This window comes from Cavia porcellus, unplaced genomic scaffold (genome assembly GCF_034190915.1).
Source record: "Cavia porcellus strain 051 isolate PalLab524CR breed Dunkin Hartley unplaced genomic scaffold, mCavPor4.1 scaffold_1, whole genome shotgun sequence".
Classification (NCBI taxonomy): Eukaryota; Metazoa; Chordata; class Mammalia; order Rodentia; family Caviidae; genus Cavia; species Cavia porcellus.
In genome coordinates this window covers 48865057-48932314 of record NW_026947484.1, presented here as the reverse complement: position 1 = coordinate 48932314, position 67258 = coordinate 48865057, and the positions used below count along the sequence as shown (strand labels likewise).

General features: G+C 42.7%; 2 protein-coding genes and 1 pseudogene across 10 annotated transcripts; 2 read left to right on the top strand and 1 right to left on the bottom strand.

Moving 5' to 3' along the window:
• The first annotated feature begins 6724 nt into the window (after positions 1-6724).
• Cnih1 (cornichon family AMPA receptor auxiliary protein 1) lies at positions 6725-18999 on the top strand. 2 transcript variants are annotated; one of them, XM_023565920.2, is made up of 6 exons: positions 6725-6940; positions 10448-10516; positions 10769-10816; positions 14356-14468; positions 15636-15779; positions 18080-18999. In XM_023565920.2, exons 1-6 carry the CDS (start codon positions 6860-6862, stop codon positions 18105-18107), a joined length of 483 nt encoding a protein of 160 aa, XP_023421688.1. In that variant the 5' UTR covers positions 6725-6859; the 3' UTR covers positions 18108-18999. The 2 variants fall into 2 exon arrangements, with proteins under 2 accessions (XP_023421688.1, XP_003471879.1); XM_003471831.5 differs by lacking the exon at positions 10769-10816 and having other exon boundaries at positions 6732-6940.
• Positions 19000-23141: 4142 nt separating this feature from the next.
• Positions 23142-39685, bottom strand: Cdkn3 (cyclin dependent kinase inhibitor 3). Of its 8 annotated transcripts, none has more exons than XR_010047144.1 (9): positions 39480-39685; positions 37359-37431; positions 35161-35216; positions 34529-34573; positions 31945-32167; positions 29050-29081; positions 27329-27429; positions 26428-26511; positions 23142-24394 (listed from the first exon to the last, which is right to left on the bottom strand). XR_010047144.1 is itself a non-coding variant. In XM_013154741.3 (8 exons), the coding sequence occupies exons 1-8, from the start codon at positions 39486-39488 to the stop codon at positions 24308-24310; spliced, it is 636 nt and encodes a 211-aa protein (XP_013010195.1). In that variant the 5' UTR covers positions 39489-39664; the 3' UTR covers positions 23142-24307. The 8 variants fall into 8 exon arrangements, 6 of the variants coding, with proteins under 6 accessions (XP_013010195.1, XP_063103973.1, XP_003471799.2 ...); XR_010047142.1 differs by having other exon boundaries at positions 27329-27432; positions 39480-39642; XM_013154741.3 differs by lacking the exon at positions 26428-26511 and having other exon boundaries at positions 37359-37441; positions 39480-39664.
• LOC106028100 (uncharacterized protein C3orf38-like) lies at positions 24392-27276 on the top strand (annotated as a pseudogene).
• Positions 39686-67258: the final 27573 nt, after the last annotated feature.

The following is a 67258-nucleotide window of genomic DNA, read 5'->3' as shown; positions in this document are numbered from 1 at the left end:
TTCAAACAAGAGGGTACATGTTAAGGAGGACTAGTGGCAATGTGCCTTTACTGTACTAATTTTTAAAATTTGAATAGTCACCATACATTTTGATCATACCCTACACCTGTTATTCTGAGCGCTTTTTACATACCAGCTCTTTGCAAACACCTTGCATGCATTTTTCACTTCATCCTCACAGCAACTCCTGTACCTACCACGCCACTTAGTTGCTCGATAAATATACATTTTAACCTTATTTTGAAAAAATTAAATGTATGTTCTTAAGAATAGTACGATGATTTGAGTGGGACCTCGAATTCCAGTTTTTTATTTCCACAGTAGTTTCACAATGTAAATATAACAATACACAATGTATTAATTACTGTTACTCTCCTATTAACCTGATTCAAAACTGTTTTATTTTATTTCTATTTTTTCTTCTCTTTAAAATAAAATTTTAAAAAATATTTAATTTCAGGGATATATACATTTATACATAAGCTGTACATTATTAAGAACCAGTATGAATGATTATGTGTTTCTCCAAATTAAAAATACAACAAGAAAAAAAAAGAATAGTACGATAAAATCCTATTTGTCCTGCTTGGATTCAGCATTGGGAGAGAACTGTCCACAGGTCTCTCATTTTCTGTACCTCTCCCATGCATAGGTGCAAACAGCCTTTTCCAGACTTTCCTGGGCCATCTTTTCAGGGTTTGTAGAGTGATCAGCGTGGGAGACAGTGTCTTCTTTTGTGTAAGGCACAGTTTTGTCTAACATCCTGTGTGATAAGCACTATGTTCCTCTCTGGCGCAAGGGTTTCCCTACACCCAGTCATAAAAGATTGGGAGTTTGCACAGCCCTGAGCCTCTCGATAATGAGATTTTATTGCTGAGTGCCGTGGGTGTGTTTGTGTTTGGATGGCTCACCTGTAACTTTCTTCATAACCTGGGATTTGAAAGACAAAAGAAATTGACAGACAGGTGCTCATGCCACGTGAGAAACTCGGTGAGCTTAGAACATAGAATTTCTTCATGATGTCTTTTGAAGTTTAAGAGCTATTGAACTTGTTAAGGACAAAATGATCTATTTTCATTTTCTTGAATGTGTTTTCCCCACTCCCAAGATCACAGAAGTTTACTCAGATGTTCTCTGTGCAGTTTTCCATAGTTTTAGCCATTCTGTTCAGGTCTGTCATTCACTTGGAATTCATTTCTGTGTAGAGTGCAAAATCTGGGTCCAAACTTGCTCACTTGCACAGGGATACCTAGTTGTCTTTGCACCATTTACCGAAAGGACTGTCTTCTCCCTCACTGAATTGTCTGAGGACTCCTGTTGAAATTCATTTGACCATCAATGTGAACGTGTATTATTGGATTTTCAGCTCTGTACCACACATCTATGTATCTAGCTGTCTTATGGCAATATCATACTTAATTTCATTCCTATGGCTTTGGATTAAGATTCAAAATCAGGAATGTGAATCTTCTGAAACAGTTACCTTCAAAATTTGTTCATTGACTACTTCACTGAGCTTTGAGAAAGCTGCTGGAGTTTACAGTTCATCAGTGTTTTATCAGTAAAAAGTGGTAAAGTAGTGGCGTGCTATTTAATTTTGATGAGCACTATGTGGGCAGTAATCATGCTTGGAGCATAGATCAGACAAGAAACTCTCATGTACTGAAAACTGGAAAAGGCAGGCAAACTAAATTTAAGTTAATTAAGTTTGAAGTACATGACTACATTATAGAAAAGAGCTGAAGTTCACAAACGGTGCATTCTGTTGGATAAAGCTAAGATTTTTGTGATCTAAGAATGCATGGATCTTTTGCTGAGCATTTGTTTCAGAGTATCTGCAATTTTATCACTTGTTTAAGCAGTCGTTCCCTTTTAAAAAATAAATATTTGATAATGACCTCAGAGTGCCCTCCAGATAAACTCTGGATTAAAACCAAAGCCAAATTACCTGTCTCTTTTCTGTCTTTAAAAAAAAAAAAAAAAGATATTTTCAAGTGTATTTGTCTTGGAACAAAAGTGGTAAATACAGGAATGTAAAAGTAGGTAGAATTCTTATTATTCCACTCTGTAATCACTGGTAATGTTTTCATATCCACGAGTTTCCTTTCAATCTCTTTTCCAGGTACTTCATAAAGATATTGTATATGGCATGTATCCAATTTCAAATCATGAGTAACATTATTTAAACCTTCTCCATTTAAAAACCTGCAAATGACTAGCTTAATGATATTTCAGTGCATATATTATGATTTACTTAACTGTTTCCTTATTATTGGCTGTTCTGGCAATTTCAAAACTGTCATCCTCAGGAAATCTGCCACCATCGCTTGCCACTGCCTTGGGTCCTGAGCACATGGGGCTTGATGAATGGGCCTAGCAATGGGCTGGGTTCAACTATCTGTGAGGACATTGTAGTTGCGTCCTTAGAAGATACTAGGTGTTTGGAGAGCCTGTGGAACATAATCAACTTCCTTTTAAGCTAGTAAAGGTTTGAACATGCTCCCAGTCATCCTTCTGGATATGGAAGGATGCCTTTCTCTTAGACATTAAATTTCCCACTTAGGGCCCACATCTTACCTCTTCTTTTTTTCTCCTTTTGCATTGGAGTTGTCTTTTTGTTAAGCATATTGAGTCTGTCATCTTAGCTTGGCAGAGATGATTGTCAGTTCTATTTATCGACACCGAATGCTTTATCTCTTGCGGAATTCTCAGGACAATATTATGACTTTGGCATTAATATCATCTGCTTTCTTTCATATAGTGAAACAGGCTTTGAAAGGCAGAGTTACTTCCCCAAGGCCATTTCAGAGCTAGAAGTAGCAGGACTGTGATTCTTGACTGCAGTACTGGCCTTGGAATCCTTGGCTGGTGTTATGGTTTGTGTTTGGATGGCCCTACAAAGCCTCAAGCAGTCATGGAGGTAGCTGAATCCAGCATTTGTGATTGGTTCATGACTAGTGCCTGGACTGGTGGTGTGAGTGTTATACCTGCCTAGGAGTGTGGCCAGCACACAACGTAAGGGCGGGAAGGAGGCGTGCTTTTCTCTTTTGCCCTTTAGCTCTTGCTACTTGCCACGAAGCCATGTGGCCCTGTCTCTTGGAGCCAGCTGAGTATGGCCTGAAACCTCCACACACTGTAAGCTAAATAAACCTTTCCTTCCTTCATTTTGAGCGTTGGGTATTTTGTCCCAGCAACAAGATAAAAGTAACCAGGACTTCTGGGATCCTTTCTCACATGAGATTCCAAAGTCAGCAACTGTCTCTTACAGAATGAAGAGAAGGAAATAATGGTAATGCAGCCTGTGTGGCTAGGAAAACAGTTCAGCCTGTTTCTTCTGTTTCCATCTCTGGAACTCTTCTGGAAGGGAAGTCTTGTCTCTCACCCACTGGTCTTGGTGTCATTATTACTAATTAATTGGAGTGTTTAGGTTTTAATTATGTATGTGTTCAAAGTTAAAACTCACAGTATGAATTGATGTTTGCAGAAAGCTCTGCATGTCTCTTACATGAGATGTGATCAAGATACAGATGAATGTTTGAATTTTTAAAATGTATTATAGAGAAGACACATTTCCAGCAGTTCCCTTCAAAATAATGTCTTTTCTGCAAACACATTTATCCCATCAATCTTGACACTTTCTGAAACAGTTCTGGAAGAATATGACCAAAATTACTGTGTCTCCAGAGGCCATGATGAAAATTAATGTGAATGCTCCCAGTCCATCCAATAAAAAGTCAAGCTCGTACAAATGTTAGGATGTCTCATTCACCTAATTCACCAGATCTGGCACCAGGTGACTTACTTCTGGCTCTCCCCCACAGTCAAAATGACCATGAACGGTAAAAGTTCTTAATCCATTGAGGAGATAAAGGCAGCCATGACAACTCAACTAGACACTTAGAAAAAGTACTTCTAGAACTGCTTCAGAAAGTGGTCAGAACAGCCGGGGCTATAGTTCTGTGGCACGGTACCTGCCTGGCAAGCACAAGTACTGAGTTGCAAGAACTATGGGATACATGTGTTTGAGGCCAGGGGAGGATTTTGAGGGGAATTGGTAATAGTCTTCCAAAATGTCAAGTAAGCCTCTTATTTTTCTTTCTTTTTTTTTTTTAATCGGTACCAGGGATCAAACTCACGACCACACACTTGCAAGGCAGGCACTTATGCTGCTGAGCTAAATACCCAGCCCCTAGCCTATTATTTTTCTCACCTCCTGCCTTGATGGTTGATGTATTTGTTGGCCAACATATTTATTTATCTAATTCTAATTAATTATTGCAGTACTGGAGATTGAACCCTCACACACATGAGGCAAGCACTCTACCACTAAGTTATACCCTAGCCCTTTAAAAAATTTTAAAAAGTTTGTGACAGCATCTTGCTCAAGCTGGTTTCTGACTTGGGATTTTTCTTGCCTCGCCTCCTGAGTAGCTGAGATTCAGGGCATGTGCTGCCATATTGATTTAATTAATGATGGTTGATTTAATTGGTTCTTGGCCATCATTATACTGAGTGCATTTTCTAATAGACTGTAACTGTATGATGTTGTCTAAAGCAATGCTGTGCAATGAAACTTTCTGTGATGATGGAAATATTTATCTATACCATCTAATACAGTGGCTATGAGTCACAGAAGGCCACTGAGCCCTGGAAATATGTGGTTGAGAAACTGATTTTTAAATATAATTTTTGTTGTGATAGCCACCCATGCTTTGTGTCTCATGTGTCAGACCTCACAGGTCTGAGGTTCACCACAGCAGCACGTGGAGGAGGCTGGGTGATACAGTGAGGGTGTCACTGTGTGAGCTTGTTGCGTTCCATCTGACACAGGACGGGTGCCAGATGAGGGAAGATCATTTCAAATGAAGTGCAAGGAAAGCTGGCTGCCAAAATGTAGGATCTTCTGACATCCAGGGGTGAAAGAGCGCTTCCCAACGTATAGACAGATTTATTTAGAAGAGGCCTGGATCTCAGGGCTTGCCTTGAACAATCCCCCTGGAAACTCTTTCCTCTGGGCTCAGGGGTTAGTCCCTGCCTCAGTAGGCTGTAAATTCTCCTGCACGGACATTGCCCATGCTGGATTCTGCCCTGCCTCTGTGACCAGAAGTACTGCATAGGTCATTGTTTCTCCTTTCTTTCTCTCACTGCACATTCAGTTAGTCAAGTCCCGCTGAGCTGTCTCTCAAACACTATCAGGTTCCTTTTCATCACAGCTTTCTAGTGCTTTAGTTTGGATTCACAGCAACTTTGTTCGGACCATTGTGGTAGCCCCTTTCCCACATGACCACCTCCCTGATCAAGGTTGTTGTGTACAGTTGAACATTTTGTGCCCTGCCCATGGGTACCTGAGAAGGAGATTAGTGAGGCAGAAATACAACTGCATTTCTCCTCTCCAGTGTGCGCCTCTGTATGTGTATCCACAGAAATTACCTTTGTGATTTGTGCAAAGGTGCCACATAATTCTGGTGGTACAGGCCTGTGTTGCAGTCTCATATGGTAACCTCTAGTCACATGTGCTTATTTAAATTGTAATTAATGAACATGATGTAAAATTTAAAGTTTGATTTCACAGTAGCCACACTGTGAGTGTTCCATAGCTACAAGTAGCCAATAGCTATTGTACCAGACAGTGCTGGTATAGCAAACCACACTACTGCAGAAAAATCTATTGGATAGCGCAGGACAGATCCTTCTTCAGAATCATTCTCGTGATTTGCAAGTGTTCTTTAATGCAAATCTAAACATGCTGTCTCTTGCTTAACAGCCTTGCCTAATTTTCTCTTCCACAAGCAGCAGTTAGTAGGTAGCAAACCAATTTTGTGGGCTGCAACCAGCATGAAAAACAAAATAAAGCCAGATGAGGTGACACACACTTGTAATCCCAGCATTCTGGACGGAGGCTGAGTCAGGAGGATCACCCAACTGGAAGTCAGCTTGGACTATATAGGATGGTTTGGAAATCAACCAACCAACCAGGAAGAAAGGAAGTACTTACGGATGTTTAGTGGTTTTGTGAAAATTAATTTGTTTCCATACCTAATATTACCTCTATAATTTATGTCTTTATTATGTCACTGGGCTGCAATGGAAAAATATTTCTAATTGTGTCCATTGAGCAAAAAACTTTGAAAAACTTTGGTTGACCTTTCCTAGGTGTACACGGCTCTCTACAAGGCAACTTCTACCTGGCCCTTTCTCTCAACTCCGGCTAGCGCTTACAATTCTATTAATGCAAAACTGTTGCTTCTTTCATCTAAACAACAAGCTTTTCTTTTTCATTTCCCCCCCCATCTCTGTGCCCTTAATCTTTTTGCACTACTGAGTTCAATTTTTCTTTGCTTGGATAACTTCTACTCACCATGACGCCTCAGATTAGAAATCGTGCTCCAGGAATCCTGCCGAAAGTGCTTGGGGCAGGCTGGGTGCTACTCTTGGACCAGCATAGCAACCGGTCAGCATCTGTTTACAGGGTTATAATACCATGTGGTTGTTCCTTTCCTGCATTCTATTACTGTCTTTCAATGCAAGTACTATATCCATTTTTTTTTTTTTTTTTTGTATCAAGGGAGACCAAAACAGCTGGAAAAAAGTACTCATTCAGTAGCTATTTATTCAAAGAACTGAGAGAAGGAAGGACCAGTGATCAATGAGTCACAGTGCAGAGCACACCAAGGCGATGCAGACTCTGGCCATCAGAGGGCGCCGGCGCGGCGGCGCTGGTGCGCAGGCGCGCTGCGGGGCGGGCGCCGCGGCGGCGGTGGTGGCCGCGGCCAGGGGAAGTGAATGGTTTTACCCAGCGGGCCCCGCGTCGCTTTTCTCCGCTGGCACCCGCGCCGCCGCCAGCCGCTCCGCCCCAGCCATGGCGTTCACGTTCGCGGCCTTCTGCTACATGCTGGCGCTCCTGCTCACTGCCGCGCTCATCTTCTTCGCCATCTGGCACGTGAGTAGCCGGGGCCGGGGCCTGGCCCCGGAGGAGGCGCGGGGAGGGGCCGGGGCGCCGGGCCGCGCAGGCCGCTCGCGCGGCTTCCTCGGCGGGGGGCGCCCGGGATCGGGGGGTGCGCGGCGCGCGCTCGGCGCCGAGTTCCCTGAATCCCACGCCTCGTGGCCCGTGGGATCCCTTTTCCCGACAGGCTTTCCGCGGGAGTGCGTCCTCGCTAAGATAGTTAGGACCCACTTTAGCTCGATTTCCAACTCTGCTTCTTAGAATCTCCTTCTTTGTTTTTGACCCTCTCGGGTTCCTGTATTCCGGGTGAACTTTGGCGCAGGGTGGATCAGTTGCTTCCTCTGCCTGCCTCGATCACACTTGGATCGCGGGAGTTTTTGGGCAGCCTTCCAAGGCACCTCTGTATTCCAGGGAGCTTAATGGAGTGGAAGGAGTTTTCATGTGATTTTTGAGGCTGCTCGGACACCTTTAGCTCCTCTAGGGCGGTTTTGATTCTGTGTTGCAGGGTAGAGGCGCATCCTTACCTGTGATGCGTGAGGGACTTTCCCCCTTTGGCACTGGGGAGCCAGTGCCGGGAACTCTATCATCGTACTCCATCCCCAACTCTTTGCTGGTTTTTATTTTCATTTTTGAGACACAGTCTCCCTAATTTGCCCAGGATGGCCTCCAACTTGTGAATCTCTTGCTTTAGCATCCTGTGTCTTACATGCGTAGGCCACCACGCCCTACTCTCTGCCCCGAGATTTTTAATGCTTTCTGTTTTTCCAGTACAAAATTCGAAGTCTTGAAAGCTCTGGAAATCAATATTGGTTAAAAATTTATCACATAGTTACTTCCGCACCCTTTATAGTGCAGTACGTTTTGGAATGTTGGTGTGAATTTGAATGATCTAGAATGTTCACTGGTGGAAATTTTAAGTCAGGTGTCATGGTGATCTTAACTGATTTCTGAGGAAGCTTTGAGGGGCAGATTGATTACATGGTACCAGTATTCGGTGGAGAAAGTACAGTGGTATCACAAATCCACTCCCTTTTGCTCAACTGTGTGATTATTCAGGAATCTGCCTGGTTAGATAGCAGGGAATATGTGCGTACGTGTTCACTGTCAGAAATGTCCTTAGGAACCAAAAATTTGTATATATACTGCCGAGGTGAGCTCTAGGAACCAAAAACTTGAAGGCTGTGTTACGCTTTTCTTTGATGAAGTAACAGTAAATAAGATAATTGGGATGCAAAGTAGCTCTGCCCTAGCCTCAGATGTGGTTTTAATGTGGGTGCTGGAGAGTCACAGAACAGAGCTCTGAATTGGTAGCATTTTTGAGATGCAATCTCCCTAATTTGCCCAGGATGGGCGATCAGTTAAGATCGCCATGACACATTTTTACTTTCAAACCAGGTTGTATTTAGCTCAAGAAAAATCTGAACTGCACTTGTAAAAAATGAGTAATGTAAGCTTTAAAAGATAAAGTGCCTGGAGGAAGTAGATAATTTGAAGTCCTGTTACAGAATAAACAGTCGTACCACAGATGGGTGGAAAGCATAGGGATTTCTTGTTCAGAGAAATACTGCAGCCTTTGGGAAACAGTCTTAAATAAATATATAGTTTTCTTTGTTCTGTTACCCACAGAACCTTCAGTTTATTTTGTAAGACAGTTTAAGTATCTTTCAGAAAAACTCACTTGGACACTTTAAATCTAAATTTCAAACTTCCTTTTTATATTCGTTGTTATACTGGAAGATGCTTTATGGTGATAGTGTCATTTGTCAGCTTAGTACTAATCATGTAAGGGATGCATGGTGTAAAATAGAGTTGTGTGCATAGATGATTTGAAAGCTGTACATTCAGAAGGCATTCCTTGTAGGTGTTCCTCATGGAACTGTGCTCTTTGGAATCTTTAGGGATTTGTCTTATTTTTTTTTTTACTTCAGCGGAAAATTTAGTGAATGTTTTTGTCGAGCTGCAGAGGAGTGAAAACCACCAGCCTAAGAGTCTTTGCAGAAGTTTTGAAAACTACTTTGATAGCACTTGGCTAGAAACCTATTCAATAGCTTACTCAAAAAAAATCCCTTAAGTCACTTAAAGAAAACATCCAATCAAAAAAGTTAGTTTTAAAAGTAAAGCTTTATATTCATTTTGTTACTAAGTCGTATTATATGGCATTGTATTGTGATTATCATCCTTGCCATGAACTTTCATAATACAGTTTGAGGGTATACCACAGCCAATGGCATGGCGTGTAGCTCAGCAAAGGAGAATCCCTTTTGGTGAGTTCTGTATTTTTTTTTTTTTCTTTATCATTAGCTTAGTGCTTGTTTGGTTGTTTTCCACTGTTTTTTATTCCTTTCCAGTCAGTCTTGTTTATTGACCACTTAATCTTGTGCCAGGCACACTTACATTTTAGGCGCTGGGTCATTGCAGTGTATATAGTAAATATCCTCCTGTGTACATTGCTGATGTCTAACTATTTTCCTTTTGTTACTATTTGTACTATTTGGTTGGAGTTTTTATTGCAGCAGGTTAGAGAATAAAATTCTAGAAATTAAAAGAAATCTTTTTACAAAATTAAAGGCCCTTAACAGGCGAATGACCGTATTAAAAGCAATGTGATTCACTGTTAATATGGAGTAACACTGTCAAAATCTGAAGATACTGTTCCCAGCTCCCTGAGGAAATGTATGATGATTGAGTCTCCTAGGTGATCATTGTCAGTAACAAAAATAGCTGTCCTGTAAATCTGTTGCTTTGACACCTGAGTTAATGCCACTAAGTGTGGTGTGCAGCCCCTGTTGATTTTCAGTATATCTTGACTTTAAAGTCCTGTGTTTTAGCAACCCTTAAGTTAAATAAAGTCATGTTCTTTCACAATGTGTATAAAATCATTCCTAGAAATATATGTGTTTAGACACAAATGGGAATAAATTGCAGTGTTCAATTCCATCTCTAGTGTCTCTTGGACACTGTGCCAAGGGAAGGGCACAGATAATTAAAACTGGTCCTTCTCTCCAAGAAGCACAGGGCCCAGGGGACAAATCAGAGCGCGCATAGCAGGCTCAGGGTGAGAAATGCCAAGTTGGCAGCGTGGTAAGCATGGGGATGCAGACAAGGATGTAGTTATTTCTGGCCAAAGGAGTCAGGAAACCCCAGAGAGGAGGCCACAAAGAAAGAGGAGCTTTAGGATGGAGAGGAGTTTGAATAAATAGTGGTGAAGGTGAGGGAAAGCTCATTTCAAGTATAGACTGCGACTTAAACAGAGAGACACTGAATAAATTGACAAGTGAAGCCATCGCAGTGATATCATTTCAGTAATAACAACACAAGCGCATTTCAGTTCTTTAAATCCAGTTCTGGTTCTGATGGTTTTTAATGTTTGCTGAGTTTACTGTAAATTGGTACCTGTAATGTTGGCACTTGCTTGCTTTATTGAATAACTAACTGATGATGGGGCAGATTTATTGCTGCTTTTTACTTGAGTGAGTGGTCCTAACTGTTCTAATTTTATTTTAGATTATAGCATTTGATGAGCTGAAGACCGATTACAAGAATCCTATAGACCAGTGTAATACCCTGAATCCTGTAAGTTACAATATGGGATTTGTCTTTAGAGTTTAAAAATGTATTTGTTTTTAACTCGATGTAATTTGAAAATGGCCAAAATTCTCAGTGGCATGATATATTTGTATGTTTTGAAGTAGGCAAAATTAAAAATAATATTCTTTTTTTTTTTTCTGTCACGCTTGACTATTCCGACTTATTAATCTACTGGTGATCTTGTCAGCTGTCAATACTAACATTCTTCCAATCTGCTTTTTACATTGTCGGCCAAAGACAGTTGAAAAGGTCAAAAAGATTAAAAGAGTCAAAATTGCACTAAAGGTGTGTACTGCTTTTTAGTTTAATGTTTTAACGCTACGCTCATTTCATGGGGAGGGTCAGGGCATTTGTATTCATACTGCTCTGTTCGGTGTGCTTGTTCATATGCCTGTGGAGGTTTATGATTTCATGAAACTTCATGTTTTATGCAAATGTTTGCTTGCTGGCTCAGACAAGTAGGGAAAGCTGTTAAATGCTTATGCATTTTTTATGTGGTAGCCCAAGACACCTCTATATTAAATTATTCGGTACAGTATTTGAAAGTTGGCTAACATAAAAGGACCCCTAGGTGGTGAGGTTATTCCCAGGCTGCGAGGTAGTATACTGATGGAACTACATTTCAGTCTCACCTGCCATGCCTTGTTTGATCCTTAGTTATGTGTGTGTGTGCTAGAATAAATTACTGGTGTTTATTCGAGCCACTTAGGTAGCTATTTTGTTGAGATATGGAGTTTTGTAATGCTGTCCTTTGGACTTAAGATGCCAGAATTTTACAGAAAGCAATTTGTACATTAATAGTAGATAGTTATTTGTGGTATGTTCTAGCTACTCTTACGTTTCTGAGGTAGACTGGTAATATTACCCTTAGTTTAGAGGTGTAATGCATTTGGTAATGACATGGCTTTGTCTTCTTTTTCTTCATTTAGGAAGATTCAGCTTGAGTGTGTAGGTTTAATTTTGCCTGATTGGTCAGAAAATGAAGAGCTTTTTTATAAGAAAGCAGTAAATATGTCTTCAGTAGAAAACATTAATTCATTTTTTAAAAATTACCTATCAAAAGTGAGAATTTATGTAGATTTTTAGCTGTGTAAAACTAATGCAGTAGTGTGCTAGAGGATCTTGGAGAAGCATTTGTAAAATCAGTTCGCTGCTGTATTATTGTTTTACAGCTTAATATGAAAGAGAATAGATTTCTAGTTTGTCCTTAGAGAACTGTTAGGAAGCTTAACCAGGAAAACTTGTAACTTACTAGTTGTTGTAACTTACTAGTTGTTTCTTTGTTCTTAGAAAATAAAGCTTGAAAAGATGAATCTGCCTTCTAGAGATTAAAGAGTAACAAGTGTATTCCTGAACTGTCTTTATGTTAGCAGCAGAAATTACTATTCCTAAAATAATTAAGAAATTGAGATGGTTCCTTTTGTTTTGAGTAGTATTCTATGCTCTTGGGCTTTTCATTACTTTAAATAACCCAGGATAATGAGGGTAATAACAGCTAAAATCAAGTGAATCCCTTCTTGGGTGCTAGTCTCTGTGCCATCAGTAGTTCCCTGGGATACTGTTTCGTTCAGTTCTCCTGACAATCTTCAGGAGATTGTCTTGTCATGAATGGGACAGTTAGCCAGGTTGCTTGTGAGGCTGACGCATGTTTTCCAAAGTTCTGCAGCTGGGGAAGAGACCAGAATTTGAATCCAGGCAGTTTGATTTTTCTGAAGTTCAAGCTCATATGTTTTCCTAATTTACTGTAACTTTAAGAGGGGAACTTTCAGCTTATAACATCTAATGTGTGATTTCTGGCTTTTCTCATGGAGAGGGTTACTGAGAGCAGGTGGTGGCTGGGACATCTGCTGCTGAGGGACCAGGGTACATTTATGACAGCAGAGTCACCCCCAGAAGAGGGTAGGTTAGGACACTGATCATTGGCTGCACAGCAGGGCATCTGACAGTTTTCCCTATTTTTAGTTTGTTTTGATGGTTCTGTCAAAGTATGGGGGAAGACAGGTACAATTTTTAAAATCTGGACCTTAACAAGAGACCATTATGTCCTACATGTTAAGTGCTATCCTTTCAGCCGTCTTTACCTAGGCTTAGTTTTTTCTGGTTACTAGTTTTTACAGTAGATACTTGTGATACTTAGGGCAAAATATCATCACTGAAGAATGGTGAAGGTTGGTTTTTATGAGGTTTTCTTGAGAAGGTAGGAGAGTGAGATTTTACTAGAACTGGTAGAGGTGCAGTCTGTTGCTTTTTTAAAAAAAACGCTGTTGTTAAGGTATCTCATTGTTTCAGGGCAGTGCAGGTCATTCTGATTTCAAAATAATTCCATGCCTCAGTATATAAGCGCAGGACATAACATTGTCATATAATTTGTTAGCTATCAGTTTGGATTTAGAAAGCTAAACTGGGCTTCTTACATCTTAAAGAAATAACCTTAGTTTAAACCACATTACAAATTAATGGAATTCTTAATGTGTTTTTCTTGTTTTGTTCTGATTGTAATCCATCAGTTTCAGAAAGGTTCTGTGGACATTTTGTAGAAATTTTAGAAAACTGATTGTAAACTGGCTTACAGGATCATTTACAGACTTTATACACACACATACGTGGATATGCAAATGTGCAGTTTATCTTTGCTATTTGATAGCATAGCCTGGGTTTGCAGGATTTTGGTTAGTGGCATAGGTCAGCTAGTGATCTCAGAAAGTAGAATTTTATGTAAAAGAGTATTCAGAGTTCATTCTGTAGCATTGAACTGGAAAAAAGTAGTTTGGTGGAATATTAGAAAATGTGCTTGAATGTGTAGCATAATTACATTATTTCTGCAGCTGTGGTTTCCCCTCAGGAGCGATCTGATGATATTGAGGATTCGTTTGATTTTAACTTGGTATGAAGGAAACATTTGAAAAGCTGGCCTTGCAGCTGTGACTTACAGGAAAGTTTAACAAAGGCAGTAGGCCGAATTTTCAGTATGAAGAAGATTTAAAGTAAAGTATTAAATCTTGGTAATTCTGTAAATAGCATTTTGCCTGAATTAATTTTCCTTAAGCATCTGCTGTCAGATGGTTTGTTTTCCTTTTGAGCTCTAAGCTTCTCCTGGCCCTCTGCCTTATAGCAGGCATAAAAGAACCAAAAGGCCATGTAAGATTGCAAACTCAGAAACCTGGAAAATTCTAATTTCATGGTGATGAACTCAGTTTTTTCCCTCCTACATTGCAGAAAGCATATTATTTGCATTCATGTGATTAGCGCCCTCTCCCTCTCTGTGCTGAGTATGGCTGGTTGGCTTTCCATTGAAAAATTAAGTTTTGTGGTAATGTGGTGTGGTTTGCTAAGTATCGTATATGTAGCATTCCTGGTATTTGCTAAAGGCTTGAAAACACTAATGTGTAAACTCCTAAAGGGGAGTTGTGTTTTTGTGAATTTTTTTAAATTATGTTGCATGTGATCAGATACTTCATTTTTGTATTTTTATCATTGTCAAACGATGAAAATAAAAAATATTCCAGTCGATTCGCAAACAACTGAAAAGTCTAGGTTTGGTAACTTGTGTGATTTACCCATTGCTCTATGAATTTGAGCTTTATATTTTAAGTTCTCTCAGTGCAAGTCCTGATCAGTGTGCTCTTTATCTTCCTTTTGGGAAAAAACTAAACATGAAGTAAAACTCAGTAGCACTTTTCACTGATGATTCTAAGAAAAGAGTAATTTAAAAAAAAAAAAAAGTCGTTTTTACACTGTGGGACCGTGGTTGTCCCCGCTCTCCATTGCGGCGCTGACTTCCTTCCTGGCGCGGCCCTGCTAACCGCCTCGTGCTTCCCTTCCAGCTGGTCCTCCCTGAGTACCTCATCCATGCTTTCTTCTGCGTCATGTTTCTCTGCGCGGCAGAGTGGCTCACGCTGGGCCTCAATATGCCCCTCTTGGCGTACCATATTTGGAGGTAATACTTGGAGATTCCCCTCTCTAGTGCAATTTGAGTGACGTTGTGGTCAGCATGGTCATTTTACTTGCTGTTCACCTGTGTGAAGATTCAAACTATGACAGCATTTTTAAAAGACCAAGTAGTTGAACAAATCATTTCTGTATGTTTTACGGATTTTTCTACATTTCTTTTTAAAGTGACTTTTCAAAAGTGGAGAGGTGACTTACATATAATAGCAGGCACAAGTCTTAAACGTTTAACTGAATTCCATTTATATGCATGTGTGCACTGGTGAGCCACACAGATCAGGCCATAGCAGGTCCAGCCTCTGAGGCCCCCAGGCCTTTCCCCAGGGGTTTCTCCCATACGGTTAAGAGCTCACCTCTAGCAACTTGGATTGGCTTTGCTGTCTTTGAATTTCACATATGTCAAAACATATTACTGTGTGACTTTGAAAACATTGGGTTGTGCATAGACAGTAACATGTCTTACAACTTTGCGTAATTCTGTCTGCCCTGTGTAAGGTTTTTTTTTTTTTTTTTGGTTTGTTTTAATTCAAAAAGGCCTATCTGTCAGGTGTGGTGGTGCACGCCTGTAATCCCAGCACTTGGGAGACTGGGGCAGGAGGATCGCTGTGAGTTTGAGGCTAGCCTGGGTTACATGGGAGCCTGTGTCTTAAAAAAAAAAAAAAATATCAAAACCACATAGCTCTCCATTTTAGGAAATCTAAGCTAAAACAGTATTTAGGAATAAAGTGAATCATGTCCCTGAAATAGTTTAGAAAACAAATGTACTCCTGGAGGTTAGAAGACAAGAAAGCAAGGGTTGTTGACCATTTGCATTCAGTGGGTGGAGAGTTCTGGCATCTTTGCTCCGAGGCTAACGTGATGTGGGGATTAGAAAGTTACAAGAGAAAACTGAGGACCTTTTCACAGTCACCCTTATTTTGGGAGAGGTTTCTGAAAAGCAGACAGCAGATGTGGTTTGGCTGGTGGCCCGTTTAGCCCCTGAAGGAGTTTTAGTTTTAAGAGACAATGAAAGGAAAGCATTCCACCTGTCAGTGAGGATGCACATTCCTACCTGGCCGCCTGTCCCCGACTTGGCTATACGGGGAGAGCCTTCTCTGCCCACAGGTTTGGAGCTTTGCCGCCCGTCCGAGTGGCTAACAGGTTGTGTGTGTTGCAGGTACATGAGTAGACCGGTGATGAGCGGACCTGGCCTCTACGACCCCACGACCATCATGAACGCAGACATACTGGCATACTGTCAGAAAGAAGGATGGTGCAAGCTAGCTTTTTACCTCCTAGCATTTTTTTACTACCTATATGGGTAAGTTTAAAAAGTGAAATGAAAACATGATTTCACTTTGTTGCCTAGGAAATTGTCACACGTCATAGTCTTAATTAGTACCTTTGCATGCACCTGAAGACTAACTCGGTGTTGTCACGGCACCTGGGGAGGGCACCATGCAGCCCAGCAGGTGCCCACATGTTCCAGGAGACCTGGCCCCTGTGGAGGTAGCAGTCCTGGCACGCACTGGGTGGAAGCTTAGCCAGAGACACTGCTTTGAAGTTTTGTGTAGTAGAGGCGTTTCCTGCTTGGCTTCAGTGTCTCTCTAGAGACAGTGTCTGATTTTTTTCCTTCGTATTTTTCTTTCATAAGTTTTTTGCCTTCTGCTTTGCTTGGTCTGAGTGGGATGAATGAAGGAGAGCCTGTGTGTGGCAGAGGGTTGCAGCTGTGGTCCTTTTCTCCTGTCCTAGTGTGGGACACTCATGTCATTGTCCCTGTAGGTCTGGGCTTCTCAGTCATGTTTGCGTTGGTGACATCGGGCTGCATAGCTCTGTATTGTAGGGGCTGTCGAGGGGGTTATAGGAGGTTTAGCAGCTCCCTGACCTTTCCACAAGGGGCCAGTGGGACCCTTCTCCCTGAGTCCTGGCTACCAGAAGTGTCTTCCTAGACACGCCTGGGCTGAATTGCCTTAGCGAGAACTAGTGTTCTGGGTATACTGTAAGCACAATCAGTGATTGCTTAACTGGCAAAGGAAGCTGGGTATGGTGGCGCACATCTGTAATCCCAGCACTCGGGAGACTGAGGCAGGAGGATCGATGCAAGTTCAAGACCAGCTTGGGCTACAAAGTGAGCTCAAAGCCAGCCTGAATTGCATAGTGAGACCCTTTTGTTTTGTCTCAAGAAGACAAAACAAAAAAAGAAAAAACTGGCAAAGGACATTGTTAGGTGTGGAATTAAGAGTTTTTGTTTAAGCTATATAATTGTGCTGGAGCCCTTTCCACCTGATTTTCAAAAATTTTGTAAATATCATGTATAAGACCTGGATGTGGTGGTACATGCTTGTAACACCAGTATTCTGGGAGGCTGAGGCAGGAGGACTGCCAGCTTGAGCAACTTAATGTCTTAGGGAGACGTTGTCTCAGAGGGGAGTGGTGTTGGGGTTAGAGATCAGTGCAGAGAATTCAGTCCTCATTACCAAAAACAGAGGAAAAAGAGATAGTAGATGAAATTGTTGGAATCATTCCCATTCCTTCTCCTTTTTGTTACTTGAAAAATTGCTAAGTGTTAAATGAGAGGCTTACATTTATATGTCTTTCTATATAATCACCTGTTTCCATTGTAGAGGAGCAATAGACTGAAACTTAGGAAGAAGGTGTTCTGGGGCATTAGGGTATAACTGCTGCACCTTCAGAGGTTGCTCAGGTATGAAGCAGAGGTGGTGCATAGGCTCTGAGCACTGAAATTCCACAATGCCATTTTGCTTTCCTATTACTGTTTATTTAAGCCTGGAACGCTGCTAGCATTAGCAGGTACTTCAAACATACTTGTTGAAAGAAAGGAGAAACGACTGAATAAACGAAAAAGCTGGAGATGTAGTTGGGGGAAATGGTCACCAGGATGTTGTAGCATTGGGACGCTGATTCTGATTTGAAGTGTCAGGCAGCTTTTTGAACCATGCCTTGTGCCCCATGCCTTTCCCACATCACTCTTGATGAAGAATTGCCATTGGTGCTGGAGAAGTTTAAATGTTTGCTATGGCCCTTGTACCCTTTGTGTTTCTGGCTGTTTCTTGGCTTTCCCTAAGTAAAAGGCTCTAAAGCCAGCCGTGGCAAACCTGTGGCCCACATGCTGCAGAGGGTGGTTTGTCTCATCGTAAGCTCTAGGGGTTTGCCATTGCCGCTAAGCAGTGACCAGGGTCTTCTGTAAAATGAGAATGGTTCAGTACTTGCCTCCTTGGACTGCTTGAGGGTTTAGTGAGATGTACGTGACAAGCCTGGCGCCAGAGACGCTCCTGCTTATCATTAGACACAGCTCCAGAGTGGTGTCTTGGGTTGCTTGCCAAGCTCTGCTCCCCATTAAGCTTCAGCTGTGCTGTTCTGCTTGCTAAAATTGGAAGGGAAGTAGGGGAGAACACCAGCACATGCAGGGAGCCAAGCACTCTGTTCAGCACCACTCCCCAAGTGCAAATTAAAATCACCGCGGGAACTTGTTGGACTTGATTTCCTGTGATGTGCAGTGCCATGCGCTTGTCGGCTGTACTGAGCAGCCACAGCTGTCTTGTGCTTTTTAGTTTCGTTGATGAAAAATGTTTAAGCTAACGGCTTCTCTCTTCTTTGCAGCATGATCTATGTCTTGGTGAGCTCTTAGAACAATACACCGAAGAGTTGGTCTGGTTAAGTGCATGCTGAAGCTACCACATGAAGGGATTCTATCGAGCAAGAGCCTGTTTCCAAGAGTAGCCTGTGGAATCTGATCAGTTACTTTAAAAAATGACTCCTTATTTTTTAAATGTTTCCACATTTTTTGTTGTGGAAAGAACTGTTTTCATATGTTATACTTGGATAAAGAATTGAAGTGGAATTACGTATAAATGAATATGAAATGATTACCTCTGGTGTTAACAGGTGGACCTTGCACTCCTTAAGGAACAGCCATAATCCTTTGAACGAGCGCATTAATAACTGACCGTCCTCAGTCCATGGAAGCTTTTATTTGTAGGAACCTATAGGGAAGGCTCATTTTGGGTTATTGAAATGCTATCTTACTATAAATTAGCTGTAGATAATCAGGTGCTTCTGATGAAGTGATAATGTGTATCTGACTCGTAGGAAACTTGCTAGGTTTCCTCCTTTATCATGTAGATGATTGTACCTGGACACATTTACAAAAACAAGCAGAGTGGTCATTTTCCCCCTGCGACTTGAATATTATCCCTGTATAGTGCATGAATGAGAAATTTCCCTTGTTTCCATCAGAGTAATATACTTGCTTTAATTCTTAAGCATAAGCGAACATGATATAAAAATATAAGCCAACTTGCGAAGAATGCATTTAAAGCTATTTTAAATGTGTTTTCATTTGTAAGACATTACTTATTAGGAATCTGGTTATTTTATGCTTACTGTTCTAATCTGGTGGAAAAGGTATTCTTAAGAATTTGCAAGTACTTTTAGATTTTCAAAACTGAATGAGAGAGAAAATTGTATAACCATCCTGCTGTTCCTTTAGTGCAATACAATAAAACTGAAATTAAGACTCATTTTGCATTGTCTTAAAGATCACATGTAGCTATTTCTCACACTTGCCTAACCCCAATAAAGACATGGTACTGAATGGTTTTATTTTTAAAGAGAATTATTACATCGTGGTTTTATCATGCCCAAATCTAAACAGGAATTTTAAATGCCAGGCACCTTACCCCTTATCATTTGAGAAGCACAGCATCATTATTTTCTTAACAGTTAAAACAGTGGCACATAAAATGTTGGAAGTTTTGTTTTCCTCTTTGACAACTGGTTTTAAGGCAGTGACATGTAAATTTCAGTTTGTGTGCCTGCTTGTGAAGCAGGCATCTCATGCTAGGCCTGCTGTGCTTCATCAGGGGTGAGGCAGTCAAGACCATTGACAGTAGCACAGTGGTTCAGAAGTTTCTTAAGCAAAGGATCAAAGAAGGAAAATGTTTGAAAGTTCCCAAAATGACCAAGGGATTGACGGATGTGGACGTGCTTGTGGAAGTCGTCTCCTAAGAATCATAGTTGTTATTTTATTCTTTGTAAGTGAAAAAATGCTTTGAAATTGGACTCCCCCTTCCCACTTGGGGAATTAACTGTTCCTGCTCTGGGGCTAGGTGATTGGGGTGAGTAAATTGAAGAAGAGAGTGTCGAGCCTAAAGAGGGAGCAGAGTCCAACCATTTCCGTCAAGGAGATTGAGACTTTGTCCTTTAGAGTCTGGAGAACGTGAGGAAGCTGAGCCTTCCTTAGGCTGTGCGGTCAGTTTTTTATTGAGCACTTGCTAGGCTTGAAGATCACACTTTGAATTCCCTCAGTTCCAATCTGTCTCACTCTTTAATTTCTGCCGCTTCCATTTCCTTTCCCACTGTCAGGTAATTGTAGTCCCGAGAGACCGTTTCCTGGCAGTGTTACTTTAATAATCTGTCGGAGCATTTTCACGAACACTAGCCCTATAGCAAATGCTAGTGTGCTGTGGTAAGTCAGCATGTTCTTTTCGTCTATTGTAGAATCTTCCTCAGGACTAATCCAAAGTTTAGTGGTTTGAAGCCATGTCCTAGCACTCCTGAAGTTAATCCCTAGCTGATCCCTCAGCGATCCCTGACAGGTTCACCGTCTCACTGATAGGCTGCAGATTTGCACACCCGGATGCACTCATACTGTGTATGCCCACTCTTGCTTTTCAGTGTGTTACTAGACCACTTACCAGAAGAAAACAGAAACAAAATATTTGCATCCAGTCATGTCTCACTGGGTCTTTTGTGGGAGGGTTACTGGGAATTGAACTCAGGACCTTGTTCTTCCCAGGCAGGCACTGCACAGCTGAGCTGCACCCCAGCTCTCACTGGTACTTTTCTTTTTGTCTTTTTCCTTTTTATCGGTACCAGGGATTGAACTCACAACTGCCTGCTTACAAGGCAGGCGCTTATGCTGCTGAGCTAAATCCCCAGCCCCACTGGTACTTTTCTTTGCCCTGAATTTAATTTGCTTCTCACACAAATCTGGGATGGTGCTGATCTGCCTTCTGTTAGCCACGTGGGTTCAGCTGAGGTGTAGTTACCCTGGGTGTCTAATATTTCGCAGCCTATGTAGGTGCTCAGGGTGCAGCGACGTGTTGTGTAAGCAACTCTGTGTTACAATGACTTTTGATGTTAGCGCTGCATTTCATTTGAGCTCTCCCGCTCTCAGAAACCATCTCCCTTATTTGTGCCCGTCTGCCTGCACCTAGTGTCATGCTCTGGCTATATCATAACCGACAACTCTTTGTTGCTTTGGATCTTACAGATTCTCTTGTATAATACATGTAGTCTGTAGCAGTTGCTCTGTGGAGTAATACTGTGTCAGGGGAATAGGTCCTGTTCTGAGTATGTAGCCTTAGAAACTGTTAATACCCGTATGTTAATGTTATTGATGACTGTCACAATGCTTTGACACTCCTCCGGACTAGAGGGGCGCTTGATCTCCAGGTACAGATAAACTGCTAATTTGTTTAAAGTCTGGTTTGAACATAAAGTAGAGGAGGTGCCCAGATAACCTTTTGACATAGTTTGTCTATCAGTAAAGCATTGGTGAAGCTTCACCTATTAAACCATGCACTTGGAGACCTGTAGTCAGGTTCAGATACCCGGATAGTGATTGTTCTCTAGGCCATACACAGCACGTGGTGTTGATGGCCCTTGACTTTCTGAAAGCCTGTGTAGTGTTTCTCAGCTTGAGCTCCACACATGCTAAGAGCTGACACTGGGCTCTTGGCTTCCCAAGTCAGTATATTTCAAAGGTCATTAATTACATAAGAGGAAGTAGAGAAAGGTGTGCTTTGAAACTGGCAAAACACTTCCCTTTATCTACCACTTCGTCTCCATAGGGTTCAGAGAGTATTGTCACAGCAACTGACAACTTATCTTTCTACCCTCTGGGGCGAGCTTGCACTTTAGGTATGGAGATATCATAGCAATCTGCTGTATCTAGCCCACATAATGATCTGTACTAAATGATGAATAGCACCTAACATCCACAAATGTGCATCTCTCAGCTCTCAGTAATCTGTTGTATAATTGTCAACCAAACTTTTTTTTTTTTTTTCCGGTACCAGGGATCAAACTCACAGCCTAGTGCTTGGTAGGCAGGCACTTGCGCTGATGAGCTAGATACCCAGCTCGTAAATCAAAAATTTTGATGAAAAATACTCTAAAAACAATGCTCACTTTAGAAGGGGAAGAAAAATACAAGCAGGGGCAGGAGAATCCCTGTGAGTTCGAGCCCAGCCTGAGCTACATAGTGAGACCCTGCCTCAACCCCATACCCTCCCCACCCAAGATTGATGATCTTGTCTAGTACTGCTCACAAAAGCACTCATGTTCACACTTTTTGGAAACTACTAACGTTAATCTCAAGCAATTTCAAGCTATTTTCTGCAGCCGTCGCTGATCTGCAGTCAGACCACTAGCTAATAAGTCTCTGGTATAGTAACACAGTTTGCAAGGTGGCTGTCCACCATTGTTCCAGAGTGGTTCTGTTTCTGAATATGTTGACTGGCTTTCTTACAACAATTTTCCTTTGATTAAAATTCAGAGCTCTGGGGCTGGGATTTAGCTCAGCAGCATAAGTGCCTGCCTTGCAAGTGCACACAGTCGTGAATTCGATCCTCAGTACCAAAAAAAAAAAAAAAAATTCAGAGCTCTAAAATTAAGTGTCTCAAAGAAGCTGCCATTTGTTCTGCTTATTGTAGAAAATAGTTTTACCATTTAAAATGACTGATGAGTAGAATTGGAGTGAGGGTTTGGTTCTGCATTGAGTTTACCAATGCATGTGGCAAAAGATGTAGAGACCATCTTGACATGCAAAAGAATGAAATGCTTCTCATGTACATTAATTTTATTGTACAGTGCTTTTTCTAAATACTCGCATTTCTTTGTCACATTTATGTATTCTGGAGCATATAAATTTAATGGTTTGATGATTAGGTAAAGCCTAAAGCTACTAAGAGAAACATAAAATGTAGCTAGTAGCTATAACTCTTGATTTGTTAAAATCTAAGCTTGATGGTGCTGTATCACTGTCCAAAGAAAATACCTTTAAGTAGCCTACTTTACTCCTTACAGCTTGCTTATTTTGCTTTTGTATATTTAATAAAACGGCCTCAAATATTTACTTGTGTAGTTTATGAGTAATGATTGAATGTGTTAATGAGCAGAATTTTACATGCTTGACCCCACTATTTTGGTGGATATCACACAGTTCAGGCAGAGAAAAGGTTTCTCCTAGAAAATTGGGATTACACGTTATTAAGCTTAATTGGGCTGTTATATTTCAATAGTGACACATTTTTCTGGCTTAGAATAATTGATGTTTTCCAATATACTTGATATTAAAATAATTTAGTCAAGCCTTTCCAGTGAAAAGGCTTATTAGCATTTGGCAGTGGCAATTGAGAGATGCATCACTTTGAAAATTCAATTAGTAAAAAATTGATTATACCAATATTTTCCCTCCAAAGTATTCATGAATACTCTGTTTATATTGGGAGCAAGCTAATAATGTAAGTTTTGCTAATGTCAGTTTCAATGACTATCTCGCATTTAATGTGATTTTCAGTTGTATTTGGTTGCACCAAAATCATGAAGGCCAATCCATTATTGTAGCCTATACTTCCAAAACACAAAACCCTTTAGCTATAATTTTTGGCATTTATTATCTGAGATAAATCCCTAGGTTAAACATTGGATGCGTGATGCCCCCATCTTGCTTAGTGCTTTTATAAAATCTTAAATTCTAGAAGCAGAGCATACCCCACAGTATTACAATACTGATTTTATACTGCAGAACATCCCGCTAATCTGAACACAACACTAGCGACTGTTTTTGGGACATTCCCTCATTAAATTCAAGTAGTTTAGCAGCAGCCAGAAGAGTTTTAGTCATTATAGGAGTTTTTAAAAACTCAAGTTTTGATGTGGTGTCTTAGTCTTTTGTGCAAGTGCCTGTGACCTGCAGAGTGGTGGTAGGAGCCAAGTGACCACTGGTTGCCAAGAGAGCCATGAGACTGCAGTGTGTGGTCCCGAAACCACTGCTGTCTGTTGCAAAAAGGTGGCTTTGGCTCATACAATCCTTGTTTACAGCCCAAATGTAAACAAGGACTTCTGTGGGTAGCACACAAAGCCGAATTTAGAGACAATTTCAATAGTGCAGGGTGAGGTGAAGGAGTAAAACTGGAAGTTAACCTGCAGCTAAGTACTTTATATAATCAGTGTGAAAGAAGGATTCAGTTCCTTCTGGGTGGTTTTTAGGGTAGGAAGTTAATGTCCTAAAACTGGAGCCACTGTGTGGACCAATGAATTCCTTGTTTTTGAAGAAGTTCCAGTAAGTGCTGGGGAAACACCTCCTGGGGCCTGTTGGGAGAGAGAGGATCTTTACAATTCTGAAAGTTGAGGAAACAAAAGGAACAGAAGGGGGGGAAAGTTATTTCAAAGTAAGTGTGGGGTAAGTCCTCATACTAGCTTCATACTTCTTACTAGCTCCTACTCCAGCGCCTAGTTTCCAATGGTAACCTGAGGCAAAGTGGGAAATGGTTAAGATTTGCTAGTGCTTTTTTCTTACTGTTTCCCAGCATAAAGTCTAGGTTAAATGTACCAGAACCAGGCATTTTTTAAAAGGAGAGCTCTACTAATTTTTTCTGTCCCTCTGCCATGAGATGAAAGACACACAATTTTGTCAATAAAAAGCTTTAAAATAGCTGCATGCATACATTCAAGCTGACAACACTAGCAGCTTTGTTTAAGTACAAATTATGCCAGAGAACTCATACATTTCAGACATGGTCATAATATGCGATTTGAAATTCATCTCGATACAGATCTTGATAGTGAATCTCTTGATGACAGATAAGCATCTAGTTTGTCCCGGAACTCATGAAGATAATTATATTGCTGAAAAAAAGGAAAGATATATTGAAAGGTAAGTTTCTAGACCTGCAACCGCACACCCCTCGAGAATGCAGTTTGGAGGAGGATGGGGAAGGGAGGAGGAGGGTGGGACTCCTGGAGAGTTCATTAATTCTTTTTGCAAGTAGCTTTCTGTAGAAGACGGATGTTCTCCATGTAAATGCGGAACTTTACTCCAAGACAGCCCGGAACCACAAGTCTGCAGCACAGCCTTTCCTCATTGACCCCGGAAGTGACTCTGGTGATCACTTCCGTCGACTTGAGACCCTTCGACCGTGAAGGATTGGAAAAGTACTTCCGGTGTCTGTTGCCAAGGCATGGGCCCGGCAACTTTATTGGTGGGGACCTCTCCCCGTTCCCACGGGATTAAGATGTTGGGTCTAGTCAGCCATGGAAGGCAGCTGTAACATGCTTGGCCTACTGGACGGCTACCAGGTCAAGGCCCTGTCCGACACTGTCCAATGCTTGGTGCAGCCTGAGGACTGCCAAGATGCTATTTGTATGATACTAGTGTACCAAGTACAGAACTTCTGAGGCATAAAAATGTCCACCGAGGAGTCATATTTAATTACTTAGCCACATAGGATTGTTATACCTCCTGCTACTGAGAAAGCACAATCTTATTCAGCATGCAAAAGATTACTGGGAAATTTTAGCAAAGCTCAAATCCAAGGAAACATCAGAGCCACTTAGAAAGCAAGAGAACTTCCAACTCTTTCAACAGGAAAAAGGTGATTTTTTAAAAAGCTGAAAAGAATTTTGTCACTGGCTCTTTGAACATCTCACTTAGGATCTTTTAATGAGACCTCCTCAAGATGAATGGGGCCACTGCACTCTTGGCATGATGTCAAGCTTAGGTTTTATTACAACGCAGCAGAACAAAACGCAACTACCATGGAGCAGAAATTGTGAGCCTTTGCTTATTGTCACTAGTGAAAGAAGAATTTGTTTTTCTCAGCCCCAACTTAGATTCTCATGGACTAAAATGTGTTTCTTCTCCCATGGATTGGTTATGATTGGTTCCAATGAGGGAACACTTATTTGAGCATTTCTGAACAAATATTTGGACTTATCTGCTGTTCTTTTGTGGAAAATGCTGGGAAAATCAGATTTATCAACCCGCAAGTCTTTAGAGAAAGTTCCCTTGCTTCTAGAACAGTACTGAAATCTGCTGTTACATTTGAACAGTGACCTAGAGGCCTTTTATAATGTAGTCACTTCATGTGGTAACTGAAGCAAGACAACGTAAAACAGGCATTGGATAGTGGGACTCGAGACCAGGTTTTATGTAGTGGAAATCAGGCACTGTTAAACAAAACCCAGTTTCTTTAACCTTCTGAACTACAAACACTGTGTGTCATCCTAAAAAACAGTCTTTACAGAAGTTCAAATAGATCAGTAATTTCTAGGTGGAAACAAAAAAAGTTTCTAGAGCAGACACAACAGCAGGAATCAGGAATCAAAGATATATTTGCTAAGAACAATTCATCTTGGGTGAGGACTCATTTGCAACCTGGGAAAGTTTAACCTGGCAATAAAGGGCGTACAGAATGAAAAGCTATTAGTTTAAAAACAGCTAAAAATCTGAATGTAATGAGATACAAATGCATGTTTTATGAACCCAGGGGATCCCTTCTTCTTTTCTGGCAGGATTAAATAGGATAGCAAACAGTAAATAAGGACATTAATTTTGCTAGTATTTTTCTCTACAGAATAAGTACAGGTGGGGCAAAGAGCACTTTGTGCAGCAATTAACAGTGACACAAGTGAAGAAAATCTTATTTATAGGAGCCCTATGCTGCTTTTTGTGATGACATAGTCTATTTGAAATGATTTTCTTAAAAAATCTTCAGCAGAATAAAAAGTTTTACTTGGAGTTTTAAAAAATTTCCTAGAGGATATTTTCACTTTGCCTATCATCTCATTTCCTACCATTCTTGAGACACTGAAACTTGAATTAACACAGATGCTGCAGCCTGCCTCCCACAGGATATTGGGGTGATGAGCTGACCACTCACCCTAGTGTGGGCTTCATCTTTCCAGGATTAAGAATGAAGAACACAGCCAGATTAGTACTTCTGTTTGACCATGTGTTTGGTTTTCTGTCAAAGAGAAGAAAACTCAAACTTCCTGAATGTGAAGCATCGTTTGATGTGGACATAGTCAGATCTGGTGCAGTGATGTGGATCCTGTATTGTTTTGTAATCTGCTGCTCATGACACTGGTTTAGGCCCCTGGCCCTTGGGAAGATGTACCAAAGCCCACCAAGCTGCCTAAAGGTCAGGATTCTTTAGCGTTCTATTCCTCAAGGGGCTTATCTTAAAGCTGAGACAGGGTGCTTGGGGAAAAGAAGGCAAGATCTTGTCAAAGATCCACAAATACAGTGAAATTACAGTCTATTCCATGTTTTCTTTTTTTGTCTTTTTCCTTTTTACTGGTACTGGGGATCGAACTCATGACTGCCTGCTTGCAAGGCAGGCGCTTATGCCGCTGAGCTAAATCCCCAGCCCCTATTCCATGTTTTCATACTGCTGCTGTAACATTTTTAAAGTGTTAAAGAGAGGGTAAATGTGGAAGGTGATCAGTTAGCTACAGCAAAAGACAATTAGCACTGCTTTAATCTACCTTTTTTCCATATTTCAAAGAATCTTCTTTAGATGTTTTTGGCCAAAAAATCTATCCAAGAAATTAACAAAAACTAGGCAGTAGTAAGTCTTGGGAGAGTGAAGTAGAAAGTTGATATGTTTGTATTATTTTGTTTAAAAATACCATTGTGTTTTGCAGATGCAAGGTGTGTGAACTAAATGTGAATAAAAATGAACAGGTGCGCTTGAATAATAGCGTGCTCTGGCCTTTCATCCGAATGCTCTTTTGGTTGTGCTCCTAACCACGACCCCCAGGAATGCTGGGGCTCCTTACCTTTATGGTCTGGATGGCCCCGGACCCTCTTACATCTCGCAGGGTGTCTATGGCTTGCTGTGGTGAGACCGTGTCAGACAGGTATAGGAGGAGACAAGCAGCTACTAAGAGAACATAAGGAAAAATAAAAACTATTGAGCAGGCAGGACATTTGATGTTTAATTTGACTTGGTGCCAAGGACACAATGTGTTGTAATTGTTCCAAATGAATGAAAAGATTAGGACCTTTTTAGTGTGCGCTTTGGACAGTTACATGATCCGAAATGACTGTGGGGTTGGAATGAAAATTTAACATGCTTCATTCTGTCTATTTTTCTTTCTTTTTTGGGATAGAAGTAACTCATACTATATAATTCATCTATTTACTTTTTAAAATTTTTATTTATTCATTTATACTATTCAGTCAATTTTAGTGTATCCACAGATAGGTACAACCATCGTGGTCAGTTTTAGAACCTTTTTGTCCAAAAGAAAGCCCTGTGTCCTTTGCTGTCTCCTATGACCCCCATAATTCCTCCTCTAAGTGACCACTGATGTACTTTTTATGTCTTGGTGGATTTGCATATTCTAGACATTTCCCATCAATGGGATCATAAAATATGTGGTCTCTTGTGACTTCTCTTACATGTTCAAGGTTCATATTGTAGCATGCATGTATCCATTTATTCCTTTTTGTGGCTAACTACTGTTCCATTGTGTGGAATAGCACTACCATGCTGGGCTCACCCATTCATCAGCTGGTGGGTCTTGAGACCTTTTCCACTCGGAGGCTGCTGTGATTCATGGCTGCCGTAAATACACTCAGATTCACGTGTTCGTGTGATCTGTTTTATTTCTCTTGTGTATACACCTAGGAGTGGAATTGCTGAGTGATGTAACCCTGGTTCACCTCAGGAGCGTACTATTTCCCGAGACAGCTGCACCATTTTACGCTTCCGCCAGCAGTGTTTGAGGACTCTAATTTCAGGGCAGCCTCGCTGATACTTGTAACTTTTCAGTTTTGTTTTTAGTCATAACCATCCTGAGTGGGTGTCAAGTGGTATTCGTGGTGGCTCTGATTTGCATTTCCCTGATGACTAATGATGGTGACCATCCTTGTCAGGTTCTTACTGGCCACTTGTATATTTTGTGGGAGAAATGTTTATTTTCCCAGTTTTTAAATTGATTGTGCTTTTATATTGTTGTAAGAGTATATTCTGGATACAAGTTCTTCATTGAATTTAGTTTGGAAATATTTTTTCCAATAGGTTGTCTTTAATTTTAATAGTGTCCTTAGAAACACAAAGGATTGCTAAATTGATGCTGTTCAACACTAAAAAAAATTAATATTACTCTAGTGAGAGTTTGCATGAACTTTTTTCCCCCAACACATTTACATTTTAAAAAGTAATATACAATAATTAACTTACTTTGGTATATATATTTATGCTGCCTATTTAGAAGTTATGCCTAGTGTAATGCTTGTGCAGGCAGAACATTAGCAAAATAAGACTGCAGGCGCTAAGACTTGTAAATGACCTGCAGAGTCCTCTAAACAGCTGCAGATACCTTCATGTTCACCCACACTTTCTAGGGAACACGCAGGTGTCCTGAGTGCTTTGTGTCCTGGAAACTTATACAGTGTTTTGTCTCATTTTATAAAAGTGAATATATGGCCCATAAAAAGGAGTTTGGCTATTTTGAAGTTAAAAAAGAATTAATAATAAAAATATATTTCTTACCAAGACAGGATCTCCCAAGTCCTCCATAACAGCTGAAAGGGAAATACAGTTTTGAAGTTTGCATGTTTTTATTCCATCCCAACTTACAAGTACAGACTATTTGTTCTGCCTACCATTTATAGCTCTTGTGCTCTGCACAGCACCAATTCATTGATTTAATCAGCCGAAAGCAAGCTGTGCCTCTTTACCTGAAGTATTGTGAGCATCTGGGAGGGTCAAGGGGGACAGCGCCTTTTTACAGATTTCTTTAGACCCCAAGGTCTGTGTCTCAGAAAGGCAGCATGTTACTAAATAGATAGAGTCAGGCTTTTTACTAACTGCCATGTTGATTCTTTTCCTCTTTTAGAAAAAATCTGGTGCTTACAGGACAAATCTATCCATGCAATAACCCTTTATTCATCTCCTACAGCAGGTCTTAGAGGTGTAAAGCAGGGGCTTGACTCCTAGCTCCGTCCTTTGCTGGATGTGGGAGCGAAGCAAGATCTCCAAGCTTGCTGGACCTCTTTTACCTATGAAATGGTGATAGTATTAATGCCTATATTGGTGAGGCTGAATGAGGTAGTATCTGTAAAGGGCACAGAGTAAGTGAATGTTAGTTACTATTATCTAAAGTTGTGAAGAAAGCAGTTTGGAAACAGATTCTCCAAAAAAAGGAAGATCAACCTCAAAGCTGCAAAACTATATTTTGTCACTTTCAAAGATCCTAAAAACCAAATTATACACCTTCTAATTTGTTTAGAAGGTGAATGAATCGATGACTTATCATCAAATACTGTAGTTGTGATAGATAAAGCACAGTACATGGTAGATAAAGCCAGGTACTTATCCTACTGTAGGATTGTGACCCCTATAGTTACACGTGAACTTGGTTTCTACAAAGAGCAGCCCAGGAATAAGTCTGTTCCAGAGAAATCTGGTTCTACCATATATACACAGACACAGAGAGATCATTTTAGCAACTTTTTGCAAGATTAATACTACTATACACTTAGAGGTACTTTCATCTTCTGTTTGATGATCTCCTACTCATCATTCAAAACCCAGCTCAGCTTATTTTTGAATTGTCTCTGTGTACCTGCAGGAGGGATTCTTTGATCTTCCTGCATTTCCGTGTTGTAACCTTAGCAGTGCGTTCCCCAAGAGTGGGGACCATGCCTCACTTGGAGTCTCTGTTTGGTATGAGTGGGTGATATGGGTTGAATTATGTCCCTCAAAAAGAGAAGCTAAAGCCCTTATCCCTTCCTGAATATGATCTTATTTGGAAATAGGATCTTTGCAAGTATGAGCATGTTGAGGTAGGGTTATGGGGCACTAATCCGATACAGCTAGTATCTTCAGAGGAGGAAAACTCCACAAGACACAGGACCACAGGAAACCATGTGACAATGACAGGCAGGAAGTAGAGTGAGATGGCCACAAGCCAAGGGGTGCTGAGGATTGCTGGCCACCCGCAGAGACAAGGAGGAGGCAAGGGAAATTTGGGGGTTTAGAGAGAGTGCGGCTTTGTTAACACCTTGATTGTGGACTTCTGGCTCCAGGACAGGGAAGAAGGGCGTTTCCATGTTGTAAGGTACCAGCTTGTGGCACTGTGTGGCAGTAGCCCAAGGAAACAGTGCAATACAGCAGGGCACCACTGATTCATAAAGGGTGAAAATGTCCAGGCAGCACCGGCACAGGACAGGACAGTGAAAAGACTTAGTGGACCTCCTTGCTGAGGGATAGGCTTACAGCTTTCTAGTAGTGTGGGCAGTGAAAGGCAGGAGAATGGACCGAAAATTCATCCTTATCAACAGGAGTCACTCTGGACACTTTCTACTGCTCTCTCGACAATCCTGGAAGCTACGGTTCTTGTCTATGGGAGCTGAAGTTGGTCACAAACAGGTGTCCTGTGGCCCAAGACTCTTATGCTAGTGGGTTTGCCTTTAAAACTGGCACAGTCGGCGTGAGGTCCCTGGGCTGCAGGGAGGAGGGCAGAGGGGGCAGGATTCACCCTGTGGAGACTTGGCTGCAGGTGTAGTCCATATGCTCCATTTGCTCAAGGCAGTGACCTCCTGAGACCCCTTTGGGGTTTCTGAGGTGGCAAACTATTTAGCACCCTACCTGTTCTGGAAAAGGGGCAGTGCCTGGTTAGGATGAGAAATGTACAAGAAGCTGGGCAGAGGAAGGGTTTGCTCACCATGGCTGACTTGCCTGCCCTGCAGATCATGCTTCTGTTCATGGTCTATAGCAGCGGTCCTCATCTTCGTGGGCTGTCCTGCCTATTGTGACTCTCCTGTCCACTGTCACTTTCTTCCACCTTTTCTCCAAACTACTTCTCTTTTGATTTTTTTCCCTGTTCCTTACACTGTTACTTTATTATAAACAAAATTCCTCTGAGCATCTTATGCAATAAGAGACCTGTCTCACTCTGGTAGCACATGCGTATCAAATATAATTTCCAAGTCATCGTTTCTAAGATCGCTCATTGCTTAAGAATAATTTCTTTTTGCTATAAATTTTTTTGGGGGGAGGAAGGAATTTTCTTGCTATTGAAAGCAAATGCAGTAAGCGATTCATATGCTAGCCAATAAGTGAGACGTTGCTATACAACAAGAATAATATCAATGGCAGGTCCCAAAATTCAACAAAAAGTCTAAGACAACACTAAAGGAAGAAAAGCCCCTGTAACCGTATTCTAAAATATTTTTCAGATCTACTTATTTATGGTCCCATTCTTGAAAAGTAGGAACAGTAAATATCTGAGCCCTTTTGCTGTGCTATGACTGGGCTAGTACTTTTCATGCATTATATTCTTTGAATCCTTGCAACAAAAATACGATGTTAATAACCAAGCAGTTCAAGAAGTCGTGTTGCCTGGGGTGTTTCTCACGTAGTGGGTGGGTGAGGGGGACGTACTGTATGAGAGTTTTCCGGTTATTTCTGAGGCAGGTCGCGAGCTCCTCCATCACTGTGTAGCAGCTGGCTATGTCGGGCGTCTCTCCGTCTGGGATGGGATGATGGTGAGTTATGATTCCAGACTGCTGGTAGAAGTCCAAAAGGTTTGGGACTCTGTATTTTGACAGTTCCCCTCTGGTGCAGAAAACAAATATGTCTTGTATACCGCAGGTTTTTAGTTCCTCTGCCAACAACCAAGACACACACAGACACAAAACATGACAAAGTTAAATATGGTCGGGAGGGAGAACATGAAGTTTCTGCAACCAAACCCAAAACAAGTGAAAACTCATAGGTTTTAAATGCCTATTTGTAACAGCAGAAGCTGATTGACTTCTAAATCAAAATAAATACGTTCTACTGAATTTCAAATGAGTCAATTCTGTTGCTCTTGCAACAGAAACAAAATTGCTTTTGCAATAAATATCACTTTAAAGTAAATTTGAAAAATATCACCTACTCAAAAATAAAAGGAATCCTTGAGCTGCATGCAGTGGTCCATAATCCCAGCTATTTGGAAGGCTGCAGGTTTGAGGCCAGTTTGGGCAACTCAGTGAGATTGAGTCTCAAAAATAAAAAGGGTTAGGGTTTTGGCTCCGTGGTGAAACACTTGCCTGGCATGGGTTCAACCACCAATCTTTTTTTTTTTTTTTTTGTCTTTTTCCTTTTTATCGGTACCGGGGATCGAACTCACGACTGCCTGCTTCCAAGGCAGGTGCTTATGCTGCTGAGCTAAATCCCCAGCCCCTCAACCACCAATCTTACAGCAAGCAGAAACCAAACTATACCTCCCAAAAAACTCCTGAGGATCAACAGTAGCGTATTTCCTTTTTCCGGTATACTCCATCATTATGCTGTTTTTCTAGGAGCACTACATCTCCTTATATCTCCACTGTACCACACAGCACTGGGTACTGAATTTTACGGACTAGACTAAGTCCCTAGAAAATAAAGCACTGACTGTATTATGTTGCTATTTTTACTATAGTGATAGGAACCGAGCAACACTGCTCTAAGGATCGCATATACTCAGACTTCATTAGGGTAATATGTACTTGAAGAGCATTTGGCTCAAAATAAGTCCTTCTGGTTGAGCTAAGACTGTCCCCACCCCCGAACACAAGGACATTTAGCTGCTGAAATGCAAAGCATCCTTGGCGCTGACCACCAGGACCTGTGGTGGAAAGGTAGCTGGCTAAAACTCAGAGATAACAGTGTACCACAAATACCTGACTTCAAAGACTACACACGCAAAACAAACGATCCCATTAATAATTTGCTTTGTACTAAAAGCTGCTAAAATGATAATATTTAGGATATCTTGGTTTAAGGAAAATTTAATGTGCTGCTAAGATTCCTAACCATTTTCAAAAGAGCAGGCAGTTTTCTATTTGCCTTGGTACACTTTGGATGATTTCTCTTATCCAAAGTGGAGCCAGGTTGTCACCTGGTTCCTAAAAGTGTCTCAGCCACACCATAGGAACTGTTGCAGGGAGAGTTTATGTCTCCCTTGCTGATGTTTCTGTCTGTTTATATACTGTACTCCATTTAATATTTCATTGCAAAACAAGGCTGAGGCAGACAATTGCTGTGAGTTTGAGGTCAGCCCGAACTACATAGTGAGACCTTATCTCAAAAACAAAAACAGAACAAACGAACAAACAACAAAGAAACTTTCATAGAAAATATGGAAATGTCTTCTATGAAAGATACTAAATAAATAGGGCATTCCAAACTGTCCAAGACTGGTCTTCAACCAATGACTGAAATTATATTTTGCTTATGACTTAAACGTTATCCAAATGGAAATTTCCTACCACGGTGGGTGTGTCTAAGGCAGAAAAATCTTTATGAATACACTGCAAGGGTCAACTCATCTGTTAGCTTGTTAAAGTCTTTGTTGCTAGGGAAGTAATAAAGAATCAGCATTGCGCATTTCTGTTTTCTGAATTATAAATATGTGAGCAGGACTAGTAGACTTGAGATATTCTAGACCAACCAGGATAAAATATTTTGAAAATTCACTCTTGTAAGTAATATTATGCTACTTGTGTGCCAAGAATTATTAAATTTGAGGCAGCAGTGGTATATAGGCTCCTGGGCATGGAAGGCTGGTTACCACTCTGCCTTTCCTATCAGGATGCTGGCTCTCTAAAATCTCCACCCAACATGGGCAATTTCACTGCTACTTCTGGGTTCCCAGCCCAGGCTTAATTTCTGTGGTTACCGTCAACACCACAAGGAACGTATGTTCAAAGATCCGGGCAGTGGCAAATTCATTTTATTTACATACCCCTCCCAACACATTCTAACTTCAATATTATAATTAGTGAAAAGCAAAGCCATGTTTAAGTAAGTGATGAGTTCTCTGGGTCTTTCACACATATTTATTTACATGTGGAAATAAGCTTATAGCTTGGAACCTCAAAAGAATGAACATTTACTTTATATATTAAGAAGAGACTATGGTTTGTTCCTTGTGACAATGAAATTTCAGTGTGTTTTTCAAAAGACTATTTGTATGGCTGTCTCATGTTTCACCTACCTGTATCTTTTTGAATATTTCTTCTAACATCTTTAAATTTGCAACCTATGCATAACGATAAGGCAGAGTAAGAAGTCAGTATTTAGCCATATTTAGACACATAGATAGCTACTTTAGAAAGTCACTCACATGATCATTTATGTGTTTCAACTTTATTTTATTTTATTTAATTATTTACTATCTTAGTACTGGGGATCGAACTCAGGACCTCATGTTTGCCAGGCAGGTGCTGTGCTGCTGAGCTATAAGCTGGCCTCAGCCTCATTTTAATGTGGATTTTAATTTCTTAGATTCTTAGGAACACGATTATAGGGATCCATAGATCCCCACTGTGGGAACTGCTCATCCGGACTCTTCTTTGTGTGTTTCTGTCACATGCATCTGACTGTGGCCTTCCGCATCACTGGTACCTCAGGGTTTAAGTTTTCTCGAAACAGCTAAACCAGAAACAGAGCTCTGAAAGCAGGTTGGAAGGGTGGAAAGTAGATCTGTGTCCCTGTACAAGGCTTCTGAAAGCCAGCTCCCCGCTGCTGGTCTAGGGACTTCTTTCATGTGCAGTATGATTTGTTAGCTGACCAAACCTGTCCTCACTGGATAATAGGAGGATAATAGGAGGCTGTGGGGTGACCTACCTGGGAGAGCACATAAACCGAGAAACTGACAGCAATTCACTTGTGACAGAGGTAGCCTGGAAAGAGAAATTTGTCAAGGTTACTTTCTCTCTCTCTCTCTCTTCCTCTCTCACTAGTTTTTAAGCTAGGTCTAACTATCTAGTTCAGGCTGGCCTTAAACTCACTTTGTAGACCAGGCTGGCCTCAAACTTATGGTGATCCTCCTGCTTCAGCCTCCCTGATGCTGAGATTATAGGCATGTGTCACCATGCCTGGCAAGGCTACTTTTCAGTTGCTTAAAAAATCATAAATGGAAATTCAATTCAACTTAACCAACATTAGTATTTTCCACTGAATAGGAGTGTTTAAAGGTTTACAAAAGCCATAAGACAAAAATCTATAGTTACACCAACAGGTGGATCATAAAAAAGGCGTAGAAATACTAAGAGTTTTTAAAACAGCGATTTACTTACTTTGTTATAATTCAGATGTTAACATAGCAACTTAACTGTATTCTCCCCCCCCCCAAAGAAAGTAATAAGCACTAAGGAGTAATAAAATCCAAGATGTGTAAATTTTGTTGTAAAAAAGAGAGGGAAAAAAAAAAAAAAAGAAAAAGAGCTCTAACGGATATAACAGCAAGTGTGTTTGGGGGTGTTAAATAGCTGACTTTATCAATGTTTTTGGAACATTGAACACAGCTGTTTGCAGTCTCCCTGTTTGAATGTCCACCTTGTGTTCTTTGATACTGTGATTTGAGGAACTATTTTCAAGAAGATAGTGTGTAATCTACTAGCAGGTGATTTCTTACTGTTATGTTTTTTTGTTTTGTTTTGTTTTGTTTTTTTTTGTAGTTCTGTATTGCGTGTACCCTTACGCCGCTTTGGTTTGTTTTGTGTTTTTCTCTTTTTCCTCTTAAATTAAAAAATAAAAAATAAAAAATAAAAACAATCCATCAATTCTAAAAAAAAAAAAAAACAAAAAAAAACATAGCAACTTAATTTAAATTTACCTTAAAGATACCAATGCCTAGATTACAACAGGTAACATACCGTATACTGGAGCAATCCTGTGGTATGTCTACCTGAGATGTTTTGTATTACAGGTTGAGTATCCCATACATAAAATGCTATGGACCAGATGTATTTCAGATTTTTGAGTTTTTTTGTTTTTGAAATATTTGCATAGACTTTACCAGAATGAAATCTTGAGTGCTCTAAACCCCAAAGCTCTTGAATGCCAAGTAAATGCTGAAAAATGCTGGGTTTTGAAGTGTGTCAAATTTCAGCCAAAGAACCCTCAACCTTATGGAAATGAGTTGGAATGTGACCCTCTGACAATTTCATCTCTAGCCCTCATTTGCATTACTAATTGGAGGTTCTTTTGGTAAGGATACCTTAACAGATAGCATTTAATACAGTGAAAACCACAGGCAACCTGGTTCTTGTCATAACAGGTTTTGATTAAAACAAAATAATGTCAAGAAATCACAGCCCCAATTTGTAGTACTCAGGGACAGAGGCTCATTTGATCTTCTTGTCAGATCAATTTAGAAGAAAGCAGGAGGCATCACATAAACACTACCTGACACTGGAAATTAGAAGAGCATTTGAGTTTAAAAAAAGGCTTAAAGGGGAAAGTGAAAGGTATTGCTGGATGTAAACAACATGTAGAAACTTTTTGGTTCTTACATTGATGTGGCTTTTGAGATAGGGTCTCACTATGCAGTTCAGGCTGGCCTCAAACTCACAGTGATCCTCCTGCTTCAGCCTCCTGATTTCTGGGGTTATAGGTGTATATCACCATGCCCACGTGTGGTAATGTCTGCTGATAGAGGCATTACTGTGGCAAATAGTTTTAAGCATCATCTAAGATTTAATAACAAAATGATTATATATTTAATTCTATACTTGATACACTATTTTTTGTCTTAAAAAGACTAAGTAGATTTAGGTGGGAGATAATTTAAAAATCTTACCTCTACTCTTCACTTAACTTGTTTCTATCATTTTTTAAAAAGCCTTATTTTATATACACAGATAGTCCCTTAAAGACTAGAGTTATATATTCAGAAGGGGATGTAGGGATGTGGGATACAGGAGGTGGAAGTTATACACTCAGAAGAGGTCATTTAGTATTTTCAGTATGCACTCTGGAGTCTGCAGAGATCATGACATAGTAATAGTATCTTAGCTAATGGATCAGAAATGCTCACGCACCATGAGATCTCAATTGGAGTCTGCTCATCTTCAATGGGCTCTTCGTCCGAGGAGTCAAACTCACTTGCCTGTACTGAAATAGACTTCAAAAAAAAGTTATGTTACGTAGCTGTAAAGGATATTGACACATACTCTTAGCATAGTTGATCCTTGCTTAAACACCCACCAAATTCCTATTTGCAATTTATTCAGTTATCAATTTAATCTTCTCAGAGACATTAGCAATTTTAAAAAGAAATGATTCACACTGGCCATCAGTTAATAACTGCACCAATCCACAGTGAAAGGAGAAGTGGGCCGGGAACCACAAACTCTGGTTTCTGACTGGCTTTCTATAACCTCAGATAAGTTATTTTATTTTATTGGAGACAGGGTCTCACTATGTAGCCCAGGCTGGCTTGGAACTCAAAGAGATGCTCCTGCCTCAGCAACATGTCCCGAGTGCTAAGATCGCAGGCACGTGCCACCATGCCCAGCTCAGATGAGCTACTTTAGATCTCAGTTTTCCTTGAATATCAGTGAGGAGATTTGATCATCTGTTCACAACATTTCTCAGGCTTTCCTTTGCCAAGCCGGGAAGATGCAGAGATCCATTGTGGTGGAGACAGTGCATGCACTGAGTGTGGGAGAAAGGTGCCAGTGTAAGAATGGAAGCAGGAACCTTGCAGTGTGGAGCAGGGAAAGGAGAGACCAACCAGGTAGGAATCGCAGAAGGCTGTGCAGATGCTTAAACTGGATTCTGAGGGAAAAGCAGGAGGTTTGTAGGCAGATGAGGGAGAAGTGAATGCAACTGAGGCAAAAAAAGAAAGAGCTTAGGAACGGTAAGATCAAAGTATAGGTGGAGCCAGAGGCAAAGCTGGTGAAGGTTCTACTTGCCCCGTGGCTCAAAAGCAAAACAAAACAACAGTCCGCTATGTCTGTGGCCACCTTCACGAATTGCTGGAAGGATGGAAATCACAAAGGCTTATCACTGGAATGTAAGGACCAAAACAAAAACACACTTTTCTGCCTCCCTAGTTGGAACAATTGGTGATAAGTAAGAAACTGGAAGGGAAGATCAAAATGTTCACTTTGGGAACGCGAAACGGAGGAGGAGGTAGTTTAAGTGATGGCCGAGTGACTGTGTTACTTCTTCCCTTCAGACTTAGACAGAGTGAACTGCCCACTCCCAGGCCCCGATGGACACCGAGGGCTCCAGGGTAACAGTGATCAGAAAGCGCATTCAGGAGGTGGGCAGGTAGAGCCAAGCAAGAGAAAGGGAAGGAAGGCTTGAGCAGCTTGTGCTTAGTTCCTCCCCAGCTTGGGATGGGATAACTGCTCTTCCCTTTTGGGCACAAGTGGAGCAGGAGGCCAGGATGAAGGACAGCTGACAACTCCCAGTGGAAACAGGGATTAGCAATTGTCACCGTCTAGAACCCCGACAGCTCTGAAACTATATTCTACTAGTGCCCTGCCTGTCCCAGCAGATCACATGCCAAAGTCAACGTAGAGTGTGGTTGTGGGCTGCTCTGGATCTTCCCGCAGGGCCTTCATTAGGCTGCCAACCCAGGTAGCAGCTGGTCCGAGTTAGGTGGGGCCTCAGCAGCTTGCGGTCATCTTTTTCCTTTAAAGCAATTTTTATGAATCTAAAATGAATTTTTATGAAGATATTAAGCTTGCGTGGCCCGACACTCAGTCTCTCATGGCCAGCTGTGTGAGTCAAATCTGGCTAGATTTTTCTGCTTTCTTAGGCCCCGGGATTCTGAACCCCAGGGATAGAGGGAGCGGAGCTCCGTGACCCTGGGGTGTGGGACGTAGGAGGTGGTGGCAGTTGTGTCTCTCCTGAGGCTGTGGGATGCCGTTCGCTCACACGATCATCTTCGGCGGGCATAGGGCAGCCCCACCAGACATCCCTTGGGACTGGGGTATCACACTGGCAGCTACCCACGTAAGTCCTCTGTGCTTCAGTTTCGTTCTGCACCGGTGCGGGAAGCGCCGCCTCCCCGACCCACAGGACGGTTACAGCGAGAGTCGGGTCGCGACCGGGTCCGGGCTACCAGCACCGGGCTACAAGATCCGGACTCCAGAACCGCTCCTGTTCCGGTGGTTCCGCTCCTTCCAGCTCCCTCCATCCCGACTCACCGGCTTCATCGCTGGCTCGCTGGCCGCCGTCCGCCCCGGACTGGTGCGGCCTCTCCCCTCTGGACCTCTGCTCAGCAGCTGTCCGGCCCCGAGCCCACCTTTCCCCGCAGCTCATTGGTACATCTTTGGGGGCGGATGCTCACAGCGTCTTCTAGGAACCAATCAGAGCCTTGCCTTGTTTCTTACTCCGCCTCCGGGTTCCCTGACCTGGTCTTTAACCGTTCATTGGTACTTACAAGGCCTTTGAAAGACGCGCGGCAGGAGGACCCTGTAAAACGTTGATTGGCTGAAGTCTTTTCTCCTCTCGCCAATTAAGAGCGCGGAGGGCTCGCGGGAGTGGGAGAGGGCGGGGAAAGGGGCGGGGCTAAAGCATCTCCTAGCAGCCACAGCGCTTTGGGACGCTTAGGCAAGAGCTTAGTGGGAACCGGAGATTGTTTGCTTTTCCTGAAACTTTCCTTTTAAAGGGCTTAGTGGTAGCGTGGAGCATTGCACTAGACTGTTCATATGAAAACACATCGTAAGGGGTTTGTTATGACAGTCATATCTAGTCGTAAAAATACTAAAGATTAAAAATCCATAGCATAAATATAATTTTTTTTTCTTGTCTTTTTCCTTTTTATCGGTACCAGGGATCAAGCTCACGACTGCCTGCTTGCAAGGCAGGCGTTTATGCCGCTGAGCTAAATCCCCAGCCCCCCATAAATGTATTTTATATGCTCAACATTTTATGCTCTTTACCAGTCCTAGTCGAAACAAGACATTTCTAGTCAAGGTCCCAGGCTCAACCAGGTGAGTTCCATTAATCATAAAGGTCTATGTTAGGAAGTCAGGTGATTTCCTTCTGTGAAGGTGTGAAACTTTCTGTTCTGTTCGGTTTCTGTTTTGGAGACGCAATGCAGGTGCAGCGTAACTCTGGCTAAAGAAGCAGAAGCCTCCCACAGTGAGGCAGTGCTGGGACAGAACACAGACACACTAAGTACAACCCCAGAGGACTGTGCATGGCCCTATGGGAAGCAGAATTTACAATTGTTAGGGCAACCCACGCAGGATATAGGTCGACCATGCAGTAAGGTAAAGCAACCCAAAGCAGCCTTCCACTGTGGGGCCTACTACCCAAGAACTCTCAGTCCACTCCAAGTACATTCAGCCTGTCCTGGGTTTTACAGGAAGCTTCAGAGTGAGCTCCGAATAGTTTTGCTGTTCCATGACATCGCATGGGTGATGTTTATTGTGATGTCTATACTGAAGGCTCAGGAATCAGCTTGGATGCAGAGCATCTATAACACCCAGGAAAGACAGCACGAGGAGTTTCTCCTCACAAAGACATAGAAGCTTCTAGAAACAGTTCTCAAATGACCTCCTCATTGTTTACCTTTCCGTGTACAATCTCGGGTTTCAGGGTTTGTTTTTTGTCCTTACAAAACCATCTTTTCCATTTAGTTGTCATTACTTTACCTTTTTTCTCCTAACCATTCGTTTTTCTCCATTGGGCCTTTGTGTGAAAGGTTATGTGCAAGGGGACAAAAGCATTTTTGCAATATAATATTTTTATGCCAGTTACTGAGAAAGGCACAATGCATGATCAGAAATAAGTTAGGATGGAACCTTGAATGTTCAGAAGTTGCAACATGAATTTATTCAACAGGAGCTTACGTAACATCCTACCTTTTGTCCTGATCATTTATCTAGTGCACAGCCTGGGGAAAAACCAGTCCCTCCATGGAAACAGCTGCATCGAGTAATTCAGTGCCTGGTAAGATGTGTGTGCAGGAGAAAAGGGAGGGTAGAAGCATCAGGCTGGATGTTGATCGTGGCAAACTGCAGCTAATCTAGAAAGTCAAGCACCAGGCAACGAAAGCCAGATATTCCCAGAGCGGGCCAAGAGTCCAATCTATCAGGAGTGGTGAAGAGGTCACATTCTCTGGAGTGTGCCCTCCCTAGTGCGCAGCTTTCTGCAGCAAACATACAAAGGAATGCATTCAGTTTCTGTATCAGAAAGGTCTAAGCTAAGAGTGCCTCAATTTCAGGAGGTCCTATCAGAAAGTAGCCCCTCTTCATGAGCATTTATATGTGACCCACATGGCCCAGTCAGCAACCATGCTCCTTTCATGATTTTTGTTCCCTCTGAGGACTACCCTGGTCTCCAGATTGGAGTCCTATTCATGGAGTCTATCCTCTAGTTCAGCACAGTTTGTGCAGGCAGAAATTACCTATCACAGACAATATCGGATTTTAGCTTAAAGTCTGAGGAGTTAGGATCTTGGATTTCAAGATTTCTGAAAAAGGCAAAGGCATTTCTTAGCAGCAAAATGCCAAATAGTTGTGTTCCAAGTCCAACTGTCGAGACTTTCCTAACTCCCTTTTTATCATGTCAGCTTGCATCGACCTTCTCTAAAATGTGCGCACCAGGCCAGAAAGTCACTAACTCTTCCAAAGGTTAGACATCTGACTTTATGAGAGTTTTTACCAAGCTAAAACTGCTCTTTAAAATTCTACAAGAAAGAGGAATCAAGATACATCTTATACAGGTACAAATTTCCTATGACAAGTAAGATCACTATGTCAAAATTGTACCAATAGACTTAATTAAAAAAATAAAATTTTAAAAGTATGTGTCCGTCTGGAATTTGCTTCTCTTTACCTATTACTACCCATTTTCCTGCGGTTCCAGTAGGGACTAGCAGCAAAAACCCCTGGTTACAGAGACTAGTGTTGTTTCTAGTGGCCCAAGAGTTTACATTCCACCCATTGATGCAAAACCCATATCACTTTTTCTTTGCCCCGATAGCACTTTTTCTTTGCCGCCTTCTTGGCTGAGATGATCCTGCTAGCATTTCTGAAATTATAAGCACATAGCATTTTGCATCAATTTTTATGACACATTCACATGTGCTATTCGTAATGCACCAAGCTTTCCTTAAGAATTTTCCTTAAGAACCTTTTCCCTGCCTGAACATTTATTCTTCTGGCACCACCTTCTGCGACTATGTGGTTCATAATGCAACTGCCAGGCAAGATTCTAGCTGGCATTGGTAGGATAGTGGCAGTTACTGTAGTGGGGCTGTGGGGGGCTCAAGAACTGGCAGGCTGGCTGGAGAGTCCCTGGACCCCTTGCTTGCTCTAGTCCTGGAAACTGATTTAATGTTTCCCTTACCTTTTGGAGGAAAGAACAATGTATCAAAAGACTCACCTGCAGGTACATTTGAGCCCTTTTTCCTCCCAAATGATGGGGAGAACAAAAGCCAGAGTGTCGCCTGAGCTGCCATTTGTTCTCTCTGACTTTAGCTGGCATAACCAAAAGCAACGGGTGGCCCAGGGAGCCTACTCTCAATCATTTACAAATCCCACAGATAGGTTTTAGCACACAGCAGCCCAGCTCCTCTGGAATACCCTGGGCAGCTCTGTCCAGCTTTAAAAGCTTGTAACCTCCTGCCTGTTCATTCTTCCCTTTCCCAAAGAATGGTTTTGCTCCTTTCCAGTGAGTCAAGCTTGTTCTAACAATTCCTACTTTTGACACCTACTACATCAAGGATTCTGCTTCTACTTTCGGATTTGCTAATGCTTTAGAATCAGCGTGACTTAATATATGTTTGTACACATGTCTATGATTTATGGCAGTAAAAAGAGTACCAAGGAAAATCAGGAATGATAAAAGGTTCACAGCAAATTCTGGAAAAGCTAGGTTCAAGCTTCCAAGAATCTTTCCGCAGGGGATTCAGGCAGGATGAAGTTGATTCTCCCGCAACAATTGTGACAACACAGGTGCAATGCTGTCTATCAGAAAAGCTCATCAGAGACTCAAAGACCAGGGGTTTTATTAGGGGGTGGTTAGATAGGCACCCTCAGTTCAATAGGTATCAAAAATTCAGACTCTCACAGGAAAATTGATGTGTAGCATAAACATATTGTTTACACAAAAAGTTTAGACATTTTAAACTTTTTTTTATTAAAGAATGGTGGAAATTCTTCCCAAATCCAACCTTGCAAGCAGACATCTTTTAAGAACAAGTAAACCAGTCATGTTGACTCCTTTCTGCAAGGGATAATATAGCCTAAGGTACACAATTTCTAGCTTATTTAAGCTTGTCCTCCTTTCTATATTGTTATGGTTTGAAAAACACTTGATATAGCAGTCTTGTTTTAGGATGTATCTGAGACATTTGTGTAAAAAAAAAAAAAAAAAAACAGAGTCCCCCAGCAAAACCCAGTCCAAACCAGCCAGTGGCCCTAAGCACTGCCCACACATGCAGAGCTCAGAGGAAATAAGAGGCTCTGCAGCTAAGCACAGCCTGGATCCACTGACCCTCAACCAATCCTCAGCTGACCTGTCCATCTGTGAATAACTGTACTAAGCCACTAAGATTCAGGGTGGTTGTAGCATAGTGTTTTTTTGTGTGTCAGTAACTAAGTGATGAACCTATTTAATACTTTTACCAGATCTATGAGATAAATATCACTGACTTCCTTTTTAAGAGGAGGTAACTGAGAATAACACACAGGGAATTAACATCCTGTTGTCCAGGGTCCTTTGGCTTCTAGGTAGAAGAGCAAGGATTTGACACCAGAATCCTGGTTCCAGGGCTCACACGTTTGACTCCTGCTTTATGCTGTCTGCAGGCTTCAGCTTGAAGCAAGGCAGAGGCTCAGCTAAGAATAGGCACATCTGGAACAGAAGCAGGTGTGAGGCCAGCAAGGTAGAAGGGAAAGAACTGCCTTATCGATCGATGAAGAATAATGTTGAAATCATTTCTCATCTTTCTCTGCTTTGCAAGTATGTTACAATGTAAAGACAGGCTTGGTGACCCCAGGGGAGAAACAGAAAGCAAGCCACAGAGAACTTCGGTGATGAGTTTGATGATGAAGAATTAACAGGGATTAAGCCTTAGACTCTGCTGAACACTTGGGGTAGCTGCTGGTGTGGTCCAAAAATGCTTTCAGTTTTCTTCCAGCATCTCTGGTAGGGTTTCATTTCCTGCCCTCTGGGAGTAGAGGTGACCATAGAGGTGTTTTGCCTTCATCTGGGGTCTGCAGACTACATTCCACATCCACATCGTGATGGCCGATGAACTAAGAGGAGCTTCCATGTTTTCCTAAAAGAGTTGCAAAAAACCAAAGACTAAGTGCACAACTGAGAGCAAGTTGGTTACAGAGGAAGGTGGTCCATCTGTGCTTGACAATGGAAGTCACATCTAGGGGGAAGCTTTTAAGGGACAGCATGTGATTGTCCACTCTATTTTTTTTTCTGTATTAGCCCCAGAGAGAGGGTCTGCATTCAGGGTTTGGATGACACAAAGCCCACGGACATGCAGTGCAGCAAAGGGTAGAATTTTGTTATTTTAAGCCATGAGCCCTTTCATTTTATTATGCAGACATCACCTAGGTTATCCTGACCGATGGAGCACTTCATATAATTTATTTCTTACAAGCGCCCTCTGTTAGTTACTTTTCTCTCGTTGCTGGGACAAAATACCCAGAGCCCAAAGTAAAAGAGGGAAAAGTTTATTTGGTTCACAGGTTGTAGAGATTTCAGCCCATAATTAGCTGGCTCCAAGGCAGGGTGACATGGCAGAAGGGTAACACTTCAAGGCGGCAAAAGACAGCAAAAGCGACAAAAGCAAAATGTCCCCAGGAGGAACAAGCCTCTTTTCCTCCCTTATATTATGAGCAGGCTACCTGCCCGAGGGAGGATGTAGTACTCACACTTCAAATCCCAGCACTAACCAATGAACCAATCACAAACTCTAGATTCAGCTGCCTCCAAAAGGCCTGCCCCCATGACTGCTTGAGGATTCAAGGGGAAACCCAGACACAAACCGTAACACACCCTAAGGTAGATGCTATTATTACCTCCTTTGAACTATGTCCCGAGTCAGATAATTTAAAATGTTCACCTCCACGTCTTATCTCCTTAGACTATTGATTGCCATTGCTTATCTTGTTGATTGCATTTTTCCGTGTTATTGGCTGTTCTCCATGATCAGAGATACCTGTTCAGAATCTGATCACTCTTGGATTCCATTTCCATTGATGACTATGTGGTTTGGATTGGTGTTTCCACTTAGCACCACTAAAGAAGCAGATACAAATATTTCTGCAAATGTTTGATGGCATCAGAGAACTACCTAGGAAGTGAGGAGCTGTGGGGCAAAGGTCTGAGACAGGAGGATCCCCAAGAAAGCCTGGCATTTAAGGCTGTTTGCCCTACAAGGCTGTTGTTAATTCTGAAAGTGGGACTGAAAATCTGAGACACTGAGCAGAGTTTTCTATCACCTGATGGAGCCAGTAGATAAAAACGTTGAGTTTGCAAACTGCTAAAGGTGAGGGACTTGCAAAGGAGCCCAGCTTTCAACTGGGAATTTAAAAGACCATGATCCAGGAGGAGATGAACCGACAACAGACTAATGTCCTGAGGATGTAAAACCAGCTGTCCAGTATGGCGGTGCTGTTTGCTTGAAGGTGAACTAGAGTTTCTAAGACACTGCAGATCAAGGCATGACATATTGTGTTTGTGATCTAGACTTGAGTTTCTGAGGCCCAGGGCTGCTGACATTCTGGATCAAATGATACTTTGTTGGCAGAGTGCCCTGTACTGTATGTCACATTTAGCAGCGTCCAGATGCCTTTAGGATCTCAGTCCCAATGCTAGAGCTCCCAGGAGGACAAGCGCAGGTTCAGTGTAATGGTGGGACCTATAGTTGGCATGCTATGAGTACCTCCAAGTGTGGAGAAAACCGCTTGGATCTGAAAACTGTTCTGGGGTTCTGCAGACTTTTCCCGTGTCGCTGATGGTGCTGTCTTTGTTGTACTTTTGTCTTGTTCTTCCACGTAAATGGAGATGTCATTCAACATTCACGTTACAATTCTGCTCATTCATCACTCGCACCAAATACACACTTGGAAAAAATCGACAGGACAGTTGGTGAGAATCAACTGGCTCCACAGAATTTATCAGTAATCTTAGAGTACAGTACCACTTATTCATTATAATTTGGAAATTGATTTTGTGTTCTCCTTAAAGAACTTTTACATTGTTGACCCTCTTTATTGCATGTTTACTTTCTCACTGATTTCTGTTATTATATTTTGATTCCACTTACTCTATAATTCCCTTTATGTACTTTCCTTTAATTTCTTAATCTTTAACTTCTTGAGAAAGATGATATATTAGTTACATGTTACTATGTAATAAATTACCCCAAATGTAGCAATGTAAAAAATCCATACATTTCTTATATCTTTTTAATCAATCTTTTTCTGTTTTCCTCCTTTTTAATTTCTTTTTCTGATTTCTTTATTCCCTGTCAGAATTCCCCGTGTTCTACCTTTTCCTCCTCTCTTAATTGATCCAAATATACTTCAGGGTGCAGGTTGATGGCCAACAAGTCTGGTCTGGTCTACAGCTGTGATGTGTTTAGCTTCTATTGTTCTTTAATCAATGGAAAGTTCAACATTGGTAGGGAAAAAAAAGATTTCTTTCTTGGTATCTTTTTTAAAAAGTCAGGTATAGATGCTTTCTTTCCTGTGCTACTTTCTTGATATTTCAAAATGTATATTACTGGGGCTGGATATATAGCTCAGCGGCATAAGCACTTGCCTGGCAACCATGAGGTCGTGAATTTGATCCCCGATACAAAAAAAAAGTGTACTTATTAATTTAAAAAAAACCAGTAAACTCTATTAGGTTAAAGTTAATGACACATTTTTCTGGGGGAAGTACTGGAAATCGAACTCAAGACCTCACACTTTCCAGGCAGACACTGTGCCGCTGAGCTAAATCTCCAGCAATAACACATTTTTATGTAAATTAATTATATTTCCCAGAACAAAGAAAAAAATGGCAAGAAGAGAGCATCATGCATCTTTGCAAGACCCTTTCACATCAAGGTGACTTGTAATGCCTGCCATCCCAACCTTCTGGAGGCTGAGGCAGGAGGATCACAAGTTCAAGCCTGGCCTGTTTGCCCTATTTTTAGTTTCTATAAGGCCATGGATCTCCTGTAGGTCAAATCTTTGTCCTTACACCTCATTAGGCCTCATGTTTGGTTATGTTCTCAAAGCCCTATGGCCACTGCTATTGGGGACTTCTGAGATAAAATTGTATATCTTCACTGTTTAATTACAAAATGAATCCTTCCCTTTAAAAACAGCTACCCTTAGCCAGGCATGGTGGTGCACGCCTGTAATCCCAGCACTCTGGAGTCTGAGGCAGGAGGATTGCCATGAGTCTGAGGCCAGCCTGGGCTACATAGCGAGACCCTATCTCAACAAACAAACAAACAAACAAACAATAAATAAAAACAACCACCTTCCCACAAAGACAAGTGATAGAAGAGAATAAAATTAAAACTGAAGAAAATGCCTCAGCCAATTGAGAGGTTCTCCTGCAAGTTTCATTGGCAGTTGCTCCCAGGAATAGGGGAAGGAGGAGGGCGGTAGGTGGTCTGATGGGCTATGGGGTGGCTCTGTCTATTAGTGCTGCACAGAGACGGTGAGAAAGCAGAGGACACTGATGTGTTTTGTACAAACTTAGTACAGGGACTGGCAGACCCAGATCTGCACAGTGGACCAGTAAACGAGAGACTCACAGGAGCTGGTGAGGAGTTCTCTCTCACTCAATCTTTTGTTCCGTTCAGACCTTCCCCTGATCAGATGAGGCCCACCCATGCTATGAAGAGCAAAGTGCTTTCTCAGAATCCATCAATTTAAGTGTAAAACTCATCCAAAAACTTCCTCACAGCAGCATCTAGAACAACATTTGACCAAATGTCTGGGCCCGTGGTCCTGCCAAGCTGACACATGAAATTAGCTTCCCCAAGCCTGTTGGATTTTGATTCACTTGTTTGGTCCGTAAATATTGATCAAGCATCATCTGCACAGCAGCTATTGGAGGTGCTGAGAACACGGGACTGAGCCATACAGACAGCATCCTCGCCTGGAGGTGGCTCAGGTGCTCCTGGGAGAGTCAGTCAGGTAACAAGATGAGCTAGGAAGGAAATTAGAACAAGGTGGTAAAGAATGCTGGGCCTCCACAGAGAGCGAGGACATCAAGCTATCTGAACAAGCTCTGACTGGGTGTTCTTCCAGATATCTGATAGCGCTCCCTCTAGAATGTCACTTTCTTCCCCTTCCTGCAGGTGCTCTTTTTGTTGTCTCTGCAGAAGTCCTTCTTTATTCCAGAGCACCAGGTCCCTCACTGTTATGGTTTAGGTCTAAAAGCCACCCCCACCCCCAGTGTGTGTGTGTGTGTGTAAGGTGACGGGGCCAGGGGGCGCTGTCACAGACTTGATGTCAGCAGACTTGATGTAGGGCCTGGTCAGAGGTGGAACAGTAGGGTGTTACCCGGAAGGCTGTGTTCTTGTCCCTGGCTCTACCTCTGCCTCTCTGCTTCTGGTTCCCATGGCCTGAGCACTTTTTCCCCTGCTAGGCCCTTCTCGGAACCTGCTGGTCAAGCATGGATGGACAAATCCTCTCTCTGCCTTTAAGTTGTGGGTGTCAGGTATGCTGCCCTACTGACAAGAAAAAATAACTAGGACACCCATTTACTTCCTCAGAACACATTGGCCCTCTCCCCCAGGTTAAACGAAGCCTCAGTCCCTTTGAGTGCAGTGCAAATTTGTCACCTGCAGCCTCAGTGGATGTGAGTATGGTGGGTTGCAATCTGCTGTCTGATCCCGTGGCCGGAAGGAGTGGAGAGTTAGGGTAGAAGAAGAGGTGTTCCAGCCTCCCTTTTGTTTTCTGCATAGAACAACGTTGCCCAGATTTTATCTTTACCCAGTGACAAGCACAATTTACTTCTGTGATGCATGCTTTGTTTTTGTTTTGGGTCTAATCTGGGGACTGACACCAAATTCCATCAGTCTGGTTCTTAAAAGGTTTTATTGGCCCTCAGTCACTCATTCACTGAGTGCCATGTTTGTGCTGCGACAGTAGAGATGAGTGGCTGCACAGACACTGAAAGGGTTTTGGCCCAGATAGGACACTGTAGCCAGGAAAGCCACAACTGGAAGCAGGAAACCCCTATCTCCCCTGCCCCTAGGAAGTTACCTGTGACGCCATCTTCCCGCCCCTGGAAATTTACATATGGCGCCAAACCTAGGACCAATGGGCTACCTGTGTATCCCTAATGCCCGCCTTAGGTTCCACCCCAAACCGAGGCTATTTACAGGCCCCCACGCCACGTGTCCGCCAGAGAGATCGCCTGACGCCAGCGGTGGGGGTGCTGGTCATCTCTCTCCGTGTTCTCAGAATAAAGGCCGCTTTTTATTTTATATTTCTCATCTTTTGTTAATATTTTTCATCTTTTGGAAGTAACTCTAGCAACACCTGTGGTCCCCGGAAGGTCCCGGTGGCAAAGGTCCCATTTTTTGCCCGTGGCACTATGGGTAGATAGTGGGGACTTCAGGAAGTAGGGAATCTAGCAGAGGCAGTTAGGTCGCAGAGGGGCACCCTTGGATAGGATCTCAGAGCTTTGCCCTGGGTTTCCTCTGTCTTTGCTTCTGGGCCGCCATGCTACGAGCAGCTGGCACCATCATCCCCTTTTACCACAATAAGTCTGAGTGACCTGGAATGAAACCTCTCAGGTCATGAGCCCAGATAAACCTTTCTTTCAAGTAGATATCTCAGGTATTTGTGACAGTAACAGAATCCTAAGCTATTTCCTATTATCCCTTACAGATAATGTTTGTCCATGCCTGACCTAGTCTATGAGAGAAATGTGTATTTCTTCTAATAACACGATTTTAAGTCTACTTCTGGTGAAGCAGCCATCCTGGCCTTCTTAGGCAGGAGCATCTTTCTCTGTTTGGCTTGATCCCTTCTGGATGGGGAGTCCCATGTAAACTGTAAATCAACAAGGTCTCTGGTTGAGCCATCTGGTTTCATGGTGTCATAGCCACCTGCTTGCTTTCTAATCTTTGAGATCCTCCCTAGGGAGGAGGCGTGGGCGCTGAAGTTCAGCCTGCCACACCTGCAGCCTCCCGTTAATTTTCCTGTATGGGTGAGTCATGGCTGTTAACAGAAATATGTCCGCTCAAAACAATGTGGAAGGTTTTTCAAACTACCAGAGGGAAAAGTGTTAACACATGTTCCTAGCCCAGGGAATATTTCCTAGCCCAGGGAGAAGAGCTCAAAGAGAAATTAAACATGATTGCTCTCAGTAGTTGCACTTGGATGTATGTTTTACAAGTAGATCCATATTACATTTAAAAAAAATAATATTAGCATTTTAATAGATCTGACATGTGAGTTTGGAAGAAGGCTTTGGAATCTTAGAGTTGAGTGCAGGATGGGGGGAACATACTTCCTCATTCTTGGCAAGCCAGGTTAAAGAATTTCCCCTGGGACGACCTTCAGGTATAGCAAAGACGTCTGCAGTAGACATTTGCTGCTTCTCATTATTTCTTCTTCTGGTGTGTTGCCTCTTGCCTGCCTCATGTGGATTTTTTGGAACTGATCCACAAATACATCCTATTCCACTGGTCAAGTTATGAGTCACAATGCCCCAGACTGGAATACACTTCCTTGTCTTGTGTGCGTTGTCTGCTGGTGCTCTCCCTGTCTTCTTCATCTTCCTAAGTGTTTGTCTTTACCCCAAAGTGATGCTGCATTCTCATTTGGATGGTACCTCTGTTACTTTCTGCTCTCTGAGACACAATACCAGACACTGAGGACTGTAAGGCAGAAGGTTTATTGCGGGCCTCAGTCTGTAGAGGTTTCAGTCCATGGTTGGCTGGTTCTAAGGCAGGAAGCATGGTAGAGGAGAAGAGGCTCATTACACAGCATGGCAGCAAGGAGCAGAGAGAGAAATCAAGGAGGGAGGAGGGAGATGGATCTCTCTAGGCCACACCCCCAGTGACCCACTTCCTCCAATCAGGGTTCGTCTCCCAATATCACATGTAGCTGTAAATTTATCAATGGACTAATCCATCCATAAGTATCACACCCCAAAGATCCAGTCATCTCCCCAAAGTCCCACCTATAAGTGCTTTAGGAGGACATCTAGATATAAACCATATCAGATAGATCACAATTTTTTTTAGACTACTACTTAAAATGCATTCAACCCACATGGTCTTTGTAATGTTACTTTGCCATTCCCACCAAGAAGTGGAGTCTCAGGCTCTCTTCTTAAATCCAGGCTGCTGGATCAGTCAAATGCAGAAGAGTGGCAAATAGTAAGCTCAATAAAATTTTGAACCCATAGAACTAGTACTTAGATCAAGAAATAAGGCATCCCCATCCCCTAGAAGTCTCTCTTCTGTACTTGTTCATTAGCCCTCTATTTTTACATCTGAAGCTACAGCTACTGTTTTCTTGTCTGTGCATTTTATATGAATGGACATTTGGGGTCTGGTTTCTTTCAGTCAACTCGATGTCTTGTGACATTCATTTATAGTGGTTTGTTTTCAAGGGAGTATCCCATTGTTCATAGAGCTTATTGTTGGATAGTTTCTCATTTGGGCCTATCATGGAGAACGTAGGTGTAGACATTGTAACCTCTGTCACTTGTAAACATTGTACACATTGTGGGTGGGTATGGGAGAGTATGGCAGTATCTATGAGCACTTATGAGTTCATCCTGTAATAATTCTTCAGAGACAGCACAACAGTTCGATTCTCTCTGGGTCGGTGTTAGAGCTCTGTTAGTATTCTTGCCCTACTTCGTGGTGCCTCTGTTTCCATCATAGCCATTTTGTGAATGAGTCTTAAAATTTAAAAGCAGCTTTTAACTTCAGATTGTGGAAAGACAAATGGGAATCCTTTAATTATCAGAGCCAGAAGGCACCATTCTCTGCAAGGTAGCAAAAGTTTATACTTTTTAGGAATTCTTAGAAATATTTTTCTATATTGCATGCTAATTATCATGTGTAAGTGTTGGGGGTATTATTTTTAAAATGTACACATCATTGCAATGCAATATTTGGGAAATGTACCTCTACTTCATGGACCATAGAGTGACCAACAGGAACTAAGTGCCTCAAACGAAGGTTACTAGTTCAGACACAACCTTGGTGAGCACCTCTCAAGCCAGGCCAGAAGAAATATCCCTTATGTCTCTTAGGCCTCCCAGTTTCATGGTGAAATTAAAGTCACAGTAGCTATCATGGCTTGGATCTGACCTGAGCACCAAAGGCTCTTATGTCACACCTTGGTCCTCTATGCAGCAATGCTCAGAGCTGAGAGTGACTGGATCGTGAGAGCTCTCATCATGTCTATGATGAATTCATGGCAGAGATAATAGCTGATGGCTTTATTGAGAGGTGCTGGAAACTTCAGGAGGCTGGACTGAGTTGGAGGAAGGAGGTCCACATGGGTATTTGAAAGGGTTTTGGCCCAGACAGGACACAGGAAAGCCTCAACTGGAAGCAGGAAGCCCCTATCTCCCCCACCCCTAGGAAGTTACCTGTGACGCCATCTTCCCGCCCCTGGAAATTTACATATGGTGCCAAACCTAGGACCAATGGGCTACCTGTACATCCCTAATGCCCCCCCTTAGATTCCACCCCAAACTGAGGCTACTTACATACCCCCACGCCACGTGTCCGCTGGAGAGATCGCCGGAGGCCAGCGGTGGTCATCTCTCTCTGTGTTCTCAGGATAAAGGCCGCTTTTTGTTTTATACTTCTCATCTTTTGGAAATATTTTTCCTTTTTTGGAAATAATCCTATCAGTATTCTCTGGAAGAGTTATGTTGCCCTGGCCCCTTCCTTTTTCTCTCTCTCTGTCTTCCAGCCATCATAGGATGACCACACCCTCTGCCGTGAACCTCTGCCTCACCATGGGCCTAAAGTGATGGAGCTGAGCAATCATATACTGTACTTTGTGTAAACTGTGAGCCCAAATAAATCTTTCCTCCTTTCAATTTTATTTTCTCAGGTATTTTGTCCTGAGAGAATGGGCTAATACAGCGGTCACTGTTTACAATTTTCCTGGCTCTTCCTCTGTATAGTGTGTGAAACCCCTCCCACCCTTCCTCATGACATTTCAGTGAGTCTTGGGGGAACAGCTCTTGTGTGCTCAGAGCCGCCATGGCAAGGCACTCCTGCCTTCCGGCTTTCTGTCCTTCCCTTACTGTGAAGTCATGGTCCACAGCTGTGATAATGCCACATTCCACGTCCTACTCATGACCCACCCAACACGCAGTGCCACTTGCACCTTCTGTGTTGCTGCCGAAGCTGCTGGCACAGAATCTGGCTAACCTTTGCATTTTGAAGTTTCCATGGAAGTTTTAATGAAGCAGCTCTTTGTAATGTCACTAGCTTTTTAAATCCACTGGACAGGGGCCAGAGGACATGAGGCCTAGCTAATGCTGGGTGGTACTGAGAATATTCCTCCTTGCTGGCTCTGTCTTGCTGTCACTGAACCTGATTTGTGTACTTAGACTTTCTCTTCCTCTGGGGCGAATTACTTCCCAGGAGTCCCTTCCTGTCCCATAAACAAACCTAGCAAGATTGCCTCACCCTCTGCCAGCTGGGTCCAGACATGTTGGAGCTCTCAGGGCTGAGTGGCAAGCTAAGAATGACCTTGCATCTAGCGTGACCTCCTTAGCACTGGTTTATGGCTTGTAAAGGCATCACTATTAACAGCTCTCCTGTCCACTCTCAAAAGGGGGACAGTTGGGACAGTGAATCATGCATCTTTTGGGGAGTGTTCTGGAAATAAAGAAGAATCAACAACATTCTTTTAGAACAGGCAAAAAAATATACCACGTGGGAAAGAAGTGTAGCCACAGGGTTGGCGTAGGCTGGCCTAGCCTCTCCACTCTGTGGCTGGCAGCTCCCTGGCTCCCCCTACAGGCTCAGCCGTGCCCCGGTGCGGCTCTGTATCTCCTCTGCAGGGGAAAGGGGAGAAGCCAGAATGCAGAGCTCTGGAGCGGCCAGGGTCTCCTAACTGTACCAGTGGGTTTGCCTAGCACCCGCTTCTGCCCAGTTTTCCTCCTCTGATTCCGCTGTGCTCTCGAGACCATTTTATCTAATTTAACCCGATTTCTTAATGAGGCCCCGGTGACCTCTTGTCATAGCCCCGATTTCTAGCCTGCCCTCAGCCCGGACCCACAGACATAGAGCTCCTGCCCCACACTGCAGCTTTCCCCACATGGACTGCCCCGCCTGTCTCCTGCCTGATCGCCTGCAGTTTGCATTTGGGAAGCCCTGTTAGAGCTTCTTGCCACACTTGCGTGCTGGGGTTTCACTAGGAAGGTGGGGGTGCTTCAGGGGGAAGGGCAAGGGCTTTGAAGGGAGAAGGCCTAGGTTCAAGCCCTGCCTCGGCGATCAGCTGCAGGACTTCGGACACATCGCCACCGCCCACTGGGTTAGCATCTCCTTATCCGCAGTGTGTGAGACGCGTTTGCTGCTTGAAATGTGTTACTTATGCGTGAGTGCCGGGACACCTATCCAACAGGGGGCGCTAGCTTGCCCCTTCCCATTGGTTTTAGGGAAGGAGGAGGGGAAATTTGCCAGCAATAGAGGAGAGGCTGACACTCAAATCTTTATCTTTCTAAAATGCTTAATTCTCTTTAGACTCTAAAATAAGGAAGAGCACTATTTTATCGCTTCGTTCTGAAATGAATGCAGAATGAGCTGAGAACATGTAGGTTATAATCATTCATAGTAACAACCTAAAATCTAAAACAGAAATTTGTGAAGCAGCCCAGATTAACTGTTCTGTTCTTCCTAGAAGGGGAGATGGTGGGGGAGGAAAGTAAGATTTCAGTAAACATCTCCCTCCTGTGCAGAAATGCCTGGCTTGGGACTCAGATAAGAAGAAATGAATCAGGCTTCCATTTATTATGGTATATTGCAAACATTTTTCAGCATCAGAAGTGACTGGTGTCTCTGTGGATTCGGCCAGTTCCTGGCAATTATGCACTTGGTTGCTAGAGTAAACCAGGCTGCCAAATCCCTGGAATGATGACCTACGTCTGAGAGGCTTTCAGTCTGGAAGGGACATTGTTCCTTCCCAAGGTGACCAAATTCTGTTGGCCAGAAAGGATATGGCTGTGTCCCTGTGCCCCCTTCAGCATGCACAGCCAACACCGAGTGGTGGGAGGAGGACAAACCTTGATTTTACAGCATCTGTCTGCGGAGTGGTCCAGGGTTAGTTCGTGCCTAGCGCCTTAATCAGCAAAATCGCATTCAAACCCAACCTGTCTGATGGATTACCAGAAAACATTAATTCTCTAAGAGACTGTTAAGTCTGAAGACTTGGCTAGATCCCAAATGGGATAATGGCATTCTCCATCTGAAATATCTTTCCAGGTTTGCCTGAGCGAACAGTAGACAACCTGTGCAAATCGTAGCGGGTTCCTTCTCATTTGAGGCCTGGCCCTTTATTAGGAAGAGAGTCTGTCGCTTGGCATAGTCTCTCCAGCCATGGCACTGGTAAAAACGCCTTTCTGGAACTTCAGCAAAGACTGTCTGGGTGTATACAACGGGGACTAATTTGTGTGCTCGATGAGGCAGAAACTGTCTGGTTTTTAACATCCATCCTCGATGAATGAATAAGCAAATGGGTGTCTGTCTGCCCTTCAGTGCACAGTAAATGTCATCACGTCCATTCTTTATTCCCTTTGATTTTGTTCACTTTCTTTTTACTCCGTGTAGGCAGAAAATGTTTGCCTTGCAGTATGTGGGAGGCCCTGGGTTTAGTCCTAGCATCACCTGCACACATACACACACATGCACACAGGCATGCACACATATATGCATGCACACGTGCACACAATGTGAGGCCAGTTTGAGGAATTTCTCTCCTGGTGTGCATGTTCATGGCACTCATTCCAAGCAGTCCTGCAGGGCTTCACGACCCTCAGAGGCAGATCTCTGCTCCGCTGGCTTGTTTGCTGGTCGCCTGGCCTCTCTGCACTCCTGTCTCTATCTGAACACCATAATGCTCACCTGCTTTCTTTTAGTCCAAAGGCGGTGGCCCCTTTTCTTCCTCCACTTCTCTTTTTCCTTCCCCTTCTCCCACTTCTTCTTCCATTCTCTTTCTTTCTCTTCCTTCTCCTCCTCCTTCTTCCAGTACTGGGGATTGAACTTTGCACTGAGCTACAGTCCCAGTCCTTTTTAGTGTTTTAGAGGCGAGGCTGGGACTGAACTTCTGACGGTCCTGCCTCAGCCTCCCAGAGTGCTGGAGTTGTAGATGAGTTTCGCTAGGCCCACCAAGAGGCCTCTTTTCAATAAGGCAGATTCTTTTTCTACTGTAGACATAAGAAGCACCATCAGTTCCTCTGTCGTCTGCCCTTTGGTCACTATGGGCTTCTTTGGAGTCTGTAGAGGAGTCATTTCTGTAGTATTCAAACAGACAAACACAAAAGCTAAAAGCTAACTTTGACCCTCATGGCCAAGTTTTTCAGTGGAAAGGTTTACACTCAGGGTATTTATTTTCTCACTGTTTGTGAAATTAAACAAAGAAAAAAAGTGTGTTTAGAAGGAAAATGGAAAATGAGAAGAAAATCAGTCTTTAAGACAAGAATGAGATATTTTTCCATTTCTATTAGCTGGATGTCTTAGGATAAGAGCATCAACCCCAAATCAGATTACATGTTGTGTTCTCAGATCTTTCTGTTGGTAAAATATTTTGACAACAAAGTACGAAAACAGTCAGTCTTATTACAGGGCTTGTGCTAACCCAAGAGGATCAGCATCCGGGTCCCCTTTTCTCCCCTTAGAGTGGAGTTTGCTTCAGGGTTGCTGGTTTGACCCATGAAAAGAAGCGACAAGTCTTGAACTGAATCAGCAAGAAGTTGCTGGACTCCATTTTTACAGGGAAGGCATCTTGTTAGCTGGTTAAAGCGAACAGTTCCATCCTTTCCTCTGGAAGAGCCTTCTAGTGGGTCATTTTCCACCTCCCTACCACTGCCCAGATCCAAAGCACGGCACATGCCTGTTGGGCTGGGTGGCAGCCCCCTTGCTCGGAGCTCTCTCCATCGCCTGGGCATTCTTCCTCCCATGCTGGTGAAGGTCGTCCCAGTGCCATCCTCTTTCACATCCTGTCCCCATCTCATGTGATCTCATTAGTATTTTATCTTGCTGACAAATTACTATTGTACTTATTTTCTTCCATGTTTACATGTTTACGAACCAGTCTGTCCTGGTTCCATTGCTTAGACTCCTGCTGCAAGCCAAGGTCCCCACCTAGGTCTCCTCTCATCCTGTTCCTCTGACTTCAACTGCCAGTCGGCCAATGATCCCTAATCTCCCCCTGGGCTCTAACTGGCTTCTGAGTCCCAGTCCCAGGTGGACTCCTTCCCACCTTCGTGGGCCCCAGGTGCAGCACCAACTTGGGCAAGAATGTAATTCTTATCTCTTCCTCAAACTGGCTCCTCCATTGTCTCCCTTAGCTCCCACTGGAGAGTCCTGTTAGCTCTTCTCTTCCCTTCACTGTCTTGTTTCAGGGTGACTAAAATTGCCTTTCGACCCCTTTACACCTGCTGTTCAATCCATTTCTCCCTCTCCCCACAGCCAGTGCCCTGGCTCAGACTTTATCATTTCTCACTGTTTGAGTTTCCCGTCTGCCTGCTTGCTCTGGGTCAGGTGCTTCTTCAATGCATTCTCTGGTCGCATGAATATGCTGGTGATGCCAGAGGGATCACTTCCAATCATGTCCGCTTCCCTAGTGAATCCCTTTTCTTATCTCCCCGCTGACTGCAGCATGAAGTTCAAACCTTCAGAGTGACATGAAAGTGTACATCATGCACCTTTCCTAAACCACACAGCTTAGCTGCCTTAGACATCCTGGACTCAGTCTTGCAATGAAGGGACTATCATGAACTGAGTGATTTGTGACTCTGGAGAGTAGCAGCGACTACTAGCAGCTGAATGTTTTTGTTCTTTTTTCCCTAGCTCATGTGTTGAAATCTTGATTCCCGGTTGATGATAACTGTAGGTGAAGCTTTTGGTAGGGGAATGTGTCCTAAGAGTGGAACCCTCATGAATGGGATTACTACCCTTGTAAAAGAGACTCTACTCTGGGAAGCTGAGGCAGGGGAACTCAAGCACAGGATGGGCAATTTAGTGACCTATTGAGACTCTGACTCAAAAAAAGGGGTGGGGAGTGGAGTGGGGTAGGGGTGAGAAAGTAGCTCTGGGCGGGCCCTGGTTTCGGTCCCCAGTATTCGAGAGAGGCTATGAGAGCACTCTCACCCCATCCACCACATGAGGCACAGCGAGAAGACAGAAAGGCAACCTCCAGGCAGCAGGAAGCCAGGAGCAGCTCTCACTAGGCACATCTACTAGGGCCTCCATCTTGGACTTCCCAGTGTCCAGAACTGTGGGAGATGAATGTTTAGTCTTTAGTCCATCCTATCTTTGGTGTTTTTGTTTTAGAAATTTGAATGGACCAGTGCAGCTGCTCTGGCTTTGGCTAATTTTTGTAGGATGTGAATTTGGTCTAGTGTGGCCAAATTAACTTCTATGTTTTCTGTGTATTTTCATAAGCTGTATTTTTATGTCAAGCTTTCTATTTATTAAAGTGTTGGAAACAAATTTTAAAAATTAAGGAACATTGTATGGTAGTGGGGTGTGTGTGTGTGTGTGTGTGTGTGTGTGTGTGTGTTAGAGACTAAACTGAGCCACTCTCTCCTACCTTTTATTTTAAGATAGAGTCTCTATAAGTCTCTAAGTTTCCCAGGTTGGGCTCAAATTCATGATCCTCCTGCCTCAGCCTTCCAGAGTGCTGAGATTCCAGGTGTGCACTACCACACCTGGGTTGGTAGATCATTCTGAAAATGAAAGCAGAACAAATACTTGATTTATGTACCAGATTAAGCACATGCATTAAAAGATTGTACTAATGGGTACTTGTTTCTATAATTTCCCTCTGAATTCTGTACCTTACCACATGGAATTGCTAAACACAGTGTCTGACTCCTCTTCTTTGCTTTAGTTTGGCTGTCCCCACTGGGAATGCCTTTTCTTCTACCCCCACTTTGTCCATACTCTCCTCATAAGTACCCTTTCTCTAGGCTTGTCATGGTTTATGTCAGTGGCCCCCAAGCTGCATGCAATTATGGACTCAACCAAATCTAGCATTTGTGATTGGTTCATTGTCTAGTGCTCCAACTACTGGTGGAGCCAGCATATGATGTAATGGTGAGAAGGTGTCTCTCTCTCTTGCCAGTTTGTGCCTTGATGTTTGCAGCTGGCCATGAATGGCTGTCCCATTTCACACAGCCTTGGAGCCAACTGGGTATGGACCAAAACCTCCAATCTGTATGAAATAAACCTTTCCTTTCCTAAATTTAGGCATCAGGTATTTTGTCTCAGTGACAAATAAAAAGCAATAAAACAAGGCTCTTCCTGACATCCCTTCATGCCATCTCAGAGAGAGTCTTTCCCTTGCACCCACACAGATTCTGTGTAATGATCCATGGCACTGTTCATTTTCATCACGCCACCTCTAGACACCCCACCAGGACATGTTCCATTGCAACAGCAAGCAGAAATACCACAGTGACACCCAGGATTTGGATGCAGATTTGTTTACTTCAACAGGCACTGATTGGGACCATTCTCAGAATATCAGACCCTGCTCTCTGGTGGTCTAGGCCACACATGGGATAAGCCAGCACGGAGTACAGAGGCAGAGTGGCTTGTCAGCTGGGGATTGGTTCATACCATGTGCATCACAGTGGCCAGCTATGCACCACAGTGACCAGCCATTTCTAAGAGACAGGAGCAACTGGAACAGGAACAGGAACTATTACCTGGGCAACTAGGAGAAACTTAATTATACTGGCTAGGGAAGCATTTTATGTTATATTCCCCTGGTCTTTTGTTTTCTCCTGAAAATCTTTGCTGGGCATATTGCATGTAGTCTTTTGAGAAAATGCCCAACTAGAAGCAGTAACATTAGAGGTGTCAGTCATCCTAGGAAGGGCCCTAGTCAAGTTCCCCAACATTCTCTTATTACAGAGTTTTTCCTAAATAGTTTTTAGGAAGAAACGTAATTTAGGCTTATCTGTTCTATAACAGTACTTTGGCAAGACAGTGAGGGAGTAAATCTTGGTCAAGTGTTTGATTGATTATTATATTTTCTTGGGGCAACCATCCATAGAGTTTAAGGACAAATACACAGCTAGCAGGAGACAGGGAAGAAAGGACTGGGGTAAGCAGAATTATAAGCTGTTTTTTAAAACCTGTATGCTGTGTATAGTTTTTATTTAATTTAGTTTTTGAGATATCTCTGCTACAAATGCAGATCAGTTACCATTACCAATGGTCAAGGGTAGGCATTAGGTCAAGGGTAGCAACCTATAATTTATACTGTCCATTTCAGTCAGTCAGTCACACATGGTTATTCATCAGACACTTAGAGGTTAAACATTCCAATCCCCCTTCTCTTGAGGGTGGCTATAACTAACAAGAGTTCTCAAGATCTTCTGCTTGAACTGAGCAGGACTGACAGACAAACTGGAGTGCCCCCTGGGAGTCTTACTGGAATTAGGCAGGCAGGCAGACAGACAGACAGAAAGATTGCATTCTCCTCTCTCTGGAGTTCAATGTGAGCCACTAGAGTGGGGTGCTAGAAATCATCTTCCAGATCTCTGAGGGGGCTTTAGAAATCTCGAATGGGCACCTTCTAATTGGGACCTGGAGAGGTCCCCATTCCATTTGCAAAGGCCATAACCAAAGAGGTCAACATGGTTGGTCTTTCCAGCCTACTCCTCAAATGCAAAGGCAAGCAGAAACACCAAACAACACCCAGGATTTGGAGGTAGATTTATTTACATTGATGGGCACTGATCAGAATCATTCCAAGAATAACAGGCCCTGATCACTGGTGGTCTAGGGCTTATATGAGATAAGCAAGCAGGAAGTACAGAGGCAGACTGGCTTGTCAGCTAGGGACTGGTTTATACAATGTGCATCACAGTGACCAGCTATTTCTAAGAAACAAGAGCAACCAGATCTGGAGCAGGAACCATTACCTGGGCAACTAACAAACTGCAGAATACTGGTTGGGGGAAGGGGTGCATTTCCTGTTACACCATGACTTACTCACCAATGTGTTTTCAAGGCCTCACACAGCAATGGGAATGTAGCGGATTCTCCATGTATATTTGCTGAATGGCCCAACTAGATAGTACTCCATTGCTAAGATGAATACGTTCTAAAATTGAGACTGATTTCAACAGTTTTTAATTTCAGAATGACACTTTATAGTTGAAAACCTAACGCCATTCCAAGATCACTGTAAGTTTTGGTTCCTTTTTTGGGAAATTATCTGCAGATGGTCCCTAGAGCCCTCTAGTATTTGTCCTCCTGCACGGTACCCTCCTTGGAATCTGGGCTGGCCTGTGACTTGCTCCTTGACCAGTACAAATGACACCGAATAATTTCTAAGGTGGAGTCCTTCTGTCTGGGGTCTTGGAATGCTTCCTCCTGGGATACTCTCTCTGGGATCCCAGCCATGGGCAGGGTGGTGCTCAGGACTCAGGAAGAGGCCTTGTGCAGGCCACATACATAGACCCCAGCTGGCTTGGCTATCAGCCAAAAGCTAAGGTCAGCTGCCATCAAGCGGGTGTGTGTCTGTGTGTGTGTGTGTGTGTGTGTGTGTGTAACACCAAGCCCAGTGGAGCTTTCAATTGTAACTGGATCCACCAGCTCACTGTGACATCCTCAGGTGAGACCTACCCAGCTGGCCTCAGCCAACCCACAGAGCTGTGGGGGATACTAATAAAATCAGGTTTTAAGCCAATAAGTTTCAGAGTGCTTGTCAGGCAACAAAGGATAGCCAGGACACCTTTGAAGTAAGTGAAATATTTTGCTTAGTCAGGAAGAGTTTAATCTCTCTGGGTATAGCTGACCTTGGAAATCTATGCTACTTTATTTCACAAATAACCTGTAGTCCTCATTAATCCATGACTATACTTAAATCTGGAGCTGCTTTGCACAGCTCTACAACTATTGATATATTAGCATATCTATCTTGAAAGTCTTAGTTATATTCTCTTTAAGTTCATATCAAATCTTCAGTGAATAACACAGTGATGAAAAATGACAGAGTGAATTGCATTCTACAGGTGCCAGTGTGTGTGCATGTTATTAGGTTGGAATTGTGGGAGAATATTTTTATGATCCTTTCCATGCAGCAGTCATTCTCCTGGGAAATAATCTACGGCGGGTTTTTGTCAGTCGCCTTCATTTAGTTTCTGTCTGTTGAATACTCCTCCATTTTTACATTAAGCTATAATTTACACACAATAAAATGCATCCTTTTTTAGTATATAGCAAAACAAGTGTGGGCCGATATAGACAGCTATGCAACCGCCACCATAATACAGTTCCATCACCCCCAAAATCTCTTTGTCCCTTTATAACTAAGCCTCTCTTCACTCCAGAGGACACTAATCCTTGCAAAAGTAGTTTATTCAAATGACATTTGTAGAATATGTGATTAACCATCTTAAAGCCTACAAGTCAGTGGCATGCAGTACATTTACAGTGTCAGGTGGTCACCACCTCCATCTACTTTCAAAACATTTCTTAGACTCCAAAGTAAAAATCTTTGTGATTTTGTTCCCTATTCTCTATTCCCCTGCCTCCCCTCAGCATGGTCCAGGGTGGGCCCCTATGATTTGAGGGAGCGTTGGTATGAAATTAGTAGGTACTAGTATTTGTTTCTTCACTTTACTTCATATTCTTCACATTACAAGTAATTTGAAGTACGATGTGTGAACAAATTGGAATCCTTAAGTTTCCCCTATGAGCTGCAGAAGAGAGGAGGAAAATGATGGGTGAGAGGTGGACAGATAGAGGCAGAAGTGGGGGACATGGAGGGAGCAGCCCCCAAAGAGGGGACGGGGCAGCAATGTGCGTGTGTCCATGGAAGAGCAAGACCCCATACTCCTGAAGAGGTGCTTCGAGATTTTTCTTTCTTCTGCAGCTTCCCCAAAGGCCTCACAGCTGGCCCACATCAGGCACCCATGCGCTGTCCCTCTGGGACACATTTACGGGGCTGCGGCAAGGTTCAGTCACGGGCCAGTCCAAATGACTTTTCCCACAGTCTTTTTGGAGACTCTGCCCCTGTAGCCATCCTCAGTCTGACCCAGGGGTCCTTGCTGTGATGGAATGCAAATCTGATGAAACTGTGCAAACCGTTTCTTCCTCTGCACTTAGTGAGTCAGCTGTGTGCTATTCCAGGATGCAACAACGTAAGTCTAATAAAGCCTCTTCCAGATGCCTATTCATGATTTCTATCTTGATAGAGCAGGCTGAACTGTTGACATTAAAGGCCACTGGCACCAGAAGCGGCCAGCTGCAGGTGGGTAACACTCAAGGTGGATAATGGCAAAAATGACTGAGAGCCACAGAGAATTGCTGGGAGCCACCCTTCCCCTGCTGGGAGAGTTCCTGAGGGCTGCTGTCACTGCTAGCTCTATTGCTAGAGTAGTGTGTGGTGAAGGCCACAGAGATAAGTACTGATAGTGGTTGGTCTTTGAATCTCAGGGCTATTAACAAGGAAGTGCTACACATTGTCTACTTGTGATTTATATAAGAACTGAGCAAAATAACCCTCAGCCTGTTGGTCCCAGTGGGAGGAGAGAGGTAGCTGGTGACTAGGAAAACATGCCAGACATTGGAGCTTGCACTGGTGTAACGTCCCCACACATGTTTAGGTGAGGCAGCAGAACGTGTCAACACAGAGAGGCCTCCTGAGGCTTGCTGGGTTCTTCCCAACATGCTTGGAGGGCTTGCTGGTTAGCCAAGAGGAAGCCGGTGGGCCCAAAGCGACTCTTAGTCAGAGATATGTTGGGAGCTGCTGAAGTTGGAAATTGGCTACATGTGCAAGGCTGGAGCATGACCACTCCAAGAACAAAGAGTGCCCAGGGCAAGCCACATGAAGAAGCTGTTTCAGCCAAGAAAACATCTACCGGCAAGACAACCTGAACAGTGGGTTGCTAGGACAACAAGGCATCACGTGAAATTAAGTTGCTAAAAGGTTTAAATAAATGCCCCTGCAATGAGGAGCCAGTACCTTTCCTCCCATCAGAAAGACAAAGACTCCACCTGACCCCAGCTTTGTCTCTTCTTATTTTTCTATCCTCTTGCAGTCCTTAATTCCAAGAACCTCAGGGGCCACATAGGTGGTGGCAGAGATCACTGTGGCTGGAGGCCAGGCAGGGATTCATTGAGGTTCTCATCAAATACTGGCCTGGAAATCATCAGAGGACCAAACAGAGCAGCAATGCAACTCAGAAGATTCTAGAGTTGGGCTGATGAGGGCACCAGAGATAAGATGCCTTCTCTAGGTGTCTCATGTTCATTACAGATATAGTGCTTTGCCTGAATATTTTTGATCCATCTTTGATTGAAGCCTGGGATACAGAAACCCAGAATATGAAGGGCTGACCAATTTCTGCCAGCAGATGGCTTGCAGCTTGAACCAGAGGTTATATGTAGCTGAATTACTATCTCCTGCACCTCTGTGTTTTCCTCTGGCAAAGAGGAAAGCATCTTATTACCTCCCTCTGTAGGTTATTGTGAGGCATAGACACGTGTCCAGCAGTTAGGACCATGCTTGGTACATAGTAGGCCTTCAGTAAATGTTGGCTCCTGTTCTCTGCAGAACTCCTACATGCAGACATACCACGAGGAACAGAAGGTGATAAGCAAATAAAGACATGACTTACAGACTTCCCCATTTTGTTGCTGTTGTTGTTTTGAGACAGGGTCCCACTGTGTAGTTCAGGCTCACTTTGAGCTCACTATGTACTCACAGTGATTCTCCTGCCTCAGCTTCCCGAATGCTGGGGTTACAGGCGTGTGTCACTGTGCCTGGCCAGCCTTCCCTATTTTAGTTCTGTGGAATTGCACTGGTGAACAGGAAATCACAATCTTTGACCTTTAGAGTTTCTGGCTTGTGATAAACTTCTGACAGTCTCTACTGCTGAAAACTGAAATAAATATTATGTTTAAGTACCTGTCAATGAAGGGGACAAAGCTTGGCTTTTTAATTTTTTTTATTTTAAAGATAATAAAATTCACCAAAATAAAGCAGAATAAATCCAACCAAAACAAAGCAGTGAAACTGGTACAGAACTTTGAAGAAGGACACTAGGAAAACAACAATGGCTACTATAGTATATCTTGTTATCTTCACAATAGTTGTCCATTCCATCAGACATAGTAAAATCAAACCAATACAAAACAGAATAAAACCAATGAAAACCAAGAATAGTGAATAAATTGGAACAAAATGAAACAGTGAGAACAATATTGGATTTCAGAAACAAGATAGAAAGAAATCCCCCACATTTGCTACATTGCATAATATTATCTACCCTATAGATGCTCAGACCACTGGCCCCAGACCTGCAAATTCAACCAAAAAATACAAACATTCAGTTGCTTTTTGTACCTCAGTTGCTATCAATTCAGCCTGTCTGAATGAGCCAGTTGGTTGGGGGCAGGGTGGTGGGGTGGTTGGAAGCTGGTGATTCTGAGCCGGCGTACCAGGAGCCTCACAAGAGGCATATCTGACTTTTTTCTTCCGGGTGCTGCATGGCTTGTGCGGCTTCCCGGAAAGGCTGGCTAGTTGGCTTCATGGTCGATTCTCAGTAGGCACTGTCTAAGTCTTGGCCTTTTTAGGCAGGGTTTTATAGGTTTGTACCTATCAAGCAACCTTGAACCTTACCCTTAACTTCCTGTGGTTATAGGTTTATCCCTGTCAATTTACTCAGTGTATTGTCTGTCTGTCCATCTCTACCTCTGTCTCTTTCTTCGTATGTGTTATGTGTAAAAATCACATCCTGTTCAGCCTTGCCTTTTGGCAGTTCAAGAGATGTGCAGGCCAATTTGATAATAGTGTATCATTATGTTATTGTTAGGAATTAAACGCCAAAATATATAATATGTGATACAGTTTTCCTTGCCACTTCTTTGCTCATTCTTACGTTGCCCATAATAACATTTTTAGGTTTATTAACGAAATTCTTCGTCTTTCACAGTTCAGGACTTACGGTTAGCATCTGCCAATGTCTATTATAACAATGTGCGGTCGGCTCTCAGCCCGCTCCTTATCTGTGTGATCATCTTTCAGAGACTTGGCTGCCTTCCCCAAAACAGGCTCCCGATCACTGAGTCCTCTGTCCCTTGCTGTTTTTACTCATTATGCAAAAGTTCCAGACCTTAATTTTGCTTCAAAAGCTGAGTGCCTGGCCTGATCTTCCAGCACCAAATCAAAATAAACAAAATCCAAAGAAAACCCTTGAAGGAAATTTACATTGCATGGAGAACAGAAAGTTTTTGTGTCATACCAAATCTTTTCTAGGAACCCCCAGAATCCTCCTATGCATGAGCTTGGTTTAGGAGTTAGGTTAGGATGATGTTCACTGCTTTTGGATAGGATTTCTCAGAACTCAGATGCTTCTTTCTGTTTTGATGTGTGTGTGTTTAATTGCCTTTTCTTCCAAGATAATGGTAAAATAATTCATGACTAAATTATTACAATGAAGTGCTTCAAAACCTTTTATTTGGTAGCATGCATGAATACCAGGCCCTGGGTCATTCTCTGGGATTATGAACTGGGTAATAAAGTACCCAGTGGGGCTCTGCAGGCTCCCTTGGCTTGGATGGAAGCAAGCCTCGTACAAAAATCACCTTCAGAGGCTGCAGCAGGTTGTTCCTCAGGTGATGAGAATTAGTAACTTATTTTAAAGCAATCCATTCACAAGCTTAATCTCTAGAATTGTTCCCTTTTAGGTTGCTCGGAGTTACGGCTTGTGTCTAGATGTCCTCCAAAACCTTATGTGGTCATAGGTGGGGGCTTTTCAGAGG

Excerpts from the sequence above, each read along its gene's own strand:
- Cnih1 (XM_023565920.2), top strand. The coding sequence starts at position 6,860 with ATGGCGTTCACGTTCGCGGCCTTCTGCTACATGCTGGCGCTCCTGCTC. Across the intron at positions 10,517-10,768 it reads AGTGTAATACCCTGAATCCT|ACAGTTGAAAAGGTCAAAAA; the intron begins GTAAGTTACAAT and ends TGTCGGCCAAAG. Across the intron at positions 10,817-14,355 it reads GAGTCAAAATTGCACTAAAG|CTGGTCCTCCCTGAGTACCT; the intron begins GTGTGTACTGCT and ends CTTCCCTTCCAG.
- Cdkn3 (XM_063247901.1), bottom strand. The coding sequence starts at position 39,594 with ATGAGCTGCGGGGAAAGGTGGGCTCGGGGCCGGACAGCTGCTGAGCAG. Across the intron at positions 37,432-39,479 it reads GCGAGCCAGCGATGAAGCCG|TACAGGCAAGTGAGTTTGAC; the intron begins GTGAGTCGGGAT and ends AGTCTATTTCAG. Across the intron at positions 34,574-35,160 it reads CGGTTTATGTGCTCTCCCAG|GTTGCAAATTTAAAGATGTT; the intron begins GTAGGTCACCCC and ends CGTTATGCATAG.